At 38.4% G+C, this 71,738-nt stretch overlaps 2 protein-coding genes across 5 annotated transcripts; both read left to right on the top strand.

Annotated features, from left to right (window-relative positions):
• The first annotated feature begins 36,515 nt into the window (after positions 1–36,515).
• On the top strand, positions 36,516–52,435 carry RNPC3 (RNA binding region (RNP1, RRM) containing 3). Of its 3 annotated transcripts, none has more exons than XM_055815111.1 (15): positions 36,516–36,831; positions 37,966–38,013; positions 39,130–39,248; positions 40,361–40,441; positions 41,201–41,312; positions 41,803–41,871; positions 43,174–43,322; positions 44,291–44,416; positions 45,245–45,381; positions 46,231–46,392; positions 46,568–46,662; positions 46,742–46,800; positions 47,315–47,447; positions 48,376–48,448; positions 52,215–52,435. In XM_055815111.1, the coding sequence occupies exons 1-14, from the start codon at positions 36,574–36,576 to the stop codon at positions 48,433–48,435; spliced, it is 1,608 nt and encodes a 535-aa protein (XP_055671086.1). In that variant the 5' UTR covers positions 36,516–36,573; the 3' UTR covers positions 48,436–48,448; positions 52,215–52,435. The 3 variants fall into 3 exon arrangements, with proteins under 3 accessions (XP_055671086.1, XP_055671085.1, XP_055671084.1); XM_055815110.1 differs by having other exon boundaries at positions 51,311–52,435; XM_055815109.1 differs by having other exon boundaries at positions 48,376–52,435.
• Positions 52,436–55,102: 2,667 nt separating this feature from the next.
• LOC101922423 (pancreatic alpha-amylase) lies at positions 55,103–64,915 on the top strand. 2 transcript variants are annotated; one of them, XM_055815112.1, is made up of 12 exons: positions 55,103–55,253; positions 56,061–56,147; positions 57,727–57,942; positions 59,489–59,635; positions 60,471–60,668; positions 62,024–62,254; positions 63,174–63,307; positions 63,396–63,518; positions 63,633–63,732; positions 63,930–64,051; positions 64,164–64,289; positions 64,608–64,915. In XM_055815112.1, exons 3-12 carry the CDS (start codon positions 57,775–57,777, stop codon positions 64,795–64,797), a joined length of 1,539 nt encoding a protein of 512 aa, XP_055671087.1. In that variant the 5' UTR covers positions 55,103–55,253; positions 56,061–56,147; positions 57,727–57,774; the 3' UTR covers positions 64,798–64,915. The 2 variants fall into 2 exon arrangements, with proteins under 2 accessions (XP_055671087.1, XP_055671088.1); XM_055815113.1 differs by lacking the exon at positions 56,061–56,147 and having other exon boundaries at positions 55,105–55,253.
• Positions 64,916–71,738: the final 6,823 nt, after the last annotated feature.

Here is a 71,738-nt window from a genome sequence, read left to right as displayed (position 1 = left end):
GGAGTCTTGCAGAAAGACTGAAAGGGAATTCCAAGGTGTGACAATGACGGAATGATCTTGAGGATCTCTTATGGTAAAACAAGATCAAAGCTGTCAAAAGAGCTATTCAGGTCATTCTAAAGCCCTTTGTGTTACCCAGTATCGTAGTTATTAAATCAAATTCTGCAACAACAAGAACAAAAAAAAGAAGTATTCTAACACCATTCTTTGCCTCACACACCTCTGCAAGTATTTCCAGCCTTTTTAGTCAGACTTGCCCCAAGGAGAGCTAACCATCAACTCGTCCTTCCCTGTGCCAGTAACCCTGTTTCTCTGCCAGTATGGGTGGAGTGCCCCTGTAAAACAATCTCCTCCCTGCGGGAGACTGTACCAGTCTTTGTGAGGGTGGCATGACTGACCCACTTTCTTCAGAAGGCACTGCAGCATGAGCCCTGTGAGCCCATTCCAGAGCTCCCTTGTTCCTTGTTCACCCAAGAAGCAATTCCTTGGCAGCTTCCCTCCCTCCTGTGTTTCACCCTGCCTGCACTATCTGTCTCTCTCAGGGCCTCCTTCTAAGTTTGCTGCTGCTAAGCCTAACGATGTGGAGGCAGCTGTCAGAAATGGGGAAAGAAACCTGGGGTGTGATTTTCAGGTTTTTGGCATCTGAGAAATTAGTCAGGAAGCTAGATATATTTTTCCAGTAATGGCAAAGTATGCTGGGAAGAGATTGTGCAGAGCTCAAGGAATAAAAGACCAAATATAGCAATTGTCCAGATATTCAACATTGGTAGCATAAGCACCACCGATGTCTTTGCTGGTATCCTCACGACAGTGAAACTAACTGCTGAGAATTTCTAGCACAGGCCTAGCATATATTCTAACCTGTACTATGAGGCCTGAGGTAGGGCGGTATGCTCATCCCATGTTTACTGAAAAGTATATTCTTTACATAGCAATGAGCACCAGTGCATAAGGGATTTTGCCTAAAAGAATCAAAAAATACAATATGCATGTATGCTGTGAGAGAAGAGGAAATGAAGGATGGAAATAGGAAGGAGAAAGTTATGGGAGTTCTGCTTCCTTTCAGAAATTCTTCCCAGTGGTTATGGTCCACTTTGGCTTGAGCATCTCAGTGAAATGTCTATAAATAATTATGTTGTAAAACCAGCTGGACTTGGTTCCAAGATGGAAAAATATCCTCCACATGTTAAGTACAAAACTGCTCCTAATTCCTATAAGTTACCCAAGGTAACGGATTCTCATCTTAGTATGTGAACTGCCTTTTCCTTTTAATTATTCCTTGATCTGCTTACCTATGAACTTGACCATTTCTTGAGGGAAAAAGGGAATTATTCTGTTAATGACATGGACCAGAAAAACAAAGAGGTAGACCTTCATTTTGTCGAAGAGTAAAATTTAGACTCAAGAGGGAAATGCAGATTGGCCATAGTGTTAAACTACTGGCTTTTAGTTAAGCTAATTGTATTTATATATATAAATTAATTTTTTTTTTCAGTTGAAAATGCGGGTTTCTTCATTGAGTCTTACAAAAAACATCAAACAAGAATCTGTTCCCTGACAATAAATTGGATTTTTTAATGGGAGAAAAGCAACAAAATGCTAGTCTTCATTATGGTACAAAGAAAGAAAGTGAAGGAAACACTGAAGTAAGTTTCCCCCGTAATACTAGGAAATACCTGTTTCAAAATAAACATTGAATAAACCCAAAGCAGCTTTCCCTTGCCTAGATGAGTAGGTGAGAGGCATGTATGAAATATTGGTCTCTTACTTCCTATAGTCAGTTATTATTTAGCTTGTCTCAAGAATGTGTATTGCCCCCATGCCGGTACTTTTGCTTATCAAATGACATGATTAATTCACCCAGGTTTTCTCACAGAAAGTAGTTCAAATTTGAACTCTTTTATGAGTTTCAGTATTCAAGTAACCTTCAAGTTCTCCTAAAAAAGATCAATAAGCATAATATTCCCTACAACATACCATATGCAGAGAGTGCGTAAGTTCTCTGAATTTTAGAGGCAAAATAACTTCTCAATATAACAACTACTAAATGAAAGTGAGTTGGGATTATTTTTGCTTTTTAAACTATGGGAGGAAATTAATCTATAACATGAATTGGTGACACATTCCATCTGAAGAACTGCTAATTCTGAATATTTACCTCCTGTCCTTCAATTCATCTAGGAGGCTTCTATCATTCTACATTTCTCTTCACAGAACTGAGAACCCTTGTGTCCCTTCAGAGTATTGTACTTGGATGTTTGGAGTAAGGAGCAACGTGCAAATCCAATCTTTTTGTGCTCTGAGTGTACTGAGTTATCAGTGCACAGGTAGCACTCATAGCATGCCATTCCAAAGTTTTCTGAATATACTTCTGAATTATTTCTCATGAATTTGATAATGTTGTTATAACCAATCAACTGGAATTACTGTGATACACTTTTCTTTCTGAAATAAGGCCACTAAAGAATGTTTCAAAAGCCTGAATTCATGTATTACTTATAAGTGTTCTCCATATGCAATACTATATCCCAACAATGGCTTCCTTTAATTTGTACTTTCCCAAAGTGAAGTTCTGGCCAAAGGTAGCATAAAAGCCACTGTTCCCAAGCATGGGATACAGCTTAGAGACCTGTCTCTTGAGCTCTGTGGGCTGTGTAGCACATGCTTGAAAAAATTGGAGAAAGAAGCTGTAGCATGAGGTAAAAGACAAACTGATTTACGCTTCACAGGGGTCTCCTGAGCTGTGGGTCTAGGTCGCCCTTCTCTGTCACTAACCAGTTTTGCCAGTGCTTCCATGATAGACTCTGTCTTCACTTTTTAAAACGCTAACAGGCTCCTTGTGGATGGGATCAAATGACTGCCCTGTTGCCTTCACCTGTGAAATTTCAGGGAGGACTTGAAAAGGGCCATTGTTTCCTAGGAATGCCAGGCCTAGTCCAGGAAAGAAAGTCTTCATTTCAGCAGGAATTTGGAGTCTGCCTGAGAAGGCCTTGTAGTCAGTAGGTGAAAGCTATGGCACATTCATTAAACAGCTGAACATTTATAGTGACTGGGCCTCACCCTTTCTGGGTACTTTTGCTTACCCTTGCCGAGTGGGTGGGAAGGAGAAGGAAGGCTTCACCACAAAAACCATTGGGTTTGAACTATGATTAGCCCTCCACACACAGGTTTCTCTGTTCTTGGCTCTATCCTAAGCATTTATAGCACTTGTGTGCTTTCATGTGAATAAACCAGTATGTTTAGTGAGTGTTTTGAAAAACATTTCTAATAGAATATACTTGTACTGGATCGAATACGAGGAAAAAATACAGTGAATGTATTCAAGTTCAGACAGATGATGCCTGCTTCAACAAATTAAAAGTCACTTCTAGGGTGAAAACTGGGAAGAGAAGCTGTGAGAATGCTCTGGTATTTTTGAAAACATTTGAAACACAAGCACTTAGGCAAACCACTTTTACAAGAACATACTGGCCAACAGTTTTATTATCTAGGAGTCCTGCTTGTTAAATTTTTGGGATGTTTTCTACAGAACAAGTTGAGAATGTTGTCAAGATGGACTGATGATACTAGTAAGGTGTATAACTTTTCATAATCATTATTAGGAGTATTTGATCTACTGTCTTGAAATTTTTAGTGCATTGCACAGTAGATGCAGAATGTGCAAATATGAAGCACAAAGTAGTGACAAATAATATTAGTAAATTTGTAACCAGATGGGTAAGGGGAAGATGGGAGAAGTCTTCAAAGGGTTTTTCAACCTGTTTTCAAAGGAAGGAGGAATCTGACCTGAATATGAACTGATGATAATAAGTACTGTGCTCAGTGAGCTGAAGCGCTGGAAATTTTATTTTTTGTACAAATACTTTTCTTCTCTGTTTTAGTTTCAGACCTCATTTAATCTCCAAATGGTAACACTCTATTGACATTAGATACTCAGATTATAATAAACTGACTGTGACTGTTTTCTGAAAGTATGGACGAGAATGTAATAATAAAGCTAATAAATAATGTATCTTAGAAAGCTCAGGAGTATAATTTATGACATTTTGGATTTTATTTCTTTTCCTTTTAAAGATGTTTCCTGTGATCTATCTAAAATAAAAAAGTTGTAGCACTGTGTGTCCTTAGACCTTGCTGTGGATGGCACATAAAAGGAAGCTTGTCCTTTTGGGACCTGGCTCTGAATCAATTACAGACGACAGAGAAATACTCTTTTGTGGCTGCTAAAGTTCAGGAATGAATTCTGGCAGGGTTAGCCAATTCCCTAATGCAGCATCCACGTTACCAACATCAAATTGGCAGCTTTTGCCTGTCCCAATGGGGACAGAGTAATGAATGGATTTAGTTAAGGTGTCCTGACTCATCTACAGAGTGCCTGCTATATGTACCAAGGCTCTCCTGTATAACTTCCAAAAAGCTGTCATTCAAAGAAAAATGAAGTTTAGAAAGTTTGCTGGCTAGCACTAGTATAGCACACGACTGGGTTTCAGTCTGCCCTGAGTGCCCTAGAAAAAGCTACTGTTCATTTTCCTTTTGACTGGTAGATGCTAAGGCACTATAATAGAAGTGTGTTTGTCATAATCTATGATTTTTCACCACATTTTTAAGTATAATTTCCTTATGATCTTTACACTTTCCTTCTTTTCTTCACCATCCCTTCAAAATAATTTACACCATGCCAAAAGACTGCTTGGCCTAATAATAATTTTAAGTGGCTTTGCTTGGAATAACGCACTGTCATTCTTGAGTCCCCAGGCAGTGCGTTTCTGAATTGCCAGTGTGATGCAAATACACTTTTCTGAGAGGCTCTCACCCCTACCTGACTATGCAGTGAAGATTGACAATGGACCCAAATGTAAATACATCAGAAAGCTCGATGAAATCCAGATTCTAGAGGTACGATCTCCCTGTTCTTTTCTTTCCATGAGTATCTCTAAATCTCTACTTTTTTTAAAAATCTTTATTCTTGAAATTTTATTACACTTATTTTGAATGCAAACACAAAGAAATCAGAAAATTTTTAAACCTCATTTGTATTTCACTTCTTCTGTCCTCCCTCATGTCTCTAAAATGCATGCCAATGTTCAGGGGAGGAAAAGCTACTAAAACAAGAGTAAGAATTTGGTCTCCCTATGCACACCTTTCTGTTTAACGTTGTCTTTTCCTTCATTGAGAAAAATGAAAGAGAATAAAATAACCAAGATGAAGTTCAAGTTTCCTTGTTTATTTTGGTTGCTTCAGCAAAGAGTAACATTCACGGACTCTGAAGGCACAGATGATAAGTGCAGTAGAAAGATAATAAAAAAATAAACTAACTTGAGTCACTGGAATGATCTATTTGACTGTTTCTTTCGATATGAAATTGAACTCTGACTTTTTGAAGGGCTCGTGTCTGACATTAATTCTCATCTTCACACTACTGTAAATCAGGTTCTATTTCACTGCACAATATTGCATTGGACTGGTGTCTAACGTGTTAGAAACTAAGCTCATGTGCACAATTATAAATATGTATATACGTATGTATTGTTTCTATAGGGTTTGTTGGTTCTTTCAGTACTTTCAAATTAGTAATTGATTTGCTGCCATGCAAAAGTCCCCTAAGGAATTACATTAGAGAAAAATTTAAAATATTTGCAGAACCTTCTAAGCAGACTGTGTTATAAACGTCAAATGCATAGAGAGATATCACCCATTTTTCACCCTGGCTATGATAAGCAATATGGAAAAAAAAAAGAAAGAGAAAAAAGTCTCAATAACAAAATCCACATTGAAAAGTTAGGCACTTTGAACTTTCCCATCACCTTACCAGTGTTTCCCCACAGGCTGTCTAAAAGACAACTCAGCAATGTCTGAATGGAACTGCACACAATAGCTCCTTCACAAGTAGGTCTTTAATTGATTACGGCTGTGTTTATAGAAGCAGAAGAGAATTTACTCAAAATGACAGATTGCCTTTAGTGTTAAAATAGTTTAGTAATGTTAATGGTAAAGGAGGTCCCTGCTACCTCCTCTTCAGCTGCATGAAGCCCTAAAGATGAGTTCTTTGTTACTTCAGCCTCCAATTGCTTTTTTCTTTCCCTCCTCCCCTCCCCACTTTTTTCATTCTTTCAATGTAGTGATATTCCCAACATGATGGATTGCATGAGCTGTGCAAATTTACATAGAGAATTGACTCTTGCAAAGTTAAAATCCTCCAAAATTGCAGATCCAAATATTAAATATGAGAAAGCAGAAGAATAAACAATGCAAACCTACAGGAACTCATCCTTGCTGCACCCCTGCCTGTATTAATTTGCTCAGATAATCACAAAGGCAGTGCTTGAGAGTACAGTCAAAAGGTTAATCCAAATCAAGCAGTGAGAGCAAATCCTTTTTTTTTTTTCCCCTATTAATTTTAAAATAAACTCGCACCTAACAAGTTAATAGTGCAGGGGGTGGGTGCGGCTGTGCCCCCCTGGAGCCGCCCCTCGCTGGGTGACAGCCCGCACTGAGCCCCGGGCCAGCCCCCGGCCCGCCTGCGGGGCCGCGCAGCCCCGCGGTAACCCTCTCCCTCGGGGGGGGGGGGGGGGGAGGGGCTGGCATTTCCCTGTTAATAGTGACCCCTAAAGGCTACGTGCTTGAATATCACGGGCTTTTTGAACCATGAAGGGAGGAAATGGAAAACATTATTGTGCTTTTGCAACACAGCGTTTAGCTTCAGAGCAGATGTTTAGTTTCAGAACTGCAAAACTGTTCAAAGCCTTATCACAACGTCCAAGCCTAGAGAAAGATGTCACCTTTGCTTTTCTGGTATTTTAAAAAAAAAAATGTTCTAAAATTTTGAAGTTTTTTTTCTGATACTTTAAGATCACTTTTAACTAGGATTTGTTGACTTCTAGGGTCTCAGATTAATTTGATTGAGAACGATTCTCATGCTGAGCCACGGAGTTCCTATGCCTCGTTTCTAACTCCGTCATAAGGTGAGATATAGTGCAGGGGGGCAGCATGGAACACTGTTGCTTTTGTTTCTGATGCAGCTGAATTAGCTAATACTTGAAGTAAGCCCAGACAAAAAACTCAGAGATGATGCTGTGCAGCTACTATGTATTTGGAAGGCATTGTCACTATTTGATTTAACACAAAAGATACTGAAAATGGATTCTTCCCTTCACCTGTATGATTTTAAGTGTTAGGAGAGAACTGTCATAAGTAAATGATGGCATTCCAGAAACACAGACATAAATAAATCAGGAGCATATGATCAGTATCAAAATGCCCTAAAGAAGACTCAGGGGGTATGAATATCCCTGCCAAATATCTTCTCAGCTATGATTGCGCTGAATGCCTCTTGATTGGGAAACATGTGATGCTTTTTAGTGAGATTTGTCTTTTCCAGGTTCTGAGGCTTGACTTGCCACTGGATGATTCATCATGTTGCCTGCTTATATTGTCATGCTGAAATATGCTACTAGCACAATTGAACAGTCTTGTAGAGATTAGCAACATCTCCATCATAAGAATATCAAGAAAGAATCCATTTCCAAAATTAGCAAGATAAAAGAAAGGGGTGGGGGACACAAGGACAGGAAGTTCTGTCTCTTCTTACAGTGAAAATTCAGAGCAAATCTTCTCATATCTGTTAAATTGTTCTGGTTTTACAGAAACTAAGAAAAAAAGAGTTTGGTCAGATATTGGCAATTACTTTTTTAGTATACTTTCAGTTTCCCAGAATTGGGTCAAGTATTTATGAAAGTGTTTCTAGTTATTAACTAGAGCTTTAAAAAACTTTTTAAAAGTATCTGAAAAGTTATTAATTCACATTTCACAACAAATTCTCTTTGACTGTGCTCTCAGCCCTCCTGCATCCACTTTCTGCAGCAGACGATGAGTTTGCTTGGTGTTCATGGAAGCAGTTGACTTGAAGTGAGGTTTACAAAATACCTGCAGCAGCCAAAACTCTTTGCATGAGGGGTTTGAATGAAAACTTACTCCACACAACATCATCAATTCAAGGTCCAATAACAGATGTACTGTCTTCTACTAGACAGACCTCACTTTACTGGAGAATGTGATGATAAATAGGAAAGGGGCAAAATGCATCAGAAAAACTACATAAAGACAAAGAAGGCAGCTGTAGGCAAATGTCTCTTCAGTCTGTGCCTATACAATTGGGATGAAGGTGTTCTGAGAAGGATGGAGTGTTTGTGAGTGCTTGTCACTGCAACAGGAGAGGAGGTGTGGCTGCTTTTGGCAGGGCAACCTGGCTGAGCTGCCAACCTAGATGCAGAAGGAAGCAATTTGGAACTATGAAGTAAATGTTGTTAGTGACATAATAAATAATTCATAAACAATACCATTAGTTTTCAGATCCTAACCTCCTTAGCTCCCTTTATACTCAGAGGAGAAAAGGTCACCCAGCGATGTCAAATGAGGAAGCATTGCTTGCTAAGCGTATAGTAAGGCTGTAAGACTGACACATGAATATAGATTTCAGCTCAGCTATTGTCGTCAACATACTACAAGAGCAGTATGTGGCTATAATGCCTTCCTGCCTCTTGAACTGCAGTGTCAAGAGCGCAAATGGGAACAGCCCCTGTACAAACTTGGATTCACATCACACTTCCAAGTCCACTCAAGAATGAAGCCTTATTTTTATCTTTCATCCTCCATTAATTCAGCTGAATCTTGTGCAAGGAAATCATGCTTCCAATCTCACTTCTAATTTTTTTCCTGAAGACTCAAAAAAAGACTCGAACTACTTATATGAACCTGGAATACTGAAAATAGGTCTTTTCTAAAAAAATATGTATATATAGATATGTCCAGTTGCCACTTTTGGAGAATACAGATCACCTGGTATTGATAAAAACATGGACATATTCAATATATGTAGGAAGGCCAAAAGCAAATACTAACAAGCAGGCGATAGTCTTACTGCAGTCTCATACAGAGTACATAGTCATGCAAGAAGTTTGTGGCAGAAACAATACATCTTGTGCAAACTCACAGAGCTATAAATACATGCCCATTCTTTAAGCCACGGGAAATGTCAAAGTTGTCAGTTCCCGGTGCGAAGACATTCAGAAATTCAGAAATAACTATATGCAACATTTGCTTTTGCAAATCCCATTCAGGAGTCAACTCAAGAAAAGTGAGATTAACCCTGCAATCATCAGTACAGTATGTCTTGGTAGATTGGAAAAATCAGTAAACGAAGTGCATGTGTGAGTTTATGAGCCTGATCCTGAGTGTGTGAGTTAGTGGGGCTCCATTAACATCAGCTTGGCCAATTAATTACTTCAGCTGTTTTTCTTGATGAATAAATAAAGTTGCCTTTGCTATATATTTGCTGGTGATCAGTAGAGTTAATAGCCCAGAAAGGGAATCTGGCCTTTGATTTTTAAACATTGAAAAGGCTAAAAAATTCTTATGCCCCACATATAATTTATCTATGAAACTGACTGGGACAGGCTACTATCCTGACAGATGCAAAAGCTGATTAAAAATCAAGCTCAACATGTATAACACGGGAGCTGTAGTTAGGAAAAAAACCCTAAGTTTTATGAGGCTTTAAGGAATATCTTTCTTCCCTTGCACAGAAACAGGGGTGTTTATTACAGCGCTACAGGATCTAATGCTTGCTACTTTTCCTTCAGAACCTGTCATTAGCTGGATACAAAGTAGTGAACAAGATGGAAAAGTTAATCTCCTCTTGTTAGAAGTTTCTTACACTCTTCTGTTGTTAGAAAAGGCTCTGTAAGGGAAGTCGAAGAAACCTTGATGAGTTGCCTGGGGCCTGTTTTAAAATGCGGTGAAACTCTTATAAGTGCTTTAAGTAATTTCAGCGGATGGTAGATCGTATGAAAGTTGAGGAAAATAAATCCTTACTTTTATTCACTTCATTTAGTACAGTATCTTCTGTAGAGCTGACTCAGTGTACCTATAGTATAACAGTTGGTGGGATTTTTCTGCAACACTCGTTTTGTTACCAATGGCAGTAAACCTTAATATAGACGAAAAACCTCATTATTTTAGAAATCAATTTATTACATCTTATTTAAATAAAGAAATAATATCTGTAAAATATAGTTGTATCACATATGTAATTTATATATGGGATATATACTTAAGTATCTTATTGAAATTAATTTACTATATCGTATTTATTGAATTTTAAATGAAATATTTATTAATTTACTGTAATACTTGAAAAATATGGGTATAAGTTTAATTTTCTTTTTCGAGAAGAAAAAATATATTGTAAATTGGGTTTACTCAATATACAATAAAGCATGGTCATCACAGAAATTCCAAGGACATGTCTGCAGCTGATTCAGCTCATAACAGATCTTAAAAGAATCAAAGAGGTTGAGGCTTCTATGGGCATACTTGATACCTGAATTTCTGTTTTGACAGTCAGTCCTAAAAGCACCATTTTATCTTTTATTTATATCTGACATTGTGTACTGTTCTCTTCTACACTGTGCTTTTAAAGACAAATGGATGTACTAGTCGTGATCTGTGCTTTTTGTACAATATTTAATAAGAATCTTTAACAATGAATTGTAAATGTACTTAAATTACAGGTTGTAGATGCAGGAATAATTTGGTCTAAAAAGAAACTATGAGATAATGTCATAGAACATAGCACTTCTGCACTTTGTACCCAACTTTGTAAAACACCTTTTGGTGTTTCAGAAAGAAACTGCTTACATTAAAGCATATCATCGATTATATGACACAACAGAAGCAATATTTAGTCCTGAATAGAGCTTCATTTTACAGATACTTCTTACTCAAAACCCGATTTTAAACTTTATTACAAATTCATTAAAGACTTTTTTTAAAAAGAGCTCTAAAATATTCTTTGTTTAATTTATAGGCAGAACACTTGTCCATCCTTCCCCCTTTTTTCTACATAAGGTTTTGATTTCCAGTTCATAAGAAAACTGAAAACCAAATATTTTGTCACCCCACTAAATTTAAGATGAAGGACAGATTTTATTGGGATTTGGTCTTGCCTGGTGCATAGGACCTAGTTCAAGAGGTGCCGGTGCAGGAGCCAGGCTGTAATAATGGCCACCAGACAATAACGTTTAACATGGTAGCAGGACAGAGCAAGCCACATAAATATATTTAATCATCAGTAAGCAACTATGTAAAAGGAGGTATTTAGTCAACAAAATTGAAAAGAACTCCAGAAATCAAGAATTCTTCAACTCTGGAGGCTTTTAAAAATATTGTAGTAAATACCAGATAAAACTTTTACAATTCAAAATTATATCAAACGGATCAAACTTTCCCCTTAACATACAGATCAATATCAAATTAAAGGTGGCTAATGGAGGAAGACAGTTGGCATTTTAAAAACTTGAAAGCTCACCTAAAAGAGAAGATAAAATGTAAACGAGATTAAAAGGGCTTACAAAATGTTTTGAAAAACATTTTGCAAAAGGTCCTCAAAGCAATAGCAAAAGACTCTTCAAATGCATGAAAGCAGTAAGTCGGTCATCTAGAAAATGTAGCTTGATAGCAAGGGCGTTAAAGCACACTCCAGGATGACAAAGACATAGGAGAAAATCTCTGTGTTGCTCTGCTCCTGGAGGTTCTGGAGAGATTCCCATAGCTTCATTGCAATCAGATTATTTTGAAGTAAGTAATATTAGAGCAAATAGGCAAGTTAGATGTTGGTAGATAACCAGGACTGAATGGCACTCACATTGGAGTGTTGAAGCAATCCAGATATGAAATGTAGAACCGGTGGCCAAAGTGCATAACCTGTCATTAAAAACTGCCACCACAGCAGAGGACTGCAAGGCTGCCAACAGATCTTCCATTTGTTTTGAAGGGTTTGCAGGAACTACAGGCGGATGAGTCTGGTTCTCCTCCTGGTGAAGTGTCAAGATAATTATGAGGAGTAGCAGCAGTGAACATGCAGATTAACAGTCTATTGGGGAAATCAGTATGCCTTCTGTAAGGGAAAATCCTGCCTCAATTACCTGCTACTGTTCAATGACGTTGTCAAAAGGCATATACACAAAGGAGGTCCAGTGGGTGTAGCATAATTTGGTTTTCAGAAAGTCTTTGACAAGGTACATTTGCAAAAGTTATTACAGAAATGAAGTTGCCACAGGAAAGGGAAAGGTTTTGTTACAGATGCTAACAGGTAGGGATGGCTTAACACTGACTTGCCAGGATGGAGAATAGTCAGCAGTGGAGTTATCTGTTGATCACTGCTGACACCAAGTCATCTATTTGATGTCTTCATTGGTGATCAAAGGAGAGTGCACAGCTGAATTTCCACATCTGTAGATGACAGTATGCTGCAAACGATTTGAGTAGATACTATGCTGATGGTGAGGCACTCCACACAGACCTCACATAAGCGATTGTACGGGTAAAAAGATAGCTGATGAGCTTCAATGAGTGTGAATGGAAGGTAAAGAAAAAATAACTTAGACTGTGGCTATGGGTTGCTGATTATGGACATGGTAAGTACAGCTCAGGAGAGAAGTCTCAGTTATTGCTGTCAGCTGTCTGAAGTCAGTGGCTCAGCATGAAGGAGCAGTCAACCAATGTTGACATCACTTTGAATAAGACAGGTCTGTGTATTTTGGCAAGTAAACCCTTGCTGCATCTGCATCTTGTATAGCATGTACAGAACTTGCAGGCCACGCAGAGAAATCATATTTCTCTGTGAATTAAGGCACCAAAGGAGAAAGCCTCCTGTCTGAGCACTTCATCTTCAGTTAGTCTATTTTGTTCACATATTTAAACAAAAAAAAAACCCATGGGCAACAATAAGAAAAAACAGCAACAGCACAAACTAACTGCTCAGCTCTACCTGTTCTTGTAGTGTGATAATATCACTAAAGCTTCAACAGCATTAATAATAATAATAATAATAATAATGACAACAACAACAATGCCAAAGCATTATCAAGAAATTGTATTATTTTTAATAGGTGGAATTTTGAACCCTATTTTAAAGTATTGATACCTCTTTTTTGATTAATAAATGTATTCCTGGAAATGAGGTATAATATAATATAATATAATGAGGAAATATTGGTAATCATGGAAAATACAAAGGATTTTAATAATTTGCTTGCTTCAAGGTGGATGCTTCAACAGCTTCTTATAAAAAAGAGGTAAAACTATTTCCTTTGATTTCATAACATTTTAAATATTTTTGTCTTTGTCCACCTGTTTTCTAACATGCTAGTTTTCTAACTAACCTAGTGTAGTTATATTAGAAAAACCAGCCTACTACTAAATTTGTTTTCCTACCTGTACAATGGTTGGTACCATGACACAGGACTCATTCTGGTTGGAGAAAAAAGTGATTTGGTATTATCTAATAAATGTTCTTACAGCAGAACTCTCTGAAAAGTGTCTAAATGAAGAGATACAGGAAGGACGGTGAATGCACTTCTTTATGCCTGCTTCCAGTCTCATCGTTTCTTTTTTTTTTGTTATTCTTTCCTTTAATACAAAATAGGTTGTAATCGATTATTTAGCCTTCACTTATTGCATTGTTGTAGGCGTGACAACAGTTTCAGGTGATTAGTATAGCTACCGGCATATCAGAAATCAATGCTGGGAAAAGTAGTAAGATCTGCCCTTCACCTCCTCTCTATTTAGTTACTCTAGCTTACACATTTTTAATAATTGGCAAGTGAAAATAATCAGCATTCTACATGTTCAGACAAGTCTGTCTATCCCACTCTGTACTTAATTGCAAAATATTGATTATTGGAGGTACATTTATATATGGTTAGCATTTTAAAATAGTATTTTAAAATAGGCATGTCCTAACATCAGTGAAAAACTAGCTGATGATCTGGAAAAGTGGACACAGTGAAGCTGAGCTATATATGAAATAGCTCAGGAAGTCCTAAGTCCTCTCAGAACCTCAAAACATTTCATAAAGAAATATTGCATATGAGTATGTATAACGTACAAGTTTATACAATGTATACAGATATACTGTGTCTGACATTTCTTCTAAAAGTGCAGTAGATTATAGAATTAGAAAATTAAACTAAAAATTAAAGGTCAGATGCAATGCAAAGAAATTTACTTTTAAAGGTTGAAATTTGAACACACTGAAAAAAACCCTCAGATTCTGCTAAATTTTAGGAATTTAAAACTCAGCAGGGTGTAACAATGTTAAAAAACTCACCTTACAGTAACATACTTGCATTACAGTAACCTACATTTAATCTTTGAGAGACCTTCAAATTTTAATTTGCCTCTCCCAAACAAGGCCTTAATAGTATATGCAAATAGGTTTGTCATCAAAACTAGTGAACTAGTGAAACCTCAACACTTGCTGTGATCTAAGCAGGATATGACTAATCAAAAATTATTTGTGACAAATCAAGCTTCTTGGCTTAACAGAAGCAATATACTAAATAAATTAAAAATAATGCTATAACTTTGGATATAAGTTAGCCTCAGTTCAAATCCAGCAAACCAGTACGTATTCAGCAATTATGCACTTAAGCAGCACTTCATTTCCATTGCAACTTTACATCTTGAGTGCACCTGATGTTTGAATTTCCTAAAAAGAAAAAGATGAAAGACAAAATTATGCCAGAAGTATAGCAGAGCCAGATCTTCTGGCAGTATTAAATTGGCACAGATCCATTGACAAAAAAATGTCAATACATAACAGCACGGAAAATCAGCTGAGTAACTAAGATTTTAAAGTAAAACCAATAAAACACAACACAATTGTGTTTCAGTGTATAACCCTTTTCTGGTTTGCTGCAGTAAAATAAACATAAAACTAACACTCCTGAAGCACAGCAGAAATATTGGCTGGCAACATACTTTATATATTTTAATTGAGAGCTCCTGTGCACAATATTAATGTCATTTTTCTTCCAAACTGCTAGTATACTTTTATCATTATTGTTAGAAATCTCTTATACAGCTTTGTAGGTTGCACAGAGTGGAAACAGATAAAGCAGGAAACTTTACATGTTACAGCATAATTGAATTCGGTTTGCACATTGTGAAACAATTCAATTTAATAGATTGGCAGTAGTTTTATATCATTCAGTCTGCTGATTACACATTTGCAGTCAGCAGTTCAGTTTGTGAAATAATGAATACAACTACATTTTAATCTAACCAAATAGAAAATAATGACATACAAAAGTTTTAATCACAGTTCATTTGGTCTTAAAATTCTATGAACAGTCCTGTGAAAATACCAAGATGCAATTTCAAAATAGCCAACCTAGCAATCACCTGAAGTCAAAAAAGTTGAATACAGGTGTGTTCTTTCTTCCTCAAGCTCCTAAAACAAGATCTCCCAGTGCTCAAATCAAGAATTTTACTGTTTTGATAAAAGGGTATAGTTGAGCAGGAGGCTTTAGTCCCAATTGCAGAATTACCTCCTGAACACAGAGAAGACTACAGGCTTGTCCTCCGGACATGCAGAAACAAATGGATTTGATGGGCACCTCTTCATCTACTTAATCAGACAAAACTGTCATCTCCTCAAGCAGAGGAAATGCCCAAAAGATGAGGAGGAAAACAAAGAGAAAAAAGTGTTTTTAAAAAGGTCAAAGATCATTCTGAAACAAAAATACAGAGCATGTAAGCATAATGTAACGGTTGTACAGATTAGACAACTTGTGGTAAATAAGAAGGAAAAAGCGTTAAAGAACTTATCTGCTATAAAATCACACATTTTGTTCTAAGAATATGTCATAGTTGTCTGATGAACATGTCAATTCAAAGAATATATTGAATAATGAGGCTATTTTGGATTCAAACCTGACAGCATGGGCTTGCTTCAAGTCCAGCATACTAAATAACCTGTACAGTTCTCTGTGTAAGTCTTCAGATGACAGATAAAACAACCTTGCAGAAGGTATGGTTAGCTGTCCTCTGCCATCATAGTTGATGATACTGAAGAAAATAAATATTTTTTATTTCTCTGTCAAATGTGTGTATCTGCTTGACCTGTTGATCTAGATTTATGCTTTTTAAAGTCAAGTTTAAAGCAGAATGTGGGAGCCTGGATAGAACATGAAAGATATGATCAAAGACTAGTGATAACAAGAGGTCTGTCAGTTAAGAAAACTGATGAACTGAGAAAAACAATACAGGAAGATCTATTTTCCCAGTCAGCGCTTCTGCAAACCTGGAGAAAACTGTATTTCACAGAAACTCTGATAAAGTTTCTAAGATAGTGTCTTAAGTCTTCCAGGGAGTAGGGATTAGCTTTCGCTAGGTAAGATACTCAGGTTATTTGCTTCTATTAGAAATGAGCTGAAATATATTTAACCCATATTTACACTACTCTCTTAAAAACTGGACCTTCTGGTTATTAGGTGCTTAAATAATAATAAAGGTGATACAGGTAGGAACAGTTGTCTTTTGCAGACTGTGGGTGTCCTGGAACAGACAGTACCTCTTTTTTGCCCAGTAATAGGCAGCGATGGTGCTCAATAAAAATTTTTGTTTAGTTATGTTTGAATGCTAGGTTGATAGAAAGACAGTTCCTGTCATGGACTGTGAAACACTTGTTATAGTCACATAAAGTCAATTACTGGGTTTTTTCCCATTCAGTTTCTCTGCCTTTAGCAGCAAGAGAACTTGTTCAGACAGTGCTGCAAAACTTTCAGGGATCTAGGTCTCCCATGTCAACAAGCAAGGCTGAGAAGATATCACACTTATGAAGTGACATGGTATGTTGTGGAGTGTGAGCTGCTTCATAATAAATGGACAGTTTTGTGAGGAGAACCTTAAAAAGCCATTGTTTTAATGAGGCACTGATGTCCTCCCTCTCCAGAGTAAATCCTGCCGGAAAAGGAGCAATGCTATGGCACTAGCTGCTGTTCAACCAAAATTGAGCAAGAAGAGAGCTACAAGAGCAACAAGAATTTCCTTGCTCCCACTTGTGAACCAGGCAGTGACATGGGCATGCATTAAATTAATACAATGCGTGGCAATCCTTGCCGTGCTAGCATTGCAGCTGGAGCGCTGCCCATCACTGAAGTGTAGTGCCAGCCTAGCAAAACAGGAAAGCTAGGACATAGCTTTGCTCTGAGACTGCTGAAATTCCATGCAAGTGGACTTCTGGGTTTGGGTCGGAAAATAAGATTATGCTGACAACCACAAATATGACACAGGCTAAAGAATACCTCTTACTAATCTCTGCATCAAGTTCCTCAGCTGGGCACTGAGCCTGATCCAGCTCCTGGTGGCAGCTGCAGGACTTTTTGAGCTGACGGAAATTGATTATCTTTGCTGTTAGGCACTTAGGAGAGTAAGCGGGGATTTCACTATGTTGTTGGGAGTGACATACAGTGGTTTGCATGGATTTTAGTTACTCCTGCAAGGTGCCTTTAGGTCAGGGGTCCTCAAGCTACGGCCTGCAGGCTGGATACGCCCCCCCAGGGTCCTCAATCCGGCCCCCGGTATTTACAGAGCCCCCCTGCCGCACACACACACCCCACCACCCCCCCCCGGTGGGGGCTGGGGGGGGAAACCAAGCAGCCGCAGATGACTGCCTGCCACTTCATCCGCGCGCCGGCCCCCTGGTTAAAAAGTTTGAGGACCCCTGGTTTAGGGGATAAGAGCTCCAGTGAATGAGCACAGCTTACTGCACCAGCACAGCTTGCTCAGAGCATCTGGGCATACTTCTCCAACCCAGAGTCTCAGAGAAAACTTAGTCTTCATTTACTGTGCCTGGCCAGTGGTCTAATATAATCCACAGTCAAAAAGCTAGCAAAAAAAGAAAATAGCATGTGACAAATGTAATTTGTGCAACAGTTATTGATTGTTGCCATTTCTTCTATTACAACTTTATTTTGAGTAAATATTCATATTTAGTAAAATATTAATACATAGGGCTTAGTTCCGTTCTTAGGACTGCACAAACTTAATATAAAGAAAGGATTATCCTGTGTCCAGGAGGTTCTCAACATCTGCTATTTTTAAGCACAGCTTCATCAAAAGACTCTTGCTTATCTACATTATGTGCTGGAATGGTCAATTAGGCTTTACTTTTAGAAAGTGGGAGAGCCTAACTAAAAAAGAAAAGTTCCATGCCTTGCCTAGTCTGCCTCTCAAGAGCTGGTTTTGTAAGGATTGCGTACTCCTTATACACACCTGACTAGTGCACCTGACAGTTTGCAATACATGGACACATCCTGAACTAGTCTACTTCGAAATCCTGTGGAAATTCATTGCTGCCTATATTTATACGGAGCAGGGTTCTGGCTGTGGCCAATGTGCCCAGCATCAGGCATACTCATACCAGCCCGCTTTAATCACCTTACTTAGATGCTGTTTCACATTTCCCTATGAAATGACAGTTTTATCTGTCCTGTAAAAGTGATTTTATTTCATTGCTTACAAAGAATCCTAAGCTCCCAATGTAAGTATCCAAGATGGACACATAAATGTAGGTGATAAAGATCCTAGTGTCTGCCTTTAGTAACGCAAGCTATTCCTTAGTGAGAATCTTTCATCACATAATTCCCTGGTGTTTTCATAGTCTGAGATACTTATTTTAAACACCAGAGCAGTCTAAATAAACCAGTGGACACAGATGTTTTCCATTCTGCACATCCACTGCAGGCTTTATTAAATTGTCTGTAGCTAAACAGTAGGACTGAGCCTTCTAGTTGTGTCATGCTTTTTGTTTGCTTGTTCTGATTGGCATCTCTGAGTGGTATGCCTTGGTTAGACGTGCTTGGGGCAAACCCTGCAAGACAGGGAATCCTGATGTGCTCCTCCACATTTACCTTCCACTTCCTATACACTGTGAAGGAAGTTTCAGTGCTGAGAATTCATATCCCAATATGCACAATGACTACTTTTTTTTCATATAATAATTATGAAGCCTTTATGAGCATCGTAATCTTGTTTTGTACAAAGCCCTAATTAAAATATAAGCTTGCTGTTGGCTCGTAAATGGCTTGTGATCTGCTTACATACCCATCAACTCACCTTCTGTATTTTGCTTTTATTTGCCCCTTCTTGCACATTCTGCTTTGCTAATAGATGCCACTGGTAGCTTGCCAAGTTGTTATTTGGAAATTGCATTTACATTTGCCAAATTATGTTGGGCTTTTGCGATACCTTAAATAAACATTTGAAGAAAGTATTGACAATACATTCTTACAATTTCCTGCCTAATGAGGTAATTTTGCCAAGAAAATTAGGAAAATACAAGGTTTTTGGATGCAAATCAGGTCTCTGTTTTTTATATAATGAAAGTCCTTGGTCCTGTTTTTCATGTAACGTCTGAAGTTATGCAGGCATAAAAATATAAAGACAATATATTTCAGTGGAAATATGCCTATTTCTAAGCACTGTGATGATTATCTTGTACATGGAAGAACGGGAAAGCTCATTTACCAATAATAAGAATATTTTATCTATGTAAATCTATCTATGCACTGTGTTACTTGGAAATTTACCAACTTTGATACGAATATCATCAGATGCAGTTAAAGCCTTGCCAGTTATAAGAAGATGAGGGCTGTAATAAATTCACTAGGAAATGTTAAAATGAGAAATAAAAAGATTTGGTTCCTCATAATGAATGAAATCATTTATGTCCTGATTTGAGATTAACAAAAATCACTGATAAGGAGGTCATTCAAGGTCAGCAAATTCAAAGATAATTTTCTTATGGTCTATAAGCCTTTCATTTTTGGATCAGGAAAACCAGTTCTGACATCTTGTCAGTCCAAATACTGTAGATAAAGAAATCTAATTTTCTTTTGTCATTTTGACAGGAAAATGAATTTTTGTTGTTCTCAAAGTCCTGCTCGACTGAGTTGAATAGCAAAAAATGTGAAGATGACACTTTTCCCTAACAGGACTGATTGTTCTCTTGCTATCATACATATGTGATATGACCCTTAATAAGGGGGAGCTGTAATATATCAATTATACCATACATTTCTGTATGTTTCTCTATAAAGGAGTGAAAGACTTCATAATGGGAAATAATCATTATCTCTTTGTAATAATAATAATAATAATAAAAAGTAATGCACAGAGGTAAACATCTTTATGCCACCTGCTCAGATGATTGCAGATATGCTGGTGGATTAGATGCATCATTATACATATGTCAGGATGTCTTCTCCCTCTTAAAACTTTATCACTTAGTTTTAACTGCAGAAGCTTTGAGTTTTGTAAATATGGATGAATATGAATCATCCATATACCAGAGTCATGTGTACATATATCACATTATACAACAGATTATATCACAGGTAGAGACTGATAACGAACCTGAATGAATAAATGAAGTCAGACAAATAATGCAGGATTCTACAGTGAGTAAAACAGAGTTGTACTATTAATTAAGAAAGCTGCTGGGAAATCTCAAAACTGGACCACCCTGCTGTGGCCTTCTCTTCCCACTTTCTGTGCATTCCTCCCCTTTGGACTTTTCCTCCTTGCTGGTATATACCAACAGTGGCAACAACTGGTGTAAGCAGAAGTCTGAGACCCAAATAATGCAATAGATCTCTTTTAGGGTTAGGACAAATCAACAAATCTCTTATGGCACATAGTCCCGCTTGCCTATAATTTGGCACAGGCTGCGTGACACAATGTGTTTCATTAATCAGAAATGCTTTGATGTTCTATCAGTACCATCTTTAGCAGTTTTCCCAGTTTTGCATTAGGATACAGTATGTTCTTTCTTACATGGTCTGCCATCTCATTAGTCCTGCTTCATAACAGGTTATAATTTTATGTCGATACAATATCATTTATTTCAGGAAGTCATTTGGAATATACCTCTCCATGTAGTACCATTTAATGTTTGAGTGCCAAGAGATGCTTACTGCTGTGTTTCTGAGAGATCGAAAAAGGAGCTCACAAAGTACTTTGATTGTGCAAGTCAGTCCTCAGTAATACTCTTGATAAGTCGGGCAAACGAGATTTATGCCTATTTCAGTAACTGTGATATATGTCCAAATTTTATACTAAATTTGGCTGTCTACACTACCCAAAGTTATCCTAACTGGAATTCTTTCTGGATCTGTATTACCATTAACAATCAGGTTCTGAAATCAAAATATATTCTAATTCTTGCGTGCAAACCAGTCCTTTTCAATAGTGCAACAGTTTTAAATGAAAATCAATGAGATTCATTTAAACAGTGTTAAAATACTGCTAAACAGATGTTTTTAGCAGTTAAACTGAGTTTCTCAGAAGATAATTGATTTGATTTTCCATCAACTGTTTGCTCAAATCATGAAAAGCCATCAAAGATTAAAGCAGAAACTTTACCACTTTACAGAGTGGAATTATACACTCTATTCTAAGCCAAATACAAATTAATACACACATATACATTCCCATTAAGCATATGTAATATCACATCAATACATAATTAATTTCCAAAAAGACTAGAAACCATACTGCACATTGGTAGATTTGTTAAAGATAAGCAAACATTTTCTCAGAGAAAATTGTGAAAATGTTCATAATAAACTGTTGGGGTTTTTTTAGGACTTCCACAAAGTTTTTTTCAATGTAGTCATACTATCCTGATCTTTGAATTAGACTGGATACTCTCCTATGAATATTCAATAGGGACAACCTTGAGTTGAAGCTTCCTTTACATGACACTGCTCAATTGTCTTAAAGCAATACTTGCAGACTGTAAACTATCTGTGACAGATTCTACAGAAACATAGTGTAAAAGAAAGTCTTGCTTCAGCATATTTAAAATAAATACAAGTTTTACAAAATTCTTTACAATTAATGGAAGGAACTTTTTCTACTTCAACAGACAGGGATGAGGCTGAGTAGCTTCAGTCTTACAATCAATGAAAGGTCCTCTACCTCTGTGCCATTCTAATAGTAGGACTATGGCTTAATGTCAGGCATGGTATCATAAATTGTCAAGGTAAACAAGCCGGAGAAGAGAAGGTCTGATAAGAAAGTGAAAATACAAGGAATAGATATGAACAGAATTTACAGGTCAGAGGTATTTTTACATTTATATGTAAATAAGATAAATTAGTGAATGCACTGGACTTAGCTACCTGCCCACAGCATTTGCTCACACTTAGGTGAGTGTGCCTGTCACAGATTCACGGGTCTTGTTGTTATAAGTGTACTTGCCTTGCACCTGTAAGGCATTGATTCCTTGCTGTCTTGTACCTTGTGTAGATACTTGTCCCAGTGCCAACTGTCTTAAACTGTATTGGATTTGATGGATGAGCTTCATTCGCAGTAGCTCTTTCCAGATTGCTGGGACACCTTTGATGCTATATGTACCTGGTCAGCAAAAGAGAAGCATCAGCAAGATGCAACTTTCTTAGCAGACTTTTTAGCTGATGCTACATTTTAGAAAATGATATCTGTTATGTCTGGTTTCACTCAGATAACTGCTTCCTGATGCCTTCCTCAGTTCTTAGATGTGACGTTAGTTTAGGCAAGCCCATAGACCCAATATCCTGTCATTTCTGGATGCCTGCAGCATAAAGGAAGGGAAAACCTGCTCTTTTCCTGGATGGACTAGAAAATGTTTAATTGGATTTTTGATGCAAAAGCAGCAAAGTTCAGTGACAATTCAGTCCTATATTAAAGCAAGATGAAGACCCATTACAGAATTTACTTCTGGTGGCACATTGGCTGTAGCATGATTTTTTTGAAGAACTGGAACAGAGACTTTTTCTGAGTGTTTTAAAATCGAATTATAAAAATACAGACTGTACTAGACACTGTACAGGAGGACAGGCTAGCACAACATAATGATCATGGAAAGCACAGCTGTCCAACATAATTAAGAAAATTCTAGTAGATCTGCAGCATGGTCAGTCTGGTATGTGGTCAGGACACTGCAGTGCTGCATCTGGAGACTGATCATGTTCACACTCTTGTCCTCACACTTTCCAGCTAATGAGTGACCAGGAAGCAGAAGAGATTATTAGAATATTGGAAATCAAATTATGTCTATTCCCCTGATTTTTAGTAATGAAGCACCAATATGAGACATAAAGCTGTCTAGACTCCTGATTTTCTCTAACTGTCTGTAATACTAGCTCTCACTCTATAAAATAATAGGGAACTACACCATTTTTACTTCACTGACTATTAGGCTTCCATGAATTACTTTTATTTATCTCATCATTAAATGAATTTGCAGTGTGTACACTGTAAGCAATAAAAGAAGTACTTTTATATATCAACCTATTTGAAAGATCTCCATTTTGGTTTTATTTTTATTTAAACATAAACATATGGAACTTCAATTGCTAAAAAAAAAAATATTCCTGTAACTCATTTCCGTATCCTTTTAGTAAGGCAAGCAAACATGTCACATTATAGTTACTAAAATTGTGTGTTCAATGGCAACATCTATAGTTAGCAAGTCCATTCCTGCCTTTGCATAGAACTACAGTGTTAAGTGCCAATGACAGATTTATTTTGCAGTGTAATACACCAGGAAATTACTCTAGTTCAGTGATATTCACTGGGAATTACCCTTCTTCACAGGTGAAGGATTTAAATGCAGAAAGGCTATGTATTATGCCAAGATAATGAACAAGATAAGGCTGGTACTACCTAGCTAATGTCATAAGATGTGCTATACTAATATACTCCTCAAGGAAAATACACATTTTCTTAATTTAAAACCTATCGTTTGAATTTAAAAGGTACAACTTATTCTAAGCCTTACAATGTCTGCAGTATCATGAGCTTTTTCTGTCTTTCTGACTAGATTATTTTTATAATGCTAGAATAAAACAAGCCAAATCAATGGATTCATAATGGAAGGCATTAATTTCTTTACAGAGTGCTGGCATAAAGTAAAAATATAGGTAACAGAGACTTTTTTTTCACTGGATAGTTTTCCGAAACTCAACATTTATGGATGTGGAGCCTCTGAGATTTTATTTTTTTTTTGCTTATATTGCGTGTGCATTGCTCTGAGATCTAAACAATCTAAGACTAAAATAACTTGTAAAAATACAGCTGGAGAACCAGCAAACACATTTGAATATATATCTGGTAAAATCTATATGGTCGCTTTCTGACATACTATTTTCTTAAAGCCTGTCGGGACGGCTGAAAGCAATGAGACATCTCAATTTGCAGCATCTTTTCATTTTTTTCTAAGATAAGGGGACATAGTGCTATAAGAAAGTCAGATAGTTATGCAATAAAAATCCTGAACTAGTGTTTATTGTTATCAAATACAAGGTTACCAAATTCATATGTGGGTCTTCTCCACAGTTATGGACAGAATCTGAGCAACTTGATCAGTGTTTTAGTATTTCGTTTGCTATTTATTAAAGAACACTTGCATAGAGGTGGAAGGTTACCTCAGCTTTTTACATTTGTACTGTAGGATATGTTCCCTGTCTGGGAGACATTACAGCTTAACAGATGTTTCCCAGATGGCCATCTGATACAAAGTCATACACAGAAGTCAGGTCAGCAACTTTGGAAATAAAATCCAACTCACAGGAAATATTTATAGTTGATTCAGCATGCTGCAATATGACTTATTAATGTTTAAGGAAAAACAAGAGAAAAGATTTACATACTTAGAATAGAAAACTTTTGGTAAATATATGAGGGAAACTTTTAGTTTGGCATTCCTAAGCCTACCCAAAGGTTAAAAGATAAAAACCACCCCACATTTAATGTGTTTAGAATAGTAAACTTTTTGGTAAAAATATTAGTGAAACCGCTATGCCTGAGGCCTACTCAGCGTAAAAAAAAACATACAAAAAATCTCATAAACATCATATGACATCTGCTCAAAACAGATGGATGAAATGTATTGTCAAAAACTTATGAACTGGAAACAAAATACATCATCTTTCACATTCTCTAAGTGCCTGCCCATAGTTATCCACTTATTTCTCTAAAAGGCGTTCAAGCCATTAGGAGTTCTGACACAATTGCCTGTTATTTCTATCAATCAATTAATAGCCAAAGAATCACCCTTCTTCATGAGCGGAAGCAGAGGCTTACAGCATGAGTAAAGCATACAATTTGTCTGCTCAACGTTGATGGAAAACTGAAACAACTACCAAGGGACAAATGACATTAGCATGGAGTAATTTTATCTCAAAACAGCTCAGTCTGTTTTTTAACATGTAGGCACCTCTTTTAGGCACTCTGCAAACACTATATTCAAAATGAAAACAAATATTAATGTTCATAGTTATCTGAGGGGTCTAACATCATGATCCCTGAAGCCAATGTAGAAAAAAGTTACTAACTTGAGGGTGGTTTGCATTACCCCCAGAGGGGTTATACATCTTTTCGAGGACAGGGAAGCTGTTTTGTAGCTGAAGCATCTCAGGCACATGCCTAAAGTTAAATAATTCTGCTGTTGTTGCATTAGCTTTTAGACAGATTAGCAAGTAAAAACATCCAGTGGTTTGACCATATCAGCAGCCTGCCAGAACGGGGAAGACAGCAGAACATGTGGCCTAGGGTGGAGGGAATGTCACTTCTGACAGCAGCATTAGTTAGCTTAAGCTGATTATGACACCATAACCCTTTCTCTCCAAATTGCCAAAACAATCATTCAAATTGCTCTAAAGTACTTCCAGATAATACACTGGAACTCTCCTGTCAACATTAGAGATCCAGCAAGACTATTTGCTATAACATTTCCTTTATTCTGCTTTGGATTGCATAGGAAGTTTATACTTCTCTCCTGGCAGTTGCGTGTCACTAATTTGTGTAGAATATTTCATTCATGAACCAAAAGTGTATGGTGACTTTGTGGGTTTGAAAAATTATTTAAAGAATAATAAAGGTGAATTGTAAGCAATTTCCAAGTCTGGTTCTAATACCAGTTTTCACAGTTTTTATTCTGCACACAGTGTAGTTTACCTCAGTATTCTACAACTGCTCAGAAAATCATTTGCTAGGAGACTGCTGTAACACCATTTCAAGTGACATAACTTATTGCTGTGAGTAGCATGCTGATTTAAAGATACGCCTGCACTGTAGGGCAGTGTCTTCCTTGACTACAAAAGCCAGGTGAACTAAACCTCAGCTAGGTACTCCCAGAGCCTTCGTGAAAAAGTCTTAAGACTTTCAACACTTTTTAGTTCTGAAATGACCTTAGTCCTATTTTGGATTTGAAATAATATGTTTAATGCAGTTTTTGAATTACAGTGGCTGCTAAGGTGCTTTTAGTCATACAACTTTAGTGGTCTTTATCTGCCTTTATAAAAGGGGCTACAGGATTTCAAGCCCAAGACACAGTTTCTCAGTTTATCTTTTGGGGGAAAGTGCAGTGATCTGCTTTCGAGGATCTGGATGAGCAGTTTGTTTTGGTTCTGGTTTTGGTTTTTATTGCTATTTGTCAAATACACAAGATGTAAAGTGTCTTCTACTTTCCCCAGGGAGATCATCTGGGGTTTGCGGCGTTCCTTAGTTCCTAGAAGAACAGCATGTAGCACAAGTCAGGCACCTGGGTTGTGCCATGACTTTTACATTCTTGCATATAAAGATTGCAGAATAGAATATTTCAGTTGAAAGGGACCTACAACAATTATCTGGTCCAGCCGCCTGATCACTTAGAATTAAATAATCTGGTTCTACCATACAGACTCAAAAAACACTAAGAAATATATTTGCCTTAGATTTACACATTCCAGGTCCAGTTCCACTGTCATTATGTGACCTCAGTGGGAGGTCTGAGTGAGGAGTGTTATGTGCCTGAGTGAGGAGTGAAGTCCTCAGCTTTCAATGATATGCTTGTAATGTACACAAAGAAGACACGAAAGAAAGCAGATGACTAAACCTTGCACTTGTATGCCATTTCAGTTACTAATATTATCTTCATTTCAATGCCATTTGATATGTGCTCCATTTTTTAGGTTGCTTTGAAGCATTCTTGCTGCACACCAAATTCATTTTAAATTGGCTAGACGGGTAACTATTAGTGCCAAACATAAAAATTGTTTCTAAAATGGATTTTCATACCCTGAGGGTAGATGGTACATTTTAAAATATTTAAAAATGTCAAGGTCACTGTAGCTTTTTATATATCAAAGTAAGTTTGGGAAGTAAAACATGTTTTCCTGGAGGTATTACAGCTTTTTGCAACAGAATTGTTGAATAGAAATTTACCTTTGATGTTACAAGCTTCTATCAAATAGAGAGAAAAAGAAAATAAGTTAAATTCTTGACAGCAGAAGCCTGACTCAGGAGCTAGGCTATGCTATGTCAGTTTAAATTAATCTTTCTTAGCAGGAATGTTGGTTGAAAATTGAAACAGGTTTTTTTTAAAAATCAAATTGAATAATTTTTGAAAAACCCAACATATTTCATAATTAACTAAGGGTCATATTATTTTTTATCTATTATCATTAAGGAGCAAATGTATTTCCCTACTGTAAATCGCAACTGTTTTTTTCAGTTGATCCAATTCAAGTATCCTTGAAATAGTTGAACATGCTAATTTCAGTACTCAAGTAGAAAATACCTTCCAAAGCAGAAAAATTTCCCTTACACAGAAAACATTTAAAGCTTTAAAGCCACCTGCCCAGCTCTTCAATTTATGCAGATGAAAACTTTTTGCAAAACTGAATTCAATCTAATATGTATCCACTCCAGATCATTCCTCAGTTCTACCTATTCTTGCCTCCACCAGATGTATTTAGGGGGACAGACCAGTGCTGCATTTAAGAATGTGAAGGGACTTTATTTTACTCTAGGGACAGTGTTTTACTGTGTTGAATGATTCATGTATCCCACAATAAATAGTTTGAGAGTTACAGGCCAGGGCTCAGGATATGCCTCCAAGATGGGTATAGTTTATAATTCTGATCATTGCAGACACCAAACAACAGGAACGTTCGGCTGTCAAACCTTCCATCCATATAAGTCTAACTGATTTGCACAAACGGTATTAGTCTTGATATTGGCTTTTGAGAAGGTACATAAGTATGAGAAGCTTGAAGAAGTGAGCAACGTGCAACTATTCACCAGTAATCACTGAAAATGTTAACCACGTGAGCTCTTGTTAACAGTTCGACACCAAATGAAAAACTACTAGGCTTTAATGGCCCTGACCAGCCTCAGCTGGAGCCTCTACTCACATACCTTCCGCCCCAACCAGCCTCAGCTGAAGCCTCCACTCACCTCCCTTCCCCCACGGGCCCAGGAACAGTATTTAACCTCAGCCTTGGGCATCCAACAGCCTGAGGTGTGCTGCTGGTGGGCTGCTGGGTACTGAACTCAGTTTGGCACTAGTCACACCTGTGCTTGGCTATTGGGGCCCTTGTTCAGGCCTTGACCTACAAACTGACTTCCTGGCTTCACCTTGGACTATCATGTGGCTGTGGGCCTGCTTGGCAATCCTGGAACTGATCCTGATGTGTGTGGACTGACTCTTTTCTCTTCATCTCAGACCTGTATTATCACAATGAACTTGTCTTGTGATGTGGGTTCTTGGTTGGATATGGTGACCATCTCTGTTTGTGCCCTGCCTACCTTGCTTGGGTGCTGTGGGGCTGGGCCCTGGCTGGTGAGGCTGGCTCTGTTCCTAGCTTGCCTTCCCTGAGACACTGGCCAGTGCTGTCCCCTGATGCTTACTTTTGTGCAGCCTGACTGTAGTCTTGAGTATATGTTCTCATTATGCACTGGTAAGTAATTTTTCTCATGTTTTATCTGCATCTTTCCTCCTTAAGTTTTCTGTCCCTCTTTCTCCTTGTGTTTCTAACTGACTCCTGGTTTGTCCTTCCTCTTATACCCTTATGTTCTTACTAGGCCTCCTAGCTGTGCACCTCACTCTTCTGAACTCCCTTCACCTAGGAAATCCCTGTCAGTTGTCTTCAGTAGAACTACTTCACAGCTATCCTGGATGAAAGCTGTTTCATGACTTGATTTGTCCCTAAATCAATAAAGGTGACTTTCTCAAAATACATTGGAATAATTTTACAGAACAAGTGAAAAGGATAGAGAAAAATATCAGGAGCTAAAGATAATTAATAACTTGGCATAAACTCTTAGTGACATCCAAGAAAGGTCACTGCACTTAGAGGCAAGGTGGGGGGAACAAAAGTGCCAAGCTCTTCCTTAAATAGAATTTTAGGTGTACAAACTCCAACTCTTTCCTCCTAAAAGTTACATGTGAACATTGTCAGAGAAAATAATAGTGAATGAATAGAAAGGAAAATACCAACATGCTTTTTTGCAGGCTAAGACTCTGGGATGAGTAAGCTGGAAGAATGTTCTGCAGTAAATGCAGTGTTTGATAGATGTGTTTCTTGCAGAGCAGACAATAAGCTTCTTCCAGTAACTGAAGCTTGGGCAAAGTGTAAATAAGGACCTGCTGCTTTGCCCCCTCCAGCAGGGGCTGCAATCCCAGAAACACTACTAGTAGATTTTGAAACCCACGTAGGCCTTGCTTGCCATGTATCATGGTGCGTTTTCCACGTTGATGAACTGATTTGCAAACAAAATGGTTATATGTTTTAACCAGCCTGCTCCACAACAAATGGCTTTCAATCTTTGCTCTAGGTCTTCTAGAACGAAAAGACTGATCTCTGGTTAAGCCTGAAGAAAGTATTATGATTCTCCATTGTGCTTGTTGAAATATTACTGCATGCAGACAGCAACTGCGTAAGCATGGTCTGTAGATTTGAGGTCCCTAACACTGTCATTCTAGCAGCACAGAATTTTAAATTTTTAATGGCAAATATTTCACTTAAGGACTGTTACTTCATATACTTGTTGCCTATATAATGACCTTTTTTGAAGATGGTTTTAGATGTCTTTGGAGGTGCCAGTAAGCTTATACCTGGAAGTAAAATGAGTAATATCCTATATATTTAGCATAACTCCTGCAACTTGGTGTGCTTTATATAAGCATACCTCAAAGTAAATTAGTAAAGGCATACGCCAAAACAGGAATTTGTGTGCTTATGTGATAGGACCTTGGTTTCAGTATAATTGTTGATGAGTTTGCAAAAGGAAAGCCCACTTTAAAAATGAATGTCAAATTACACCTCAGCTCAGAGCCGCTGTGGATATAACAATGTCACGGTGAAGTTGGCATTGCAGTGCAATGTAGCTGTTTCCTGATTAGACCCCAGTGTGACTAGCAGATGCAATTTCAGTGAGGGGAAAAATAGGCTTTATGTACTACTTATTTCTCCAAGAGTCTAATTTCCTTGCTTACATATTGGAAATAGGATCCAGATTTCTGACTGGTGGAAGTATACTACATGCATGTCTAGAAGTGGGAAAGGCTGATATTAAGCTACTTCCAAACCTTTTTTATGATGGAACTGAGAGGCTCTGACCCAGCTTGCAGGCTGTTCTGAATTGTATAACCTGTTTTTATTCCTGTGCTGTTTTTGACATATGGAGATCACCTGAATGGAGCTATGCCTTTAACACTCCTATATGGAAGGTGGCTAGTTGACTATGTATGCTTTGTCTGCTGCGTCAACTTAACCTTATTATAGTTAAAATTTCTCACAAAAGATGCAAAAATTACTGCAGAAATTGATGTGTCTGTAGGAGTTCATAGAAATGGCAATTTCTATGTGAAAAGCAATCGGTTCATGTGCAAGAATGCTGTTCTTTTAAAACCCGTTTGAGAAGATCGTCAGTAAAATGGTACCATCCTTGAAAGTCTAATGGAGCTCTTGGCTAAGAGACCCAAGAGCGTGGATCAAACCACTGTTTCTTAATGTAAAAAGGGGAAATGATTTATAGCAACAGACATCGGAAATAATGCCTATGGAAATAAGGAACATCATCTCATTTTCTAGCAACAGTTGCAAAACAGAAATGTCTCCCATCATTCTAGATGCAGTTTCCACACAGAGAAATACATTCTAAAACAAACTAAAACCACCATTCTAACTGATTGTGTAGGACAGATAAAATGAAATATATAAATCTGGATTGAATATATCAAGTTTCTTCTTGGTACACTTTCCACTTTTTTCAAACGTCTTTACTCAAAGCATTTCACATCTACATCTATGGAGAATATATACGTGCTGCTAGGATCATGTGAAATTCTCAGTGTTAGCAGAAAGAGCTACTGCTATGATGTGTGATTTATATGGATTTGTATAAAATATAACTAGACTACATACCATAACAGCTACAATGCATGCAAGAATAAGAAAGAAAATACCAATTTTTCATATAAGAAAATGCTGCAGAGATCTATAAAATGAAAGAATAACAAAATTTTAACAGGACAGTAATATTTGCAATTAAGAGTCACAGCATCATCTAGTGGTCAAATATGAGAATAAAGCAGTATTCTAAGTGTATTATCCATTGTTTTGGTACTTTTATTCAGACAAAAATTGAAAGTGTAAAGAAAATGGCTATTTACACTTCAGGGAGTGTTGTAGGCAAAGCCCAGGAAAGCAGTTACCTGACTTAAGGCTTTTTTAAGAATCTACTTTTTTTCCACAGAAAAGAAATTTAATAAAGCACACTGAGAGGTGACATCATGTACTCTTACTTGCTTTTTCTTTAACTGTATTCAGATACACTTTGATGGAAACCAAATCCTCCACAAAATACACAAGTCAAAGGAAGTGACATTTGGCAATCATTTTGTAGTCTCTTTGAGGTTATATGTAAGCTTACATATCTGTGGTGGGCTGACTGTGACTGGAGGACAGGTGCCCACCAAAGCTACTCTACTGCTCCCCCTCCTCAACTGGACAGGGGAGAGAAAATATAACGAAATGCTCATGGGTTGAGATAAGGTCGTGGAGGTTACACAGCGATTACTGAGTCTTGGGTAAAACAGATCTGACTTGAGGAAATTAGTTTAGTTACCAATCAAAATAGTATAGTGAGGAATAAAACCTGAATTTTAAAAACACCTTCCCCTATCCCTCCCTTCTTCCCAGGCTCAACTTCACTCCTGAATTATCTGCCTCCTTCCCTCCTCGCCTCTCAGTGGCACAGGGGGATAGAGAACGTGGTTTGCAGTTAGTTCATCACATGTTGCCTCTGCTGCTCCTTCCTCCTCAGGTGGAGGACTCTGCAAACTCTTCCCCAGCTCCAGTGTGGGGTCCCTCCCACAGGAGACAGTCTTCTGTGAACTTCTCCAGTGTGAGTCCTTCCCATGGGTTGCATAACATGTAATACTGCCTATACCTCCAATATTTTTGATCTACAGAGTTCTTATTGCAATAATGGCCTGGGTGTTATGGGAGCTGACCCTGCAGTCAGAAAATACAGTATTGCCAGCACTAATAACGAGCCACAGACTTTCACTGAGTTTGCAAGGCCTTAGGACTTGCTTTGCTTGAATTCATGTAGACCCATCTGGAGCTTTGTCTTAATTTATTTGGATTTAACATCAATTTCTCTTATCAAGTGGCTACGTATAATGTCACTTACTTTTGTTTACCTCTGTACTGAAAAATAGATTTGATATGAACTGTAGTAACTGTAGTCATTCTGTATAGAATGAAATTTTTATCACTCTAATGCAGAAATACAGGCCTAGTATGACAGCAGAGGCCTTGAAATCAAAAAGGTATATGATGACATTCCTAACAACCTCTCAATTTGTCTGTAATTGTATGCAAACACACAAGAATGGTTGTAGAAGCTTTGCAGAAACTGGAGTACTACACAGTATCTGTAACCTGTATTTTGAATCAATCAAGGAAAAGTAAAAGCAGACCTCACTCAGAGAATGACTCAGACACTCCTGGCTGCACATCCTACAGTTCTGCAAGTCGCTGTTTATATAATTACAGATTAGTTGTTTCATGGAGTTTGAGAGATAAGGTGGAACTCATGCTTTGACATTGTATTAGTCTTTCTTTGAAAACTGTCCCAAGAATCAAGCAGTGTCAAACAGCCTGCTGAGAAGAAAACATCAATTACTTCTGAAATGGCAGTGTATGACTGAGTGTACAGGCTGTTCATTTCAATATAAGGCAGCATGTCTGGAAACACATAGCCCAATGATCTAGAATGAAGTTGTGCTTGCATATAAAGTTTTGATTGTATTTGGTAGGAAAAGACACTAAGTGTCTTACATAGAAGTATAGCACACATGGTAAGGCACTGGTCCTGAACGTGATACCCTGCTGGTAAAAAACACCAGGAACTCAACTTATGCAGAGATGTATTTATGCTTTCACCTGAAAGGCTGTTGACCCTTGTTTTAAAGTAAGATATACATCACCTTAGCATTAGACATGTAACCTGAGAGCGGACTTCAAAAACTGATGAAATGCAGGGTGTAGTTCTGCCCCTCAACATATTGAGTGAAAGGTAATTTGCTTTGATTCACTGTTAAAATGTAGCACTTTACACTAAATGGTTTCTTACTCTTGCGCTGTAAGACGTGCTTCAACATGCTGTTACAAACATTTTTATTCAAACAAAGGCTTGCAGGAAAAGCAATCAGAACACAACTGTATAAGGAAAAGAAAGGCAAAAGGCACCACTGTCAGAGCAAACTGTAAACTTTGTTTAAAAAAATAAAGAAATTATTAGAACTTGCTGCTGAGGCTTCTCAGCATGCAAGTAAAACACTTTCCTTATTCTGGTACTAGTATTCCAGTTTCCACAGTTTGAATAATGTACAGAATCTATAGAGAGTAACGAAAGTCTTTCATGTGTTTCATCAAAGGCAGAAAAAAATCCAAGAAAAACAATTGTACCATTTCAATAAAATACATGAGGAAAGCATTTTTTATTTCCCTTTAGTGAAGAGATTGTTTTCTTTTTTAAAAGCTTTTTCTGACAGCAGTAAATACCCAGAAGCACATTAAAAAAACCCCAACAAAACAAAACAACCAGACCCCCCCCCCCCAAAAAAAAAAACCCCAACCCCAAACCACACCCATATTCAATAATGATAACAGCAGGGTCTAGAAATTCTACACTGCAGCTTTTCTTCAATGTTTAGCCTTTTTCTGACCTCACTTTATCAGGATGATCATCTAACAGCATCTTTGTGTATCTTAATTGCTCCAAGAAACAGTAGCGTTGCTACTCTCATAATAACACTCACCTTTCCCTATCTAAGGATGCAGATAAGTACTTTCAAAAAAATTGTAAGCCTGCTAACTCATACCATTCAAAAGTAAAATAATCTATTTCAAGTGGACCCTTACATATTTTTTTTATAAATTTAAATGAAACAGTTTATCGTTCAGTGTGTCACCGATTTGCTGCTTTCATAAATGACTGTAAAGGACAGGCTGAGTTGGACTTCTCTTACTTTGGACAAATGTATCTGCCCCTGGTGGGTAATGAATTGTGTGCAAAACATCAGGGTATTCTGCAAAGCCAGTTTACTTGATTATTTTTTTTTCTTACAATCTCAACAAATTTTAATTGGGAATTTGAAGTTTCATCTTTATATATTCTATATTCATTTTTAAGTTACCACATATTTACACAAATACAGTAATTTCCAACTGGATAAAAGGGGAGAAAAAAAAATTACTGGGAAGTTAAGGAGTGGAAAAGCTTCTCTGTGCAGGCTGCAGAATCTTCACCCTTATGGCTTTGTGAGACCAGGTTGGAGAAAAGTCCCAAGGGATGTGGTTAGAATTCAGTGTTGACCCTGCTTTAAGTAGGACGGACTAGAGATGTCCAGAAAAGGATGTCCTTCCTTTCTGACCTGAGGGTATCTGTAGTTCTGACTCTTACTGGTATTATTAAAACACTTGCATTGAAATTTCTCTCTGTATAAACAAAGCTCCTAAACCTAGAACTTCAACATAAAACCATGATAAATTTGTGTTAAGGAACCCTATTGTTCAAGTATCTACAAATTTAACAACTTGGAAATGAAAAAAACCCAACACATTAGTCATCTATTTTGAATGTGGGGATGAGGGGCGAGAATGGAAAAAAAGGTGGGGTTTTTGCTTTCTACATCTTGAAAAAAAAACCTGCACATTTTTATTGCCTTGATTTGCACAATACTCTGTTAAATCTCTGCTCTAGGGATGTTCAGCTTCATCAGCCTGATCCATCCGGATGAACAGATTTAAGAAAGAGAGAAGGTACGCTGCCATATTTGCATATTGTGCCAATTCTTCCACCTGTTTTCAAGTTCATAGATATTTCCTAGCTTATACTAATGACAACAACAAATACGCAGTAACAGATCCTGTAAGAAATCACTGGTAGATTTCTGCTTTTCTCCTAGATCTCGTTTGAACATCCTGTGCTTCCCCAGTCTTTTTTCTCGTCTCCTTCTAAAACTATCTGGATGAACTTGGATCTACTCAGTGAGATCACTGTGACCACCCACAATGGCCAGTTCCTTCCACAAATTGTCAGTGTTCATTGTCAGTGAAATAAGCATGGCCTAAGACTTGTCAGGTGTACTGCACATACAGTGCCAGGGCCATCATGACTCTTGAAGGAAAAGAGGCCTTGAGGACTTTAGAGACAAGTAGCCTTAATTTTTTCGATTCAATGACACAACAATCATCCCCTATTCAGCAGGTACACTGCACAGTCTACAATCTATGTTTTCTCTGTGGCTGGCTTCAGCACACCCCAGACACCAGTCCCAGAGCTTGGGTCTCCCTCTGTGCTTTTGCCGCCCAGCAGCAGGGCAAGTCTTTCAGGCTCTGCGCAGCCGCCTCAGGTGCTCTGCACAGCGGCATTAGGTGCTATGCCTCTGTTGGACCCTGAGCCAATGGCAATAGTGATCTAGGCAGGCAGTGCTTTTGCCAGCCAGCAACCAGCTAATTAGATACAGTAAGAGCTGAGATTTCATCAGTCAAGCTTGGGGATTTTTCCCGGCCTTTTGAGATCACAGCCTCTGGCCTCAGAAAAAAAGACAGGCTTTGGATCAGCCAGCCTGGTCACAGTAGTAGCTGGCTAGGAACTGCCTGTGCGCTCACTGCTCATGCTGCAGGATCCCATCTCATGCTCAGAATTACAGGTTATAATTGTGGCTGTGCTTCACCCATGCTGCTTGACTTAACCACATTAATGCCTATGCCAGAAAGATCTTAATACCTTGCTGTTCAGGTAAAGCAACAGGAAGAAAAAAAAGCAGCCTCTTCAACTAAAGGCTAATGAGAAAGGTATGTTGAAAGTAATACAGCTTTGTATAATTTGGTCTGAAGACAAGCTCTTCACTCTTAAGGGAGGAAAAGAAGCGAAGGGTCATCTCTCCCTTTGGAGCATTATTTCAGGTTTGACTAAGGCAGATTTTGTACATTATCAGTTTAAGGTATCAACTGACAGAGGCATGGCACTAAAGAAGAGTTTACAGAAAGCCCAGCACTGGCGAGACCGACGGGGTGGGGAGACCCCGACGACTGGCTCAGGTTGCTGCTCCAGCCGCCCGTCAGCACCGGGGCCAAAGGAACCGCACAGCCAGCCTCAGCAGATCACCGCCGGGCCCCTTTCCGCCCACCAGCTGCTAGCAGAGACCACCGCACTGCGCCAGGGGCGACCGGACGCACCGTCCCCTCAGCCCGGCCACGCCCCGCGGACAACCTCTGCGCGCGCTTCCCGCCAGATCCACGCCAGTCTCGCGAGACTTTAAAGCCCAACCCTCAGCTCTCGCGTGACTTGTCCCCTTGCTTCCGGGTGCGCGTCGCGGTCGTCCCGGCCCTGCGCGCTACGATGGCGGCGCCGGGCGGTGAGGAGGCGCGGGCAGGCGGCCCGGGGCTGGGTGCCGGCCCGGGGCTGGGTGCCGGCCCGGGGCTGGGTGCCGGCCCGCCTCACCCGGGCGTCCCGCCTCACCCCGGCGTGGCGCGGCGGCGGGGCCGGACGCTGCTGGTGCGGCACCTGCCCGCCGAGCTGGCGGCGGCGGAGAAGGAGGATCTGCTGAAGCACTTCGGAGCGGTGTCTGTGCGCGTCCTGTCGGACCACGGGCGGCTGGTGAGGGCCGGGGCTTGGGGCGACTCCGGGGGCGGGAGGAAAGACCTGCCGCCGCCCCCGGCCGTTTGCCACGCCTCAGGGGCGCGGAGCGGGCCGCAGCGAGGGGGCGGCCGTGTTCGCCAGGTCGGGGCTCATCCTTCTCCTGGGGGCGCAGCGGGCCGCGGCGCGCCGAGGGAGCGCGGCTGGGCCCGGGCGGGGCGGGCGGGAGGGCGGCCCTTGGCCTCAGCTTCGGCCTCGCGTGTTACTCGGAGTAAAGCTGTGGAAACGCAGTGCAGAAGGGTCTGTTGGTTGGTGTAGAGTTACGGTTTCACAGGCCTGTTTCTTGAAATCTTTTATTTTTTCTTTTGTCCAAATTGCAAAAATGTAGGAGTATCAGTCTGGCGATGAATACTGTTTGGCAAGACCCTTGTATTTCTGCAGAATTACAGATAAACAATGTCCTTATCTTGTGTCATAGTCATGCTTTTTTTTTATAGGATGTTAAAAATACTAGTTTTTCAAAATAACAGTGATTTTCCTTCTTAGAACAATATTGATGTTTTGCAGTTTTAATACTGGACCACGTAGTGGCAAGATGAAGTAATAACGTTTGTTAAAGCAAATTTAAGATGTACTGAGTATTCTGTGAGGATTTGATCTTGTTAGGAAAGCTTAAGTTAAAAAAAAAAAATAAAAGGGAAAATTACTTAGAAACCATCCAAACTTTCAGAGCACAACAACAGTAACGACTTTTGTAGGAGGAAAAGTATTACTTTTAGGAATTGCTTTGATGAAAATGTTCTGCTGAGAGATGCTGAAATAAATTTCCTTTTTGGAAAAGAGGGCGAAACTTTTACTTTCTTGCAGTTTACTATGGCTTTGCTCACTTAAAAAAAAAATACTGTTTTCCTGTGTTTCTCAAACTGCTGAGTTCCTGTCTTTATTTTTGACTGCAGGAAGTACTTGTCCTAAATTCTTAAGAAAAATGTTCTCCACTCCTTCACCTTTGCCCTGTATGGGAGTTAGATGATTACTGTGTGGAAGCTTTCAAATACGTAAACTTGAACTTGTGCATCACTTGTGGGTATATGTTTTACATGCAATCATACCTTTTTGATTTGATTTCACTATGACATTTTTTTTTATGTTTTCTAGAAACACACTGCTTTTGCTACCTTTCCCAGTGAAAATGCAGCTGTGAAGGTTTGTACTGGGTTCGTTATTTTAGCAAAGTACTCTTCTGAATTGTCAGTTGTGCCCTAAAATGTTTTATGTGTCATTTAGTACTCCGGGGTTTGGAGGGGGAAAAAAAGCAGAGCAATATAATATTAAAGTTCTATTTCAGGAGGTGCTTGAAGTATTTGATGAAACAAACATTTCTCTACTTGTAAGAGGTGGGTTGGAAGAGGCTTGTGGAAGTCATCTGATCCAACCTGTCACTTAGAGCATGGCAAGTTTACATGAGTTGAGACACATCAGGGCTAATGATGTCTAGGGTGTATATGCATTTATACGTAAACCACAAACCAAACATAATTTACTTGTCTCCTGCATAATTACATATTTGCCATAAAATTCAGACATAGTGATGTACGCAATTCAAGACTGCCTTGAATGCCCAACTTTGTTAAGAAAAAGGAAACTACCATGTTAATGGGGCACACGAATACCAAAAAAGTAATACTGGTAATGGTTTGTAAGTCCATGTCCTGAACTTCCCTCTTATGCCCTGTTTTTTTGGTGTTGATTTTTTTATTTTAGGCCATGCTTTAAAGTTCTACTCAAAAAAGTTACAGAGACTGTGTGGTGAACAGTGGTGAATTTAGGTTGCTTTGTATCAGTTGTTAACGATCTATCGGGCTTTGTACCTGCAGAATGCTGGAGCTTCCTAGTGTCACAGTTAAGAGTCTTGATTTTAAAATTCCCAGCTGTTACTAGGGGAGTTCAACATGTTTGTGGCTCACGAGAAAGAGGTTGGTTACTTAAAGTCACAGAGATTTACTAGGCTATGTAATAGGTATCATTAAGGCTGCAGTCTCACTGCTGTGTTCAGATGACCTGTCTCTGAAATGGTTCTAGCTGTGCAACCTCATCTTTCTCCTTCCTGCCAGCTTGAAAGGGGCTGCTAAAAGCAGGGCTGTGAAGGCAGGAACAGTGCAGAACTACCTGTGTCTGTAGTGCCACAGACTTAGCTTAAAGCAGTTGGGACTGCATCCTATGGCTAGTTTACCAATCAAAGATAAAACAGTTACACTTTGGAGTAATTCTGATGTTTTTCCTCTTCCCTTTCTTTCTTTCCTCTGTTAAAATTATTTGAAGGCTTTGTCAAGACTACATCAGCTGAAACTTTTAGGTCACACCTTAGTAGTTGAATTTGCAAAGGAGCAAGATAGTGTGCAGGTACTTAGCCAGCCCTCTGTCTCAGAGAAGTGTAAAAGGTATGTGCGTAACCATTTAGTTTCTATGTTTGTGGTCAAGGAAAGGAAATGCTGTATTTGTGATTCTTTTGTGTTATTGTTAAATGATAAATTGTAACCATTTAGAAGTGTTAACAGGCAGGTTCAGATTTATAGATAAGTGACTGCATTCCTCCCATTAGTATTATTTCATTCAGTATTGTCATGAAATAATTCCCATCCTTATTCCTATAGTTGCTAATATCTTTAATCAGCAGGTGGTCCTGTTCTCATTTACAGAGCAAGACTCCAGTGTGCATAAACTGACCTCTGTGTTGAAGAGGTTCCCTGTGCTTGAAAAAGACTCTTATTTTTCTCAGGAGTGTAATTTTCTTTTGCTGTTAAACAGCGCATGCAGTGCTTTCCTGATTTTTCTTCATAATCTAATGAAGAGTCAGGCAGAACTGACAAGTGCTAGCGTAAATATATGACTACTATTATAGCCACTGTCTTCTAAGCTGGAGCTGATTTGCATGTATCTAGCTCGAAGTATGAGCCGAACAAATGTAAAACTGCCAGTCTCCCTTCAAATAGTTAAAGAATTTGCAGTATTTAAAAACAAAAATGAAAAAAAAATCAGTGACCCAGAACTGTGATAGTTTGTGTTTCAATTGTCTCTCAAGTAGTTAAAGTAATTTGCATGATTAGGCTTTCAAGTTTACCTGTGTGATATGCAAGTGATTGAAGCTATGTGATAGTTCTTAATTAAAATGAGATGTAGAAGTTTAAAGTTAGTTGTTCCACTTTCTGAATATGAACAAATCAATAATTTAATATCTTTGATTTTTTTAGTCTTTGGACAGAGAGTAAGGTGAAATAATTTTAGTTCTCCTCTTGTGAGTAGGTTTTAGTCTTTAAATATATGGGGAGACTTTTAAATCTGCATAAATATTTATTTTAGAAGTCTGGCTACTATAATAATCCACATGTATTAATTCTTAAGTATTAATAATGGCTGTAGTAATTGATAAAAGATGTTAAAAATACTATACTAATCTATTATATTTTTAATAGATGAGACTAAACATATTTCATATATTATGTAAGGCACTTAAATTTTGCCCTCTTTTAAATAATACTAAGTTAATTTTCAGTTCTGAAGAACCAGTGAAAGAAGAAGAGAAAAAAGAACCAAGCTGTGTTAAAATAGAGAATGGAATTGCACCAAATCATGGGTTAGTGGTTTTTTTGGTCTTAATTATTTTATTCTGTTACACCTTATTTTGAAATAAGTGTTGTGTACTGTTCAAGAAGAAAATTTTGGTTCATGGTATGCTATTGTTCTACATGCATACCTGTAGGAATTTTCGTAAAGATGAGATTTTTGTTCTTCAAGTTTAGAACCCTCACAGTTGGGTAGTGACTGGTACTTTGAGCCATGAGGTTGTGGATTGCATAATAGCCTTCTAGCCCTGTGCATTACTTCCTCAGGAAAGGTTTCAGGACTGGGTAGGTTGTCCCAGTGTTAACAGCAGAATACTGTTGTTTAGTGTTTTTCCCAGAGGTTTCCTGTTCTTTTTTCCACCATTTGCGTTTTTGCATGCAGGAAGAATAGATTTATTTTGGGGCTAATAAACCCAGCACTTTGAGCATTGAGTTTATGGTGTTTGTACAGCATGCTATGCTGGGCTTTTGGGCATACTAGTTGTGTGCTTTAGGCTTTCTGCATGTGTTGGTACTTTCATTGTACCGAACCCCAGTATGTCTGCCTTGCGTTAGGGGACAGATGTTAAACATCTAACAGATGTTAGGGACCCTAATGTTGAAGGCTATATTGAGGTGGCCCAAAACTGTTCTAGGGGAAATAATAATATTTCGTACTTCAGATGTAGTGAATAGTTAAAGCTGTAGTAATCATTAATTGTTACCAGTCATTTATGTGGCAATGGTGCTAAGATGTCTTGTTTTTATCTTTTTTTTTTTTTTCCCCTCAGCCTCACCTTTCCCATCAATTCTTGCCTCAAATATTTATATCCGCCACCTTCAAGTACAATTCTAGCAAATATAGCAAATGCCTTGGCAAGCGTGCCCAAATTTTATGTCCAGGTAAGTAAAAAAGGAAAAAAAAAGTTGAAAAATAAAAATAACTCCTTTTCCCTATTTTAATTATCCACAGAAATAATTTTTGTCGTAATAATTATTGTTAGTTTACCTATAATAGTGTTAACCAATGTTAATTTTTTACTATGTTGAGATAATAAGATTTTGTTGACCAGAAGGAACGTACTTCATAGACACTGAAGATTTAACTGGATGTGATATTCCTAATTAGATGTGATTTGAGTACTTGGAATTTCATTCTGAGAAGATGCTTTACTTTTTTTGATTAGCCTTTTTAGGGTGTTGCTCATATTTGCCATTAGTTGTTGGGTCTTAAATGCAGGCTTTCACATTGATTAATAACCAGTGCAGTTATGTCTTCATTAAAATTATGCTGATTTACACCTGCCAGAAGTTATTGGCTTTGATACCTAGAAAGGAACTGTTTCCATTTATTTATTTAGTGGAAAACTTACTCTAACTTGAATTGTTTCAGGTACTTCATCTTATGAATAAAATGAATCTTCCTCCACCTTTTGGACCAATTACTGCTCGTCCTCCCATGGTAACTTTTTTGATATGTTTTAAGTACTGTAAAACAGATTCACAATTTAAAATATTAGCAACTTGTTAGGAGATCTAAGTTCAAACTTCTAAAAGTTGGAGTAATCTCTAGAGGATAGCAAATACTGCTGTATTTCATTGGTTAAGATGTGCATATTAGTCTTCTAAAGATATCTTTTCAACTACACTTAAAGAAATAACACGTGCATGGCACTAGCACTGGGATAGTTGGAACTTGAGTATAAAAGAAAAAAAGGGGAGGTTATAACATCATGCTACAAACATAGGAAATAAAGAACACCATTAGCATGTTGCCTTACAAAGATGAATTAAGTTCTTTGATCTATGTGTTTCTTTAGAGTTCTGATTAGATTCAGATTGTTAACGAGATTATACAACGCTTCCAGATTTAATTTGCTCTGTCTCCAGGATGGTTTTTGAAAGAGGCAGTGTTGAGAGAAACTGGCAGAGGCTTAGGGGGAACTGTTTCTGAAGGGAAGTAGAAATATGACCTCTGTGGTTTCAATTCTGTTGGCTGTGATAGAGTAGTTAACTGCCTGCCAGTGGAAGGTAGAACAAGTGAGGACTTGCATTAGTAGTGATAGCTACAGTATTTGGGTATAGTGAAGTTGTGCTCTGCTACACTTTGTATTTGCTCTAATAGAACACCTGCTTCTAATAACAGGGGAGCTATAAATTATCAAATAAACAAATTCACACTGATTTTCTGGCAATAATTTTATTAATTGCCTGCTACTGGGCCAGGTTAAACGCTGCAAATTTAGTGGTTATGCAAAAAAGAGTAGTAAAGTGAGGAGCCAGTCCTTGAAATTCTTGGAGCAGTTTCTAAAGGGCACAGTATTTCTAATGTCAGAAGACATCAGTGCCTTCAGAAATGCAACTTTGATAGGTAGTGGAAGGTTCAGTGTAGAAACTGAGATGACTTGGGAACTTAGGCCTCCCTCCCATATGTGTGGACTGTACTCTTTTCAGGGAACTCTTTCAAGCTGAGTGCAAAGTAAAAACCCAAGGCCACATTTGCTATTTTTATGTTAAATAATCCTCAGATTAAAGGAATGAAAACATTCAGACTTTCACTTGAGAATGCAGCAATTTTTTTTTCTTGTGGAAAGCTTTCATTAGTAATTTAGTTTAGCAAAAGAGCATCTAGATCCCTATAAAAATGCTTCTTGCCATGTTCTAATTTATTGGTTTCACTGTTTTTATATGTAAAGGAAAACAAGATACGCAGCTTTTTTCTTAAAATGTTTAGTTGTTTTTTCCACTTCTTCCCTATAATTAGTATGAAGAGTATTTACCAGTGCCTGTGCCACCTCCTCCAATCCCACCTCTGCCTCCTGAAGAGCCTCCTTTGCCTGAAGAGGAGGAAGAGCAACCATCTAGTGGAGATGAATCAGAATATGAAAGTGATAATGAGGAGGAAAAGGAGAGGTATGCATTTTAGTCATTTGCAGTCCTTTGGGTTGTTTTAAAGTGGTGTTTTTACTTTCCTAGCTTCTAGTTCAGCAAATGGTGGAATCTCTTAATGTTTGCAGTATATAGATAATCTTCCCAGATGTTTAAGGAGCTCCAGAGCGACTTAAAAACAGGACAGCTGTTTTGAATCACAGTAAGAGAAGGAAAATGGTCAGTTGGTATGCAAATTATCATCTGTTCCTGTGTCAAAAAAAAACCAAACAAAAAACCCCACAAAAAAACCAACAAAACACATTCAGAATGAAGAGTGTGTGCAGATACAAGGAAGCAAGAACTAGTTTTTCTGGATTCTTCGTTTTCCCACATTTTTACTGAGTAAATTACTCAGACTGAATCATATGTGGACATTGACTTCCAAAATGTTCATTGTACATCAGTGTGTATTGTTAGTAGTAATAATAATGGGAGGTTGTGTGTACTGAGGATTCTCTTACAGTGTTGGGACTGAATTACATCATAGTTGTGTTTTTTTATCTTTAATACTACATGAAGAAACAGTTATCTTTATTTGTTATTTAAAGGGAAAAGTAAATCAGAAAGTCCCTATGCTATTTACAGAAAAATACATGTATTGGGGAGGAACACTCCTGCAGAGCAGAAATAGTATTACTGAAAAAGGTTCAACTTGGGCCTTTTTAGCACTTCTGCATCTTCAGTGTCTTAATTAGGTGCGTGCTTGGGGAAGGAAAGGGCATCATTGAACTCATTACAATTTTGATTGGTCACTGAAGTGCTCTGTGTGTATCTATGTACTGTCTTACAGCTTATTAATGTAGTTTTGTCTTAAGGTAGCTAGATTTGTAACCATATTCTGAAAAGTTGTATTTCAAGGGCTTTGAGGAAGCGGGAAGGTTTTTCAGAATGAGTATTTTCAAATAAACTGTAAACCACTTTTGTTCTGTTTTGAATTTTGTTTGAAATAGAATGACCAAGTTGATGGAATTAGCAACGCTTCAGCCTAAGAGACCAATAAACACAAAGAGGCGTGGTGTTAGAAAAAAGCAAAGAATTAAAGACTTACTGAATGTTCCTGTGTGTACTTCCCACAGGTTTGTATTATTTCTGTGATTTTTGCCCTTTTTCAGAAGCTCATTACTTTTACTAAATTACATTATCTGTATCGTGTTTGCTTTAGTATTGCTGTCTTTAAAAGAAGCATTCTTCACGGGTAGGTGGATTTGGTAGTGGAGTCAGTCTTCCCTTACCCTCATGCTCAACAGCCTTAATCTATAGAGTATGTCTGGTTCAAGCTGTTTCTTTTGCTATCAAATTAATGAAAAAGGGATTTTTATTAAAAAAAGAAAAAATTCATATCACAGCCCTGACAGAAGCAATCTGGATTTATTGTTTGGGATGAGTCTTAAAATAAAAATTTAAAATAAAAATAAAAGGCTGATATTGGAAGAATAAAAACCATTTTGGTTTAAAATAACTTTGGCTTTTGAAACTACAGTACTATGGCACAGTAGACACCAGTGTAGTGTTTCTATGGATGTGCCGATCAATTGTGAATGCATTTTTACCAATAGCCACTGCGGACTTCCAAGTGATTCGCTCTATTTTTTTAAAGTTTCGTTTATTTTATACGCTGTGTGAAAGCAGCAGCAAGGCCAGTTTTTTTTAAGTTACCGATAACAGTTTTTCACAAATGCCTGTCTGTTCTTTAATGTGGTATGTAACTATTGGGTTTGCTCTTGCTGCAGCCATACCTACTGTATTTGCAGAGTTTTAATCAACTTGAACTGTATTGGGTGAAATTTATGAAATGGACAACTTATGTATTTGCGGTAAACAACAACATAAGATCTATCTGGAAGAAATCTTGTATTTGTCTGTGTTCAGTGTCTGAATTTTTAATATATTGTTCCTTTAAACAGTAATTTGCATCCTACACTGTCAGCTTCAGATGTCTTTGACCAGCCACAGCATATAGGTCATAAAAAAATAGAGTTCCATATTAGTGCTGACATCCCAGCTGTTCTTCAGATAAACTCGGAAAAAGAAGAAAAAAATGGTAAGAGGCTTCTTACTTCAAGTATGTTTAATACTACATTCATGTGATTTCAATGTGTAGAAGGCTGCTGAAATTTAGGCCAGGGAATTCTTTTACTCTTTTGTATTGGAGCTCTCATAGATGGTATACGTCAGGGTTTAGGAACACCAACTTGTGTCTTCTCTGCATTTGCTGTTTTTCCCATGTTAAAGCACAGAACTCTGTGCTTTGGTACAGTAAATGATTTAGAGGATTCTAAAGGTGTCTCTCCTATGATCTGTGGGTTTATGATTAATTGCACTCTCTTTTAGAAGTTACGGTATTTTTAGCAAATGTTAGGAATGCATTCTTGGTATTACACTCAACAACACTATGTATCAGGCTAATTTCAGATTTTCCTTTTCCAGCTCTTAGGAAGCAGCATTCAAGTTATTGCCAACTCATTCTCTGTGATGCACTGATTATCTGCTATAAAAATGCTGGTGATAATAGCAATGAGGTGTGATGGTTTCTTGCAGGGCTATGGTCAGTCTGCGTTTCTTGGTACTTTATGTTACTATACAGTCTATTTGAATGAAAACCAGATAATTATTGAACTGGATACAGGCCTGAACAGCAAGGCTTGTTTTTCCTTATGTGATGGGTGCCAGGGCTTTTATTTGTAGTACAGTAGAATTTATAGGACCATATGGAGTAGGTGTGTTTGTCAAACCAGGGATTAAGGCACATTTCTTTTAAGGATGTGTTTAAATTGCTTTACAAAGTCTACTATATTAAAAACATTACTGAAGGGAGTATACTTCTTTGCTTACTGTTGATCCTCTTGTGAATAAACATACAAAACACTTACATGATGTGTTGAAATTTCAGACCTTTATGCAGCCACAGAAGAAATGAATAATACAGGCTTTGGAAGGATTTTCCCAGCTCCTAGGTCAGATGATAAAATGGAAACTGAAGAGGAAGATGATGAAATACCGTCAGAATTTATTTCAAGAAGGGATCTAGAGAAGAACAGACTTTCTAGAGAAGGTATAACTGTGAGAATAAATGATCTAATAATAGCTCTTTGATTTGTTGCAACAAATTGTTTAAATATTTCCTTTATTGATTGATTGTATATTAAACTTCGTGATCTTACACTGAGGAAAAAATATGAAGTAAGTAAATAAACTAAAACATTGTCGGTTTTTCTATCTCCTTCAAGAAATGGAAAAATTCTCTGTTTTCAAAAACTATGAGCCAGGTGATCCAAACTGTAGGATATATGTGAAGAATCTGGCTAAACAAGTTCAAGAAAAGGTAGGCAAACAAGCAAATTAAGTATTTATCACAAGGGCTTTTTATCAGCTGTTCTCTTATACTTACCCTTTAATTTCAGGATCTGAAGTTCATTTTTGGAAGATACGTTGATTTCCAGTCAGAAGTGGAACGAAATATGTAAGTGAATTTGGCACTTGGTTAAAATTAAGCCCTTTGTTTTCTATAATACTGCTGAAGATTGTGATTTAAAAACTGGACATTTTCATCCTTCTGCATAAAGAAAATGTTTCATCTGAAAATGTTCATTTATCACAAGTACAGAAATAGAATGCTTTTTTTGAACAGTGTCTGAAGACTCTACTATTTTGCCTTTATATTTTGTTACCAACTTTAATGTTTATTGACTGAGTGACGCAATGAACAGTTTGGATGATTGCATGTGCCTGATTGTTTTGCGTATGATGTATTTACTACAGTTGCACACCAGTCTGCTGTCCTGCAGTCTAATGTCACATTTTGCTAAGTGGCTCCCTCGGGCAAAATGGTCTCCAATGACATAATTCCTGCTTGTAGGCTCTACTCCCATTTCGACTATTGCTTCAGCTTTGAAGCATAAGAATAATTTTTGTAGTGTGAAATATGAAAGTGTGGTTAAACATGAGTAACTCCCAGTTCTCAATTTTGCCTCTAGGTTTGATATACGTTTGATGAAAGAAGGCCGTATGAAGGGACAGGCTTTCATTGGGCTTCCTAATGAAAAAGCAGCTGCTAAAGCTTTAAAAGAAGCAAATGGATATGTCTTATTTGAAAAACCCATGGTGGTTGTATCTTTCTTCAGACGTTTACATTATATTTTTCATAATCTGTCAGTCAGTCTCTAGTTTTGCTGTCATAGTGTTATACTTAATAGAAATCTGTGGGAAGAGGAAATACTTTAAGAAAACTAGGCATCATAGCACAGTGTACTATCATTAATTTAATTTTATGATAGCTGAAAAATACAGAGGCACCCCTTCTGAAATAGGAAAGTAAACGTGCTTTATTTAAGACAATAAAATTGTCTTCTCTGGTCTTTGCTCTTTGATCCTACAAACACAATATAAAAAATAACTTAGCTTGTATGACCGTTGTATTAAGTAGGCTTTTTGACTTGGTTAAGCCTGCGTTTACAGACTTTAAGAATATTTAAGAAATGTTCTTGTCTGTTTAGACTGCTTCTGTCAGTTAGTTTTTGGGCCTATGTAACATTGGGATTTCTACAGTGTTTGATTGTGTTGCCCTGTTTCTTGTCTATAAGTCCTTTCTTATTTTTCACTTAAATGTTTCATGGTTAACTTCCTTTTCTTTGTGCTTGTGTTTGCCCCAGCCTCTCTTACTTTACCTGTTTTTCTCCCAAATATCTACTGAGACAGAGTTATGGAACTAACATGCTGGAATGGAGGATTCTAAATATCAAGCATTTATCCTGCTGTAGTTACTCTGTTTGCACCTAACCCATTCCCAGTTAGTCCTCCTTATTTACTTAGTATTGTAGACTCCTGGACAGGCTCCCTTAAAATTTTGGTACTGCAGATCAGCGAGGTCCTAATCTTTATCGTAACAATAACGTCTATTAGTTACTTAATACCATAGTAGAATTGATTTACGTTACAGGTAAGGGTAACTTTTTAAACTATATTTTGAAATAATACTTTTTTGCTTCTTGATTGACTTGTTAATCATTGACACTTGTAGTCCTTAATAGAATCTCAGCAATTTGCTCGTTCAGCTAGACCAAAACAAGATGCCAATGAAGGGAAAAGAAAAAAGTAGAACGCTGCACAAGGTACGGATTTGCTGCCTGAAAATCAAAATAAATAGGCTGGGGTTTTTTGTTAATTTGTTTTGTTGGGGGGTTGTTTGTTTTTATTTATTACTGTTTAGTGGTGATTTTAAGAATATTGATGGTGGAGGGGAAATGTTCCATACAATTTTCTTTTCTAAAATGTGCATTTATATCAGAAAACAAGAGTGCAATGTATATAGTTCCCGTATATTTAAAATGCTGCTGCTTCCTCTGTTTAGAAACTCAGACTGCTATTTCCCTAATCCTGATATTCTAGGGTAGTTGTCAATTTCTCTAATCCTTAATCTGGGGAGCTAAGGAGAGTAATTCTGTGGGATCAGACCACTTAGCTTTTTAGTTATCTCCTGGGATTTTGGCTTTGAAAAGAGTTGCCTCTTTTCTCCTTCCCTTCCATTGTAAAGTGATTCTGAAGAACTGTTTCCAGCAATAAACTCACTTCTGCTAGCTCTGTAAAGGGCCTTTGGCTTTACTGATGTTGGAAACTGAGATCTTAATGCTGTTGCAGCTTCCTTTGAACTTGTCTGATTTAGGAAAGGATATTGTGTCAGAAAGTGCTACTTAGTGGTGCATTGATGCAAATTTCCATTGTTTTGGAATGCATAGGTCCAGATTTCTGGCATTAGTGTCTAAATTTGATGGGAAAGTAACTTTTAGCAGAAAGTAATCACTATTTAACCTTATTTCCTGTCATAAAGCTTTACTTCACTACTGCTTCCTCTTAACTGTGTTTTATGTGGGAGTAACTCAAGCAAAATCAGCTCTAATGTAGCTGTGAAGGGTTTTGTGGCCTAAAAAATATTTAGTGAACTGTCAAATTGGCATGTGAAGTAACTGGTGCAAGAATTAAAGTGCTTATTTCTCTGCCTGCACCCTCTGACAGATCAGCTAGCTCAAATTTAAAAGACATTTAATTTAATTACATATTTCAGTTGGGCATCACTCTGGTTATGCCTCTATCTAAGACCAAATGAACTCAAAGCTTAGTCTGAATGCTTCTGAAACGTTCTACTTAATCCATGATGTGTTTTTAATCTGGATGTTGTGATCATTTTTACTTTGGAAAAAGATGTGAAGTTTGAAATAAAGGATATAAACAGCTGTCTTTGATTTTTAAAACTTGGTTGGAACACTGCAGTATGGTTATTGTATGGGTAGTATTTCTATTTATAACAGTTATTTCAGTTGCAGGTTTCTTGTTCTATCATTAATCTGATGAAAAATCCTTAGACAACATTTGAGCTTCTTTCCATCATTTCTGAGATGCTGTTTTGTTTTACTAGTTCCTATTTTGAGTTACTGATTGGTGGTTTGCAAAATCTTTATAAAATTAAAGATCACTCTTTCAGGCATTCTTCTGTATTGGTCACTGAAATGAGCCTTGGCTAAAGTATTCTATTAGGAATGAGGGTTTATGGGAATGTTTCAGTCTTTTTTTTTTTTTTTTCCCTTACTCCTTCCTTGTTAGAAGAAAACCTTGTATTTATATTATTTTATTCAGCGTGTAATAAGAAAATTACTAAGGTTTCTTTAAGTGGCAGAAAGAAATGTGAAGTATTTTATCTATTGCAAACCTTATAAATGAAGTCTGAACACTTTCATTCTTTTAGGAATTCTGTCTTTCCAATTTTGTACGTCTAATTCCAGCTTCACTAGCAATGCTGACTTAATACATACAGAAAACCAAATAAGCACCTCGTTATTATTAATCACATTGATGGTCAACTCAAAAGCTTTTTTTAGTCAGCAAACATGTACTTATGCAAGACTTACTTGTGCACCTGAAAGTCTTACATGAGTTACCGTGGTGTCATTGGTTTAATGTATCGTGGGCAGAACTTCTTCCTTACCTTGGCCACTTATATGTAAAAATCACTCAATGTGCCAAAGCCTAATACAGATTTCTAGGAATCCATGAGGTTTAATGAGAAACATTCATTTCACTTCCCAACTAATGATGAAACTGAATCCTATTTCTGTGTGACTGTTTTTCCTGTTAGAATATTCTGATAGATGCTGATATATGGTGCACAATTCATGGTAGACATCTGAGTCTGTAAGGAAGAACAGTGTCAGATTCTCATTTGAGACATAAATATGCATATGAACAAGTTCATGTGAACATCTGAGGGACTTCAAATTTGATTGTATGCTGTGTCTCCATGTTGTTCTCTTGTTAATTTTTTAACAACTAAATTAAACGTAAGTTAAACTCCTGATTATTTTTAAACAGGAAGAAGCTGTGTTAATTCATGAATGTTATTGCAAATATTCTTATTTTTTACTGCTTATATTGTCTACAAAGTTTTTATCCTTTGTAGTGAAAATAATACATTGGTTTATAAAAAGACTATGTAACCCCTTGCTGGCTGAAAGGCCATTTTCTTGATGGACTGGCAAAAATTTCAGTCAGTAGTTGGGGTGACTTTTCTGTAGCTAAAATAAATTTTTTGGGAGAATGGTTATTTAGAAGAAACTGTTGTTGAAAGGTCTCCAGCTTCTTCATAGGGAAGAAGTGACTTTAAAGCCTTCATTGAATGGAAACATGATTGGGTTTTGGACCTGATGGAAAAAATGAGTCTGTAGAATGGCAGAGACTTGAAGGAGAATTGAGACAGAAAAATCTGGTGTTGGCCTAATAGTTCAAGTTATCAAAAAATGTATTTACTTTTGAATATGGAGTGTAGTATTGGTGGACTCATCAGCCCTCATTAAGTCTCATAAGGGGTCAAAACTGTATTTTATCAAAAGGGCATATTTGCTTTTTATAGGTAGCATAAAGTTATGTGTATGTAATACTGAGAAACAAGTAAAATTAAACCACATTCTGCTGTTCTTCTTTAGAAACATTCCTGCGTAAATACTGCAGTAATACTGTCATGCAGAGTGTATCCTTTCTTGTTGTATCCTTTTTTTGTGCAATGTTTCCCGTAGCACTCAACTACATTGAAGTTCTCATATAGAGTAGGTGTGGGGAGGAGTTTACATGTGTTAGAGCTTGAACTGATCTGGTAATTCGAAAAGAAAAGGGCACTTTTTCAGGGTGGGGGGAAAAGTTGTCTATGTTGCGTGAATATATACAATGAAGGTTCCTAGTCTTAAAAGGTGGCCTCCACCTTCTTCCTCAAAGGTCATATAACTTGCCAATTTGTGGTCCAATTCCTTAGTTTGTACAAGCTAGTACTGTTTCACTGATGTGCATGGAGCTGTACTGAGCTTGCACTGAGGGTGTAGTCTTGTTTTTCTTTAAATAAATACGATATGTTGGTAAAAATATATTGCAGGGAAATTCTTTAATATTAAAGGATTGACCAGTATTTAGATTATTTGATGATTACTGTTGTCTTGGTATACATGAAATTATCTGTAGTTGACTTAGTTTGTACATTCCTTACTACTTTTTAGAGTAGAGAAGAAAATCTAACAGTATCTTGCAATGAAGTGTTTGGAATTGAACTGTTTATCAACTATTAATCACTGCTACAGTTTTGTTGGTTTTATTTTTTTTTTAGATTCTCTGTATTGAGGTAGTGTTGTTGCCAGTGACACATTTCTCTTGTGGGTTTCATATTACATTCTCATTTAACTTAATATAAAACTAACACAGCCTATATCTCCTAAATCAGTTTTTTTTCAGACATTCAGCCCTTCTCTAAATAATGAACATCTTTCAATGTAGTTGTCAAAAGAAAGCATAACACTAGTTTCTGTTTGTACTTACTTTTAACTTACCTTTGTGATGTTCCAGGTCCCTTTTGTGTTCCATCTCTTTCAAGTATTATCAAGCTGGGGGAAGAAGCAGCATAATCATCAGGACTTTTGAACTGTGCGTAGTAGCATTTTTAAAGTATTTAAGGGAGATTATAGAATTTTCTCATCTTAAAGATATCTTTAAACTGTCACAAGACTTACATAAGTGTATGTTAGTTTGCTTGTGAAATCGCTAATAAATTATTTTCTTTCCCTTCATTTTGACTTGTGTTTTGTTGTGGGGTTTGGGAGTGGGAAGGAGGAAGACACTACTTTTTTTTTTTAAAAAAAAAAAGGCTAACAGTCCAATTTTAACTATGCAGCATGTTCTAGATTCGGAGTATATATTCATATCCATATGCACCTCCTTAAGCGTGATGTTTAGCTGTTAGTGTTTCAGGATGAAAAGATAAGATTAAGGATAATCTAATTTGGTGTAATTTTTTTTTCTTGTCTTGGAGACCGAGCACAAGCACTAGTGCACTGCTGTGAATCTGTATTATGAGTTTAGGTATTCATTTTTTTCCTCAATTAACTCCCATTGTTCATCCACATTTTGGAAAAATATCACTATTGAGACTGAAGTCGTTGTTAAACCCGTGTGGGTGTGGTTCTTGCCCTGTTGAACTATGTTTAATAAAAAAAGCTGTGGAAGTCACACAGTAAGATTAGTTACATACTGGGAAGATTAGTATAACATTGTAAAAACCATGTGGGAAACATTGCAATGACATTTACTTGGCAAGAGTCCAGTAGATTTAAGGAGGAAATTATTTCATAAAATATTAATTCGTAGTTGATGGTGAGGTAACAGGCTTGTGTAAAGACTTTTTCTGTCATCGTTACAGCTGCAAACAGCCTAAATCACTGGTATTGCTTGCTGAACAAAAATAAGTGTATCTTTGCTGGTTTTTCAATATGAACTGGCTTAGCAGATTACTTTGAAATGCTTTTACTGGAATTTTTAGCTTATTTGCTATGTTCCCATGTGGACTGTGTAGTTGTTCATTGTTTTATTTTACCTGTATTTGGAATAGTAGGCTGGAAAAAATACACTGAGAGAGGAAGTGTTATGGGAACTTCTGAATGGCTTATGAAGCTTAGAAGACAGAAAAAAGTGGCGGTAAAAAAAAGTTTTGAGTGCTCTGTGGCCATTCCATTATGAAAAAAGCTAAGTTGTGTTCCGGGGGAGTGGGGGGGTGGTATCTTACTAAAATACAAGTAACACATACTCTCCACCATCCTGTATTGATACCGATCAAGAAAACTTCTGCAATCTGTTCCAGAGAACTCTATAAAAGGTAAAGCTTTCATTCCTTTCAATTAACTGGGGTTTTGTGTGCCCATTTCTGCAAGTTGTTTTGTTTTGTCTTTTCCTTGGAATGTTCTGTTGTGGTCTGGTATTTCTGACTTCTCTTTTTGTTGTTGTTTAACAGGTCATTAGGGCCACCTTCCGAGATCATGCATAAGCAGTGAATGCAAATGCAGGCTTATTTCACAATTTCTTCATTAGCTAATGACATAGAGACACAGCAATGTTTCTTATTCAATTAAACTTTTCAGCACTCATATTACCATAATTTTCAAGGTGAGGCTGACTCAGATAATGTAACAATGATGTTTACTATAGTACTCTTGTATAAATTGAATCCTTGATCTAGCAAAGATCTTGTGATAGCAGAAGCTAAATTCTGTGTATTTTCAATATGAGAGTTTGTGTGCCTTGTCAGAATTTTCTTTGAAAGAAGGTCATTCTAACAGGCTTTCATCTAAAGAGATGGATTTTAAGAAAGCATGCACGTTTCTCCAGTGTCCTCAGTGTGAGTTTCATATATAAGGCTCATCTTCAATTCCAGTCTTTTGGGTGTGTTTTCCTCAAACTTCTGAGTGTTACAGACTTAACTATATGGTAATGTAAAGAGATTTTTGTTTTGAGAAGGTAAGAATAATGTCGTCTGCAAAGTGGAGCTGAATGAAGAGTTTCTAGCTGAATTCTCTTTGTGACTATAATAACTTGGAAAGTTCACTAAGACCTTTCACGTGTTACATAGTCTGCAGCTTTGGTTTTCCTTTGTATCTTTGGAAGTTGACAGTCAAGAGGGGATCTCCTGTCAAACTGAGAATCACTTTTGCTTTAATTATTGTCTAGGACACTTGCAACTGTTTCCAGTCTATTCCTTAAATGTATCTCCCTAGTTGATACAAGACTGATGCGAACACATTTGCCATTGTAAATACTTCGGTTTTCTTAGGTAGCTTACATGGCTGCTGTTCCTGTTGTACGACCAAACACTTGAGCCTTGCCGTGCTTACCTGAGTCTTCTCTTCCAGGCTAGCAAGCAGCTTTGGGGTTGAGATCCTTTTATGTTGTGTACAGACAAATATTTAATTTGGTTTTGACTGTTCCCAGAAAAAGAGGCAGTATTCTGATGACAAACTCAGTTTATTTTGTATGACCCAGCCACTCTAGCAACATTAAAGTAGAAAATACTAGCCATTCCACTGTGGCCTTCAAAGATACGGAACCCTTCCTTGTGCTACCACATCTTTGGTCTGTATCTGGATGGAGCTGCTTTACAAAGCTTTGCAACTCAATGTATTGCACATAAAACACGCTATAATAGAGGAAATATGCAACACATTGAGTTAAAGTACAGAGCCAAGGTATTAAAATACTGCATAAAAAGCCAACAAAGTTCATCTTCTATGCAGAGCAGCAGGGTAACAGCGAGGTGGTGCTATACTGAGACACAAATGCTTTAAAAAAAAAAAAAAAGTCTATGCAGAGAGATTTCCTTTCTCGCGTCTCGAGAACAAATTTATTCCGGAATGTGACTATATCTTGAACCAACGTGTCGACACAATCACGTGTACTACAAAGCTCTCGGCTAGCCCGGCTTGTTTAGCGCTGCAGCCGCGCCGGCGCGGGGCTCCCGGGAGCGCCGGCCCCGCCCCGCGGCAGGGCCCGGGCTGATGGCGGCCGGGCCGTGCGCTGGTGCTGCAGCCCGCGGGGAGCGGCTCGGGCTGGCCCCGACACGTACGTACCGAGTGCCGCTGCCGCCGTCGGTGCGGTTACTGCCCGCAGTGCTGGCGAGGGTTTGCGGGGGGGCAGAGCTGCGCCCGGCCGGAGCTGTGTAGGGGGCAGCGCCGGGTCCCTAAAGGAGGTGCCGGAGCGCGAAACGCTGCAGCTCCGGGGGAGGTTCTGTGGGGAGCAACTAGAAATTCACATGGGAACTGTTCCCCTCTAACAGCTTTTTAACATCTGAAGCTTCAGCAGGCCTGTGTCAGGCCTCCTGCAAATCTAAAAATTGCAGCTAGTGTTTTGGACGTAGTCTAAAAATTGCAGCTAGTGTTTTGGATGTAGCAGCTGAGTTTCATACTGCAGAGTTTAACCCAGCGAAGGCAAGCTGACCTGAGTGCTCACGCTGCCCGAGACAGCAATAGCATTCATTCTTCAGAAACAATCCTCTCCAATGTTCCTTGGCTTGCAGCCAGTTGTGCTCTCTTCTATAGAGGAATACAGGCCTCTTAATTTTTTCCAAGTTTCAAAAGCATTTTGAAGCTAGAGCCTTCAGAGTGTGTTAGGGATTTCAGCATCTCCGTTCTCTAGTCATTGCTTGTACTGAAGCCTCAGCAGCCATAAACCATTTCGAAGAAATAAAAAACTGCATAGTCTCTTCAAGCACTCGGCCTTGGAGCTGGTTGGGCCAAAATATATTGTTCTTACTGCTTTGTGTACTTACTGCTGTTAGTAAAAATTGCCCATCTGATAAATGTCTTCTCTCATCAGAGAAGATCAAACTTCCTTAGCTTGCTCTCTGTTAATATATTTTCTTCCTACCAGGGCAAAGCACCATTCTTTCATGAAGATGGGAGCACACATAACAACTGCTTATGACTGAAATTGACACACCTTCCTGAAGAGCTACAAGTAAATAATGCCATTAAAATTATTTTGTTTACAAGCAGAAACCCAAGCTAAATTTACCAAATGATTCATTCTAAATAACTCTGGCTGCCTGTCAAGTACAGTGACAGCTGATAGCAACAGGCTCTGGAATGTAGATTCTACACTTTATAAACTGATGTGTTTGGTGCTTGAATTTGCTCCAAGGCGTTCAGCTCCACTGACAAGAGATACGGATTGTCTTCTCCTTGAAATAAAAATGAGGCTTGTTTTGTAGAAGTCATGCAAGGTTTTACATAAACTTTTGTTTGGGTTTCTGTATAATAGCAGGCTGGAGTTTTCAGCAGTGCATTCCCAACGTGTATTAAGTCAGGAAAGGGTGCAGGTTTCTTTCATATAGCAAACCCAAAGGCCTTTGTGTTCCTGTTTAAACAGTCGGGGAAGTGTTTTGTGTACCCTATAATGGCACCCAGGAGTCTCCTTCCTTCTTTGCCCTGCCTTGTTTCTGTGTTAAGGTAGCTTTTTACAAAGAGTAGATACTTAGAGGAAAGTAACAAGATTCTGTGTTTTGTTATTTAAGGGAAGTAGTAGTTCAGCCTTTCATTTGCAAAAGACCTCCTTGTAGCACTACTTTGTATTATTTCAGGCTCTCTAAATGAACTACTAAATGTGAAGAGTGTAAAATGAGATCCTAAATAGTGTAACAAACCTTGGTAGTTGCTTAACTTGTGGTTTGTTCTAAGTCGTACCTCTTTAAATGAGAAAAAGGAGAGGCAATTTTAATAGGCTTGCCATCTGTGTTCACATATAAGTAAATAAAAACGTGATACGATTGGGGTAGTTCCTAGCCTAGCTGATCATAATAAGGTGATGCAGCTGGGTTTCCTCCTTCAGTGCATTCTCAGAACTCTGTGCCTGGGCACAGAGAAGGAGACGACTTAGTTATAGAGCTTCACGCCACTTGTATCTTCTGCATGCCATTGCACTGTTTTCTCTGGGAGAAGAATATCTTAATGCAAATCGTACAGGTGTACAGAAATTAAACATTTAGCATTTCTGGTTATGAGTCAGTATAGTCACTTCTGTATCTGAGAGATCTAAGATCAGGGCTGTTGTTTGAATGATAGATGTCATGCATATCCCAAGCAACAGACTCGCATATATTAGACCTGCAAAGTATGTGGGGATTTGTGGCAACTCATGATGAGAAACACGTTGCTTCTCCGAGGCCTAAATATACACAAGTTATGGTAACACAGCTTGGAAAAAAAGATGCCTTTCAAGGATCAATAGGAATATAAAATATTGAACATTAAAATAAGAAATAGAATGTCCATTTTGGTTTATGTAAGTACTGCTTTGCCTTTTGGGGTTGTTTTTGGCTTTATACTAATAAAGATACAATTTTGCACAATAGAGAAAGCTTGTATTAGCCAAGATCTGAATTTTAACTTCAGGAAAACAAAGTTACCATTAGTATGAGAGGTTGGTATGGCTTAGCTAGAATGCAGTTCTCAAAATGGGAATCAAGCAAAGTTAAATAAATATGATGCCAGAGAATTTCAAATGTGTATTTTGTAATGTGTACTTTACCCTCCTCCAGGACCACAAACAGGCAGTAAGAAGAGCGCAACCGATCGCAGAGCACAAGATGAGTATCTTTTTTCTGCTGTTAGTTGTAGGAGTTTGCTGGGCACAGTACAGCCCTAACGCGCTCTCTGGGAGGACGTCTATTGTACATCTCTTCGAATGGCGCTGGGCGGATATTGCTCTGGAGTGTGAGCGCTATTTAGCTCCTAATGGATTTGGAGGAGTTCAGGTATGTTTGTTCCTATCAGTAGGTAGTAAAATTGCTGCGTAGATGATAATGTGTTTTTCAGAGAAAATGTTTAATTCACCAAAGGACAGGTACAGAGAAAGAAAAATAGAAATTGGTAATGGAAGTAGTAAATGCTGACAAATATATTCAACCATCACCATGTAGCGTGAATTTATTTCATTGCTCTAAAGTGCATGTTTTCTGCTCTGTGCTGTTACATTTAGATGAATTGGAATTGCATATCGCGGGCTAAATTTTTATTTTTTTTTTTAATACTGCTGTGGAGTAACCTACATTTATCTGCTTGTTATTATTTAAATCTAGGGAAGCTCTTAAGAGCTAGATAAACATAAAATGACTGGGAAAAAAGGGCTCCCAAAGAGAATACAAAATGCCGAAGGTTTTGTGTAAATGCATTTAAAAGGCTGCTAATTGTGTTCACCCAAACTAAAGCACGGTGTTAGAGTAAGCCATTGAGAGACCCTTCTTTGCAGGAACCTGGTGCAAGCAGGCAGAAATTAACTGAACACAAGTTCTTTGATGGAGGTGTGTCAATGTGAATCTGTTCCATCCGAGCAACAGACATGTGTTCCTATGGAACCAGTAACGTCAGGGGTGGGGCTACAGCTGCAGAGCAGTCACCTGTTCAACTATTTCAGTGTCTTTGTCAGATTGCTCAGGAAAAGCTGGTAAGAGAAGTCTGCCTGTCTCTTGTAGGCCAGGAGCCTGCAACCTGGCCTGCGTGAGAACTTTTCCGTAATTTTCAAATGATACATCTTTTCTTTGCAACCTTCTTTCCAGGCACGCAGGCCTGATTGATTTTAAACTGATTTCTCAGACTATGGTATATGCTTGGATATTATTTTAACTCCTGCTGTGACAGGGTCTCAGAAAGAAAGTTTTGTTCAGATGCAGGCTTGCTGAGCTGGGCACAAAGGCATGGCAGCACGAAGCAGGCTGCAGCTTAGGGATCTTGGTAAGAAATAGTGGGGTCAGGCAGTTAGTTATTTCCAGAGATTTGAAGGTAGTAGCAAAACTTTATTGCCTGAAAAGTATCCTGGAAAAAGTCTATAAAAAGAAGTAGTATAGATTATCTGGAAACTGTGACAAGTCTCACATCAAAAATGCTTTTATCCAAAACATTACAAAAATGGGAAGTTGGATCAATTTTAAGGGCAGATTAAGTCTGTTGTTCTGCAGTCAATTTTTAACATGATTCAGGGCTGTCTCTACTGGCCTAGTCCTTCAGATTTCAGACTCTTCTTTAGATCTTTAAGGCCTGCATTCATGAAGATAATAGGACACTCTGTCCATGGACCTCATTTCTAGAGTATGATTCTTACCTGCTGAAGGTCCAGGCCTAAGTCTTTTTTTCCAGCCCACTGCAGTGTAGGTGGAGGATACTGAAGATCTACATGGGTTAGGTATTTTGAGTGGCTTCCACTAAAGGGACCTGATTTTCTATTTTTGTGTTCTTTCTCTAACAATACTGGGGAAACAAACCATATCAGTATCGTGTTACCAAAAGACACCATCTTATTCACAGATTTCACCTCCAAATGAAAATGTTATCATTACTGACCCCTGGCAACCATGGTGGGAAAGATACCAGCCTGTCAGCTACAAGCTGTGCACACGATCTGGAAATGAAACTGAATTTAGAGACATGGTGACCAGGTGCAACAATGTTGGAGTAAGTGCTTGGAAAACCTTCTGGTGTTAACAATGCAAGCACGTAGACAACTGGTAATTTAGAATGGAAGATGTAGTAGCACTGGAGTAAAGATGAGGATTTTTTTTTTTTTCCATAGAATCATAGAATAGTTTGTTTTGGAAGGGACCTTATAAAGGTCATCTAGTCCACCACCACCACCACCACCACCCCCCGCAATGAGCAGGGACATCTTCAACCAGACCAGGATGCTCATAGTCCTGTCCAACCTGACCTTGAATATTTCCAGGGACAGGGCATCTACCACATCTCCAGACAACCTGTTCCAGAGTTTTGACACCATCATTATAAGAAATTTCTTCCTTATATCTAGTCTAAATCTACCCTTTTTTAGTTTAAAACCATTAGCCCCTGTCCTGTTGCAATGGGCCCTGCTAAAAAGTTTTTCCCCGTCTTTCTTATAAGCCCCCTTTAAATACTTTAATACTGGCCCTTGGTGCAGCCATGCTGGCTGTCTCAAATCACCTCCTTGTCCTTCGTGTGCTTTAGCATAGCTTCAAGGAGGATTTGTTCCATGATCTTCTCAGGCACAGAGGTGATGCTAACAGATAACTTCACAGGGTCCTCCTTTGTACCCTTTGTAAAAACGGGCACAATGTTACCTGCATATTTGTTGAGATGTATGTTGTATTACCATTGTTATATGTAAATAAAAGAGTAATATTTTAAATAAAATGATGGGGGAAGAAAGCAAGCAGAGGTAGGGTGATAGGGCAGGAGTTGAGAGAGGGAACTTTAATTAGTGGTGCTGTAGGAAATGGCTTTCTCAAATTAAATTGTGAATACTATTCTCTAGGTACATATTTATGTGGATGCAGTAATCAACCACATGTGTAGAGCTCATGCTGGTGCTGGCAGCCATGCTACTTGTGGGAGCTATTTCAGTGCAAAGACTGAAGATTTTCCAGCTGTGCCTTATTCTGGCTGGGACTTCAATGATGGTAAATGTAAATCTAGAAGTGGAGACATTGAGAATTATCATGATATATCTCAGGTAAACCTAGAACTATACATATATTTCTCATGTACATCTGTTCCTGGGCTGTGGTTTCTTTGCTCCCCTTTTCTGGCAGACCTTTTAAAAAAGAAAACAAAACAAAAACCTCCATGGAAAGCCATCCCAATTGATAACCGAGGTCAGCGTTGCTATCGGGAACACTGCTTGTTAAAGGGATCGCTCTACTTGAGCCAATGGCTCAATTTCAGATTTAGACGAATGTGCTTAGGTACTTTGTAGGTAGATTTAAAGCTTATAAAATCTGTTTAGGGATTATCTTGTGTGGGTTTTTTGTGTTTTAAACAAGATAAAGGTAAGAGTGATTATTTGCCTTTTCGTGTAAATTGGAAGTTGTGTTTGGTTTCAGTTTCAGAGGAGAGAGATTAGGATTGCACAAAGACAAATAATAATGCCAAAATCTTGAAACTGGACCTTCTGTTTCCTCGGAGTCCCTGTTACTCTCTGTCAGATTACGAGGTCAGGACTTCAAAACTACCATAGAATGAAATGTTATTTTTTAAAGATAAGATCCCATCTTTCTTGAATAATGTCTTATGCCTTTCAAATGCATGTGATCTCTCCTGAATCTCGGTTAAGGGGAGAGAGGTTTTGGAGAAATGGCAGCAGAAGGGGAGACTTTAAATGCCGCTGAATTCTTCAGCAGATCTACAGGAGCATCTGTACAGCCTGTTCCTTAGTATGGTTTGCAACATGGGCTGACGCACCTTGCTCTCTCTGGGCAGGTGTGCATAGCCACAGAAACCCCTTGTAAGAGCAGTTAAAAAAAGGCATTTCAGTATATTCAGCGTACGCTTGAAGTATCCTTTTGATGCAAATGGTGCCCACCGTTTTGTATTTAGAGGAAATCAAGGCAAAAAGGGGGCAGAAAACAGGGTTTAATGTTTCACAAGGCTATAACAACTCAAGAATTTTAACAGATTTAGAAGTATAACTTCTAGAGATCTTTCCCACATCAGAGAAGAAATGAGTGCGCTTGCAATAGTGATTAATCTGTTTGTCAATACTCTGGAGTGAGAATAATGTGTCATGTTTTTGCCCTTTGCTTGCATTAAAAAGCTGGTGATAGATTTAATGGTTTGACTGTCTGTTACAATCCTTCAGCACCTACAGCTGTGTAAGCTGGGTGAATGCAGACTTCTTAGCGCTCCTTCTGTGTAGATGACTGTCCAAGGTGATTGTCCAAGGCAAAGTTATGTGTGATGAACAACAGCTAGTGAAATTTTTATTTGCTGTGGCATCACGCAGGTAACAAAATCCAAAACGTCTGTAGAACGCTACTGCGTTTAGTTTATTAGGTGAAAAAAATGTTTAATTTCAGATTTTTTCTACAGGTCCGAGACTGCCGCTTGGTGAGCCTTCTTGATCTGGCCCTGGAGAAGGACTATGTCAGCTCAAAAGTTGCTGAGTACATGAACCACCTCATTGATATCGGTGTAGCAGGCTTCCGAATTGATGCTGCCAAGCATATGTGGCCGGGGGACCTGAAGGCAGTTTTAGACAAGCTGAATGACCTAAACACGAAATGGTTTTCTGCAGGAACTAAACCTTTCATTTACCAGGAGGTAATCTTTTTTTTTTTTTTTTTTTTTTTTTTTTTCTTTTATTTCAGTTGTACTTTACAAACTTCTTTCTTGCAGGCACGGTATAGACTCAGTCCCACATGGGAGGCGATGCTGGGCCGGAGCAGCTCTCGGACTTGTAGACCTGTAGCTTCTAGACCTGTAGCACTTGTTGCTGTGATTTAATAACCATAATATAGAAATACCTAATCTGCCCACAAATGCTAATGGACAGTTATTTTGGACCTTCTGTAACTAAGTCTACCTGGAAATTTGACTTGCTGTGGATTCTGTTGCATCAAAGTTAGTGTAAAAATTCTATTGATTTGAAAAAGAGATGTCGCTGCTCCCCAAATTTTAAGTTCTGGAGAATTCATTGCAACAGAAAGTAGAAATAGTGATTATGGTCTGAAACATGGTTTTCCAATGGCATAGCCTTGTTAGTTGACATTCCAAGTTTGTGTTTTACATTTGGGTAACAATTCCTAACAAGCAGGTAATTGTTGGTTTCCGTCAGCAGGAGGTAAAGTTGCTGGACACATTTTATTAAGTCAATACGTGGCCTGCAAGGTTTAGGGCAAACAGTCGGACATTCTTTAGCTACACGGAGAAATGAGGTTGCCCGTGTGCTGGAAGCAGAGACGTTGTTGGCTACACTAAACGTGAAGTTGGTACGGCCCGAGTCTTAATGATGCGACAGTGATCAATGAAGGTGAGGAGAATTAGGATGGAGATGGAGAACAAGCTCACCGCTAGGCTGAGATCAAATGAAGAAAATAGCTTTAAATGCAGTTTTTCGAGTAAGCCAACTAATGCGTTTAGCTCGAGTAGTGCCTCTTCCTTAAAACAGTGTCTCGGGCAACGCCTTGTACTTGTCTGGTGTTTTGAAGCAGAAAGGAACGCTCTGTCTTTCCTGTACCAGGTGATTGACCTGGGTGGAGAGCCGATCAAAGGCAGCGACTACTTTGGAAATGGCCGAGTGACAGAATTCAAATATGGTGCGAAACTGGGGACGGTGATCCGCAAGTGGAACGGGGAAAAGATGGCGTACTTAAAGTAAGGATGAAGATGCTGCAGCTTATGGGGGGGTACGCTGGGCACACGTGTTGACAAGGCAGCTTTAAGTCTTTGTGTTTTTGGCTAGGAACTGGGGAGAAGGCTGGGGCTTTGTGCCTTCCGACAGAGCCCTGGTCTTTGTGGATAATCACGACAACCAGCGGGGCCACGGGGCCGGTGGAGCTTCCATTCTAACGTTCTGGGACGCCAGGTAAGGGGTTGTTCCTGCCCGGGCGATGCTGCTTGCTTTTCCTCGTTTGTCTATCTGTTCTCTGGCACAGTTTCTCTTTCCACGTCTCATTACTTGTTTTTGTCTAACGAACAGGCTTTATAAGATGGCAGTTGGTTTCATGCTTGCTCATCCATATGGGTTCACGCGTGTGATGTCAAGTTTTCGCTGGCCAAGAAACTTTGTCAATGGACGGGTAAGCTGGTACATGCTGAAGATGCATTCACGGTGAATAAGGATCAGGACGGGGCCAGAGTAGCAGTCTAGTGCATTTAAATTTGTTAGGTGACTTCTCTGTCCCATGTTGGACCTAGCAGATGGCAATTTGATGGTCCATCTAGGTTTTCTCTGCATTTCCAGTAAGAAGTATTAAACTTCTCCTTTTAATTACAGGACGTCAATGACTGGGTTGGACCGCCGAGTAACGCGGATGGATCAGTAAGGCCCGTTACAATCAATGCAGACACTACCTGTGGCAACGACTGGGTTTGTGAACATCGCTGGCGTCAAATAAAGTAGGGACACTGTGGGGGAAAATAGCGAGCAAAAGCAGTTGCTTTTGCTTCCTGTTCCTTCTGGGTTCAGAGCTCTCGCGGGCGCAGTGACAGCCGTTCCTTGCGTTTTCAGGAACATGGTCATCTTCCGTAATGTGGTGGACGGTCAGCCTTTCTCCAACTGGTGGGACAACGGCAGCAATCAAGTGGCTTTTGGTCGTGGTAGTAAAGGCTTCATCGTTTTCAATAATGACGACTGGTAAGTCCGTGGGTGGGACCATGTCCCCAGAGAGGAGCACAGCAGCGCTCATCAGCCATCCCGATGGGGAGGGGAACGTCCCTTTCTCCTGATGAGCGCAATCACTGCAGCTTGAGCCGGAGTCTTTCAATTGCACGCCAGGACTAGAGAGCCAAAATGGGAGCACAGGGAATGAAGCATGGGTTGGACGAGAGAGGTCACACTTTACATTGCCCTACAAAGCGAGGGATTAGTGTCAAGTTCAAAAAGTCCCCTACCCAGTTTGAAATACCTGTTTTGAAATCGGTGGGTAAACAGCGTTTGTTTATTTTCACGTAGGGATCTGAACATCAGTTTGCAAACGGGACTGCCTGCTGGTACCTACTGTGATGTTATTTCTGGAGAAAAGGAAGGCAACACATGTACTGGAGAACAGGTCTATGTTTCCGGAGACGGGATAGCTCGTTTCCACGTTGGTAACAACGCTGAAGATCCATTTGTTGCAATTCATGTTAATGCTAAGTTATAACTTGGGAGAAATACCTTTCTCGACTTGGTGTGTGCATTACTGTTCCCCCATATGTTGTTCACTGGTACTTGAGCCTGAGCAATTCTCTGTATCTAGTGAATTAAAAATGGCAATCAAATTGAAGAGTAATGTTTTTTTCCTGTAATGACTTGGATTGTAACTTTATCACATGATAACTTGTGGCAATGCAGCGGTAGATTTCAAGGCAACGCAGCACTCCATTTCCCCCATCACAGAAACGGAGGGGGGAGATCAAAGAAAGTAAATAACAAGAACCCAAACCAGCACCCGGGCAAGTCAAAATGCAGTATTTCCAAGGCCAATACCTGCACACACATCTGCGTCCCAGAGCAGCCGCGTTGCGGGCACTCAGCAGTGGGCACACAGGCAGTTTGTCTGTTTCTTGCCACCAAGCAAACGCAGGGTCTGGGTCAGCAGAGGAAGCTGGGCTGTGCCGATCAGTTATTCCAGCCTACGTCACCAGTGAAGCCAGTGGGTTGCCTGCTTCACAGTCAGCTTGTGCCTGTGCAAAGCAAACCCACGGATCTTCCACCGTCAGCCCCAACGCCTGGTGCACACCAGTGTTCACGGGGGCTGTTTCGAGGTGTCCGAGAGGCACGCTGCGTGTCCAAGCATCGCTTAGACCTTGTGGCAGGGGCTGAAGCCCAGCGTATTCTTGTCTCCGTGGTGCGTTAGGCTTGCTTAGTGTGTAACATCTCAGGGACTTACGCAGACAGAGCGCAGCCTTGGTGGCTTTCCCAGTGTCACTGTCAGCTATGAGAAAATGCTGCGGTAAACGCGAGAGTGCGAGTGCTGCTTGAAGTCAGCAAGTCTGCTTGTCCCAACATAGTCATTGCGACCCGGTCTGGAGGGCCAGATGGAAGAGTCCCGCTGAGGTTTCTTATTTTTGAGGTCAAGGTGCACTTTTAAGAGCTGATTCTTTTTGTGGTAGGAGCGAGTGCGCACAGGGGGGTGCTGGGGGTGTGTGTCGGCTGCCTGTGTGCCCAAGACCTCGGCATGCCTGGCAAGGCAGTTATGGTGTGGGAGGAAGGGCCCAGGCAGTGTCGCTGGCCCAGAGGCTGGACCTCCCCTCTGCCTCCCCGGCTCGGGGTGGCCAGCAGGGCCTTGCTGAGGGCAGGGAGCCTGCTGGAAAACACAGCCCTGGATCTGCGCACTGGAGCCGTGTCAAAGACAATAGACCCATGTGGCAGGATGTTAAGAGCCATTGCAAACCTCTTGTTTGCCACCAGGGTCAGGTCTGGGAGCCCTCGTGCTCCTTTGAGTATTTTGCCAATGGATGTTTTTTTTAGAGTTACTGTACCCTTGTTTAAAGTATGATTGTATGCTAGCTCTGATTATGACTTTTGGGATTAAGTAATGTCTGAATCAGCCTATCCTCAACATTACAAAACCTCATCCAAGCCCTCAGCTATTGTGGCAAATGATTTAAATGACATACATTGGTCTGAGGTGTCCGTAAATAAACAGGAGGTGCTGAATATTGAGAAGGATATGTCTGTGCCTGTGAACATATGTGGATCCACTTCTCAATTACATTGGCGTACAGTGAATGTTTTGCCTGATGTAGATGCAGAGATCTCTGCATTTAGCTGTGGGATTAAATACAACATGGAGAAGAAGAAATTATGAGACAGCTTCCTTAGGTGTAAGTAAAACTTTGCAGGCCAGATGATCACTCCTTTGAAAGGACCAGACCCGGATTCAGACTTTGGTTTTTGTTCCTTTTTGTATCAGGGGTTTTGGCACATTGCCTTGTAATTTGAGCACAAAAGTGATGAAGAAAGCACCAGTGTCATCCAGAGCAACACCAGGTCTTTCAGATTAGTCATGGAACCTAGGGTTATGGTCAGCTTTACTGTTGATCATTAAGTTTTCACAGAACTTACTACCACTAGCAAATTTTTATCTTTAGTTTTGTCATTTCTATTGCTACTCTTTTATGTCTCCAAGCCTTAATGTTGTATGAAAATTTGAAATCCACTTAAGAAGTTTTTCATGTTTAAAGTAAAGTATTTGCTGAGGCACAACAGGATACCTAGCACATTTGTTGAAGTATAAGATTTTAGCATTTTGTGGGCATTATGCAGTATTTCATTTTCTGTTGCAAAGTAGTGCTCACTTTCATTGGCCAAGCAGAGTGAGTCTGAGTAATGTCAAAACCTGTTATAGGCTGATATTTTTTGTGATATTGCCAGTCTCATGTGTTCCAAAATAATATCTTAAACCCTAGAAAATCTGAGTTTTAAAAGAAAGTAATGGTTTGAATTAGAGTTGGGGTTTTTTTCCACTTTGAGTTTTCTGGGTACACTCCTTGGGTTTATATTTTATTTTGAAATTTAGTATAGAATTTGAATATGGAAAAAGCCCCCAAACCTAACCAGCTACGATCAAGTACATAAAGAGAAATACTTTTATTTTTTAAGGGTATGCCATGTAGCTGATTGGAAGAAACTTGACTACAAGCAAAGGTAAATACTGTCACCTTTTCCACATACTGTCAGGTTATCAACTTGTTTTAAAGTGAATGGAAGAAAGATGATGGATAGTGATGGATTATTTTTCCTTTGGGATCTGTGAGATTTCTCTTCCCAAAAAGTTAATTAGTTCTGTTATACAATTTCCTTTTTAGTCGCTTCACTGCAGAAGAGCCTGAATGCAGTTGCTGGGTCATGAGGAACCACTCAGCTGACGTTTTTGGGGCAGAAGGTGAATCTGTCCAGTTTCACTTAAGACAAATAAGGTAATAGAGTACCTGAGAAACCCGCCTTTCCTTCCTCCTTTTTCGGTCTCTGGTTTGGCTGGTCCAGCTGCCCTCTGTTCTACTCTTTTCTACTATACTTTCCCACACTTTTGCCATAGTTCTGTTTTTCCTGCTCTTCTGCCTTTGTGTCACATGCGAATTACCATTTCAGTCCTAGTCAGCTCTTCCTTTGTGCCCTGTGGGAAGTTCAGAGGACTGTGTTAGATTCAGGCAGCCATGAAGAGGGAAGGCTCTTCATATTTGTTCGGTTTGTGAGATGGGAAACCCATATGAAATGTTGCAGCCTATATGAAGCGCATTTCCACCTCCACAATTGGAACAATTTGATTTTTTAAAGAAATTTGGTGTCTTTTTGCATAATGTACAAAACAAACACCTCCCAAAAAAATGATGATTTTATGGAAGCTTTTGCATTTTTGCTACGTTAAATGGTAAAGCAACTCAGCCACCAATAGTGAGTATTGAGAAAACCTTTAAATAAAGAACAAGCTGGATATTTTCTTTATATTGTGCTGGAGCAAGAGTAGAATAAGACTGCAGCTACTGTCCTGTCACTACCTTCTTTAAACAATATGGAGATTATAATGGTATGATTAGGAATAGCTACATTTCATGGGTACTATAATTCAAACTAAGCAGAATTTTGTATATATCAACATGTTGTTCAAGCACAGTTTGTTTTGTGCCATAAAACATATGGAAGCATTTAAGGGAAGTAGACTGGAACAGAAGGAATATCAATGAAGAGATAATTGAACTGCAGTGTAGGTATAAGAAAAATTCTTTGACTTATTTCACCCACGTGGTCTATAAGTATCCATTATGACAATTATATCCCTTAGTGAATATTTTAGGGACAGTAGTTAAATGGTTTTACAGAGAAAGTTTAAGACTTTACTAGTTCTTGTAAACTTTATTATGGTCCTCTAGTTGATCGTTGTAACTTGTCATTTCTACGCTTTGAAAGTTTTGGGACCTGGTGTTAGATCCTGAACAGTTAACACCTGCAAAAACAATGAAGAATAATTTAAATCTGATTTAATTAATTGTACTTTTGTTTAATTGGGTGATAAAAAAATGTCCTTTGCTTTCTAAATAAATGTTCTGATCAAGTTTTTTCATTGTAGTGGGGTGGGAAAGGCAATGGAATGTTGTCATTTTTGTAAGTACAGAACATTTGTTATTTGCTTAAACTTCTGATAATTAAAATACAGATGAAGATCAAAAGAAATGAAGCATAAGTATAAATGTAATTTTATGTCCATTTGTTTTGGCCATGTGTTTTCTGAATATGTGTAAACAAGGCACCCTGCACTGAATTAAGCACAACACAGTGTTTTACTAGCAGGAAAGCCAGCTGGGTAAGTTATAAATTGGTCATCTTTAATGTTATCAGTAGATTATCTGAGGAAAGTATAGAAATGTTTTCACAAAAGGAAAGTTCCTCAGTTCTCTGAGTACCTAACTTGAAATGTTGAGCCTAGAGCTATATGACCTATTATGCTATAAATTGTCAGCTATTGTATTGACTGATTTGGTCACAGCGGTATTCTATTTTTTGCGAATACTTTTAGTAGAATACTTTTACCTATGCAGACTAAACCAATGGTAATCAAATTGAAGACATCAGCATCTGCAAGGATTTCCTTCAGAACAGGGAACAGTAATTCACTAGTGAGCTTGCAACTGTTCTGAACTACCTGTGTAGGTTTCTGTGAATATTGGCTAAACATATTCTCAGTAAGGTCAGTTTTAATGAATCTGTGTCAAATCCCATATTTTATCTGACTACAAGGGAAAGCAAATAATAGAAGTGGCTGAAAGACAATGTGGCTCAAAGAAAATGTAGTATAATATTTCCCCTTTCTCTATTTGACTACCAAAAGGTCTCCAGTTTAAGTAGCCATTTGACCATGGCAGAGTCTCAGAAATGGAAATGGCCTGTTTCTTTGTTAATTCAAAAATATATTGCAAGTGACACCATAAAATAAATAATCACAAATGTTATTCATTTCAAATAATATATTTCATTGCTTCACTTTTTACCCTGTGCAGTGAACATAGTTATTTCTTGTACAACCTTTTATTACTAGTTTTATCCATATCTAGTAGAATTCTGCACACAAAAATCACATTGTTTGACTTACAGAACATACTGGTACTGGGAAAGCTCACACTTCAGGGGACTGACTCCAGGCAATAAGAGTTTTCTGAATTTATCTTTTTATCTTCTGCAAGTCACAATAAATTCCCCAGCTTTGTAGTTGAATTTATTTTGCTACAACTTTTCAGTTTTAAGAAAGTTAGTTGGAGCTGATTTGCTATGCAAAGTATGAGGATGGCTTCTCAGAGCATAACTGTTACAGCCCATAAGTAGCAGTCACTGAGAAGAGATTAAAGGAGCTAAGCAAGTAAACTGATATACTGAATAGTCTCAGTCTAAATTAATCTGATTTTATAAATGCATAATGTTTGTAAATGTGTTCATACTCTTTAATTTTCATTTTTCTTTTCCTTTTTTTTAATTTCTCACTGTAGTTCTATCTCTATATGTAAGTTTCAGCATAACAGTGATCAGAATTTAATGGAAATGGTGCACAGTAAAATAACGTGAATGGCTAACTTGTATGTACAAATGCTCATGAATTTTTAAGTTACATATGTTGATACATTGAGGCAGTAAACACTTTCACAGACACCTGATTGGAAAAGAGAAACGATGGATCTGATACATCACAAGGTGATTTGTCCTTTTAGTTCACAGAGTTAAAATTACGTATTGGTCAGATAAGGTGAAATAGTGATAGTAGAAAAACCATGAACTTCTAGTGGATTGTCTATGAGTGGACCAGAAGGTTAAGTTTACTGAATTATTCATGGGAATTTATTTTCTCAGCGTAATGCAACAGCAAAAATGGAAATTTTGTTCAGCTCTGCATGTCTCTGTGTCACCTTATTAGTTCCTTGAATCACTGTTATTTTTCTAACAGAAGAAAGAGTTCTGTAATGGGAACCTAGCAGTCTATTGTCTTTTTTTATAAAGACTAAAAATTTTATTCAAGTTATAATTTTATTTTAAATGGAAACAAATAAAAAACTCAGCCTAATTAATTAATATCCTTATTTAATTCATTAATATGTATTCCTTATAATTTAATTCCTTATTAATTAACTTCCTTATTATTCCCAAAACACCCCCCACCCCTCCACCCCTGGAAAAAAAGAAAGGGTGATGCCATGGTAAATATAGATTGCTACCATCATATTTGATTTTTCATTCCAGTTGTGAAGAAAGCAGCCTTTGGAAGTTTAGTAATTCCTATCTGTTTGCAGTTGACAAATAGTAATAACTGTGGATGCTCATTTCTGCAATGTTCTGAATACTCTGTGGAGCATGAAGTCAGTCAGAAGACCCTTGAAGAAACCTTTAGAATTTGGGCAAGATGACTACAGGGAACTCATTATGTTTACAATGATGAACATTCAGAGATTGGCCTAATTTACACTGATATTATTCCTGAGCTGTTCCCTTACAGTCTGTGTAAGAGGTAGGTCACTAAAATTTTGATTCAATATCTTACAGGACCTTGTGGTATATCTTAAGTCTTGGAATTCGTGTGTATTTAAAATACTGTTTGTTACACGTTATTGTCCAGTGTCTTCTGTCTTTTAAGATTTTGTAAGCACATCTGTGTCTTAGGAATTGTCAAGACTCAGCTCAAGTAATTGCTGCCTGAGCTTATAGGATAAAAACATTCACTGGCAGAATAGCCATTGACTGAATTTAGGTCATTTAGATGCTAATAAAGTTGAATCTCAACAGTCATACTGTTTAGCAAGAACAAAAAGAAGAGGAAAAGAACATTGAGCTGGCCAGATTAACATCAGTGCAAAAAAGGTTATTTTGGCTTGCTGCCTTTTTTTTTTTTTTTTTTTTTTTTTTTCCCCAGTTGTATTCTTCTTGGCTTTCCTTGACTTCTTTTCTGGCGCTAAAACTAAAGTGCATGGAAAAAGCCTCTTCTGTAGCCTTACCAAGAAAGGTGAAGTAAATAAGCATTTGTTAAGAAGTCATGGAATCACAGCCTGCTGTTAAAAGCACAACAGATGCAGCAACAGCAGCTGTGGTCTGGAGCCTTACTAATGCTTCCCAGGAAGCAAT

This window comes from Falco peregrinus, chromosome 10 (assembly GCF_023634155.1).
Source record: "Falco peregrinus isolate bFalPer1 chromosome 10, bFalPer1.pri, whole genome shotgun sequence".
NCBI classification, from domain to species: domain Eukaryota; kingdom Metazoa; phylum Chordata; class Aves; order Falconiformes; family Falconidae; genus Falco; species Falco peregrinus.
The sequence above is the reverse complement of the archived record's forward strand: the minus strand, read 5'-3'. Positions and strand labels throughout refer to the sequence as shown.

Excerpts from the sequence above, each read along its gene's own strand:
- LOC101922423 (XM_055815112.1), top strand. The coding sequence starts at position 57,775 with ATGAGTATCTTTTTTCTGCTGTTAGTTGTAGGAGTTTGCTGGGCACAG. Across the intron at positions 63,519-63,632 it reads CTAACGTTCTGGGACGCCAG|GCTTTATAAGATGGCAGTTG; the intron begins GTAAGGGGTTGT and ends TCTAACGAACAG. Across the intron at positions 64,052-64,163 it reads CATCGCTGGCGTCAAATAAA|GAACATGGTCATCTTCCGTA; the intron begins GTAGGGACACTG and ends TTGCGTTTTCAG.
- RNPC3 (XM_055815111.1), top strand. The coding sequence starts at position 36,574 with ATGGCGGCGCCGGGCGGTGAGGAGGCGCGGGCAGGCGGCCCGGGGCTG. Across the intron at positions 44,417-45,244 it reads CCTGTGTGTACTTCCCACAG|TAATTTGCATCCTACACTGT; the intron begins GTTTGTATTATT and ends TCCTTTAAACAG. Across the intron at positions 45,382-46,230 it reads GGAAAAAGAAGAAAAAAATG|ACCTTTATGCAGCCACAGAA; the intron begins GTAAGAGGCTTC and ends TTGAAATTTCAG.